At 42.1% G+C, this 72,089-nt stretch overlaps 1 protein-coding gene across 3 annotated transcripts; it reads left to right on the top strand.

The window, feature by feature from the left end:
* Positions 1 to 13,602: 13,602 nt before the first annotated feature.
* Positions 13,603 to 55,078, top strand: GPATCH2L (G-patch domain containing 2 like). Of its 3 annotated transcripts, XM_054970987.1 has the most exons (9): positions 14,728 to 15,391; positions 22,350 to 22,414; positions 25,085 to 25,261; positions 25,663 to 25,742; positions 30,746 to 30,813; positions 31,419 to 31,458; positions 33,707 to 33,792; positions 44,217 to 44,314; positions 47,773 to 55,078. In XM_054970987.1, exons 1-9 carry the CDS (start codon positions 14,733 to 14,735, stop codon positions 47,844 to 47,846), a joined length of 1,347 nt encoding a protein of 448 aa, XP_054826962.1. In that variant the 5' UTR covers positions 14,728 to 14,732; the 3' UTR covers positions 47,847 to 55,078. The 3 variants fall into 3 exon arrangements, with proteins under 3 accessions (XP_054826961.1, XP_054826960.1, XP_054826962.1); XM_054970986.1 differs by lacking the exons at positions 30,746 to 30,813; positions 31,419 to 31,458 and adding an exon at positions 13,603 to 13,667 and having other exon boundaries at positions 14,724 to 15,391; positions 47,776 to 55,078; XM_054970985.1 differs by lacking the exons at positions 30,746 to 30,813; positions 31,419 to 31,458 and adding an exon at positions 13,603 to 13,667 and having other exon boundaries at positions 14,724 to 15,391.
* Positions 55,079 to 72,089: the final 17,011 nt, after the last annotated feature.

The raw sequence follows: 72,089 nt of genomic DNA, 5'->3' as shown, positions 1-72,089 counted from the left end.
ACCCCTGCCCAGTGCAGGATCAGCCTAAAGCATCTCTGTCAAATATTCATCCAGCCTCTTCTTGAAAACTGCCAGTGAGGGGGATGATATTCATATTATTTGTATCTAATGAACTGAGCTTTGACTCATGAAAATTTTGTTAATTGCAACTGAACTCACATTTTGTTCTATTACAGACTAACACAGTTACCCACCTGAAAATTTATATTTACTGTGTTTTCATATTGTACACACAAACACAGAGACATTCGTGATTCTAGTGGGGTGAAAATTTTGTTTCAATAAAAGAAAAAGGAACATATTCTTATAGCAGAGTTATAGCATGTGATTTAATCAATTGAAATAAATGTATTGATTTCAACCAAAATCACTTTTGCATTTTTAAGCAGTTTAATGATCACACTGGAATTCACTGTTCTGTAACTTCTGTATGGGAGAAACAGACCTTTACTTCACTATCCATTGTGGGACAGTATGCTGCTCCATACTGTCCCACAATTAGACTCAGAGGAATCCCATCATCATGGTAAAGTTGATGACAGTCAGTCTGTAACTTCTTTATTATCTGCCCTGTCCACCTTCACTATGACATAGGCTGTTTCTACGTGGGTTATCCGCCGCAAGTTCAATGTTTTTAAGAACTGTTCCCCCCCCTGTTTCTGCACAGCATTATGGTATATTCATACACTTCTAGGGGGTTCCCCCCCACCCCGAACTGTTCTCTAATCTTTTTCAAACCTGCTTTGCTAACAACTTTTAAGAAAAATCACAGTAAAGCCTGGGTGGTTGCTGTGTAGGTAGGAAAATTCACAGTTTCCAGCCCACATAGGGGCCATTTCCCCGACCCCATCGCTGCAGCAGCCATTTCTTCCCCTTGCCATCAGAGGGCTTTTAATTTTTTTTTTAAATCAGCACTAGAATTCATCGATCTCATGCAAGTGGGCTGGCACCAAAACATCCTAATGGGAAGGAAGACAGAAGAAGTGGGCCTGAATTTTGGCAGTACCAAACCTGACCACTGTTCATGTGTCCTCTGCCCTACATTTGTAGATCTCTGGATGCAGACTGGAAGAGAATTGTTTCTCTTCCATATTTCAACCTGCCGAGTTGGGTTAAATGTAGGGCTTGGTCTGTTACAGTGCCATCCTAAGCTTCAATGGACTTGATCTATTCACTGGACTTGGACTGCTTAGGATGGCACTGCTTGGTTCATAAACATATTAACCTGTAGTCCAAGTTCCCCTTAGAGTTTTTAGGTGTAAAAGCAAAGACATACACTACTACTCATTCCTCACGCCCCCCCCCATACATGTTGGCATCTGCATAACTACTATTCTAGTATTCTCTGGAACAGTCAATGTGCAGGCGTCACAATCATTCTTGCAGCCTGCCCTTATTTGATTTCCCAATGGCATCTTCCCACTTCTTCTGTGCTGAAGGTTTGGACAGTGACTCCAGAGGGCTCAGAGGGGTCAGCTGGACTTGAGTAAGAGGGAGATGGTAGCTAAGCTGAAGTTGAATGGCTGATGCTAGGTGTCTGTCCCAAATTCCTTCTCACCACTCTGCTGCTCAGCCTGATAGCTCTTCCAAGTTCTCTAATCACCTTCCTGCTGTAATGAGTCTCTCATCTTGCTGATGGAAATCAGGGTATTTGGTTATGAAAGGGACACTGTTAATAACACGATCTCCCTCCCTCTCCAGCCCCCTCCCAGCCTTCCGCACAATTCTCTCAATTAACGATAGGCAGAAATTAATTTTTCCCCGGGACTGAAACAATTGCCTAGTGGAGGATTGCCAGCTCAGATCCAGATAGGAACCTTTCCCAGCAGGGCCCAGAGAAAAGAGGAGAGACCAAGGCGATAAGTAGGGCCCTATCAGCAACCACAGTACGCCGTAATACAAATGTTATCCTTAGAAATGTATTTAAAGAGGATATGTTTATAATTCGAAAGAGATTGTCAAACTGCTCTCTTCTCCTCCCACGGTAGCTCCATCCTGCCGCTACTCTGTTACTGCCTCCTCTTTGTCACAGAGTTCTCCATTGCTTACACAGGGCTTCACGGTAATAGTGGCCAATGAACCATCAACACAGAGGATAAACATATAGGCACATACTTGAAATTAGCACATATGTCTTCCTGCCTCACTGTTTGCTGAGCATAAAAAAGAGGAGAAAGAGCTAGCAGAACTTTTTCAAGCTTCCAAAAGGGGTTGCAGGATTTTAGTCCAGTGGTACCTTGGAGACCAATAAGATTTTCAGAGTGTAAGCTTTCAAGAGTCAATGCTTCTTTAGAAACGGGTTGGTTCCACATAGATGTACCACATCTGGTTTTGTGTTATCAGGAATGTTGAGTGCCACCTCTGATAAAAGGAGGCAGGGATACAGAGAACAAACACAATCCAAGCCAGAATATAAGAACAATCTAAATTCTACCCAGGTATAGAAACATGATTAAGCTGGACCTAGAATATTTAGAAAGAATACAGTGCACAATACTTCGAGGATGCAAACAGCCAGTATGACCCTGCTTATTGGTTCATCTCTATGTGTTGATTCCTTTACAGAGTCCTGTGAAGAACAGTGACTTACTTATCACAGCTTGTGCTGTCTGTGATTCTCAGTATCTATTTATGCCTATGTATAGATTTATCTATCTATACATTTGCGGGAATCAGATTGAGCTGACAAACCAAAACATTCTTATGAATTTTGCCAAATATAACTTCCTTCAAATAGCCTCTTTCCACTGAGATCCATGTTTGCACCATCCACTTCAGGAGTCTGGCATGGTCCCTCAAATCCAAAACTTTGCTAGGTAGTCTGTCCAGGAGTTTCTGACAGACCACTTGCAATTTGGTATCCAAGGACTTGGAAACTTCTTTCAGGTGGGTGAGGAAGAAACGAGAGGCACAATTGTTGCTTTGTCCAGTGTTCACTCCTTCCGTCTTTCTCCCCCCCTTTCAGCTCTGTCCTTCTCAATACCCAGGAAAGATTAACTCCTCTCCGTGCGCCAGAGAAAGTTATTATCATTAATGAAGAATTAAAAGGGAGCGATTAATAAAAGGGCCTTATCTGGTAACGAGGAGGAGTCTGGACAATGGGAGGAAGATGGAGAAAATGAAAAACAATAAATATGAAGTGTAAAAGGAGGCGAGTGCTGCTCCTGCTCGTTAGATCACAGCTGCATCTCCTGAGGGGGGAAGGCTCCAAATTGCTAATTACTGCCTCTGAAAAGACCTCTCTCTGATATGTTTGCCGCTGAAAGGCTCCCATTAATGAAGCAGCAATGATGCCGTTTCCCTTTGACTTGCCTTCAATTCCCTCTCTGAGCTTCCTCCCAAGCCGGGAACAATAAGGCCCTAGGAGCTGGCGGCTCCCACAGGCCTCGCAGAGACTAGGCCGGGGGCAGCGGAGTGAGGGGAGCTGAGCCGGCTGTGAAATATGGAGGGGGGAGATAAGGCAAAGACAGAGGAAAGAGGCTCAGTCCCAGGAGCCCAGGGAAAATTTGCAGTTATTATGAAGGAGATGAGACAGATTAAAAGCCCTTGTGTTCTGCACTGCCCTTTTATTTAGTGGCTTCATCTCTGAGATGAAAGAAGTTGGAAATGACTTTCTCTGCATTTTTTTGCAAGAAGCTTCATGGCACATTTTTTTGACTTTATTTCTCCCTTTGTCTCTTGTTCCTTCTATCTTTCGTTTTAACCCCTGAAAGGTTTTGCTGAAAAGCATTGGGGGGGTGGGGGGTTGCACAGGACCAACACAACTGTTCTTCCCCACTTGTCCTGCCAATAAAGGTTGGACCTTTCATGTCAAAGCTATTTGAACAGCCAACAAGGACTGTCCCTACATGTTTGTGCAAATAGTCTCCCCTGCTCTATCAGTAAACTCTAGCTCAAGATGCCTTATTGCTAAGAAATTGTTTTCAAACTATCTTTAAAAATCTGTGTATAGAGCACCCAAATTATGGTGCTTATAAACCTAGTTTTTGAACTTTGTAGATTCACATCACTAACATGGATACAGGGTGAGATGTGATTGGTAGACTTGCAAATATCTGGAGGGAAGCATTCCTAGATTTTTAAATAAAGGAAACCAGGGACAAAGTCAAAGAAAGGCACAATTATGACCTTACCTACACAAGCAACTTAAAGATCTTCCTGATTTACTTCACAGAAACTTAAATAACAGAGTTGTGTGGCGTCTTAAAAAATAACACATTTATTATAGTATAGGTTTTTGTGAATCACTACCTACCTTGTCAGATGCATGAAGTAAACCCTGGAACAGTTCTCTGAAGGGGCTAGGTGTATCTCTTACCTACAAATCTCTTACCCCCCCCCCCAACAACTACAGTACATATGGTCTATCAAATGATTCCATGATAACATAAATTTGTTAAATTGGGAATGAAAACGAGTGTGCAGTTATGTGCCATCAAGTCTCTTCTGACTTATGGCAACCCTAAGAATTAACAACCTCCAAAGTATCCTGTCATTGACAGCCTTGCTCAGGTCTTGCAAACTGAAGGTCATGCTTCGTTTATTGAGTCAAATGTAAAAGTAGCTTACTGTAAGCCTTCCACCAAACGAATTATTTCAGATCAATAATGTGTACTACAATTCTATTCCTTTCTCTTATTTCCTCATCTTCCAGTTCCTCCTCTCATAATAACACACTAGGCATTTCTAGCCTATAAACATTACCTAGCCAATTGCCAACATCTTCAGTGGTAATTCAGAAAACTCAGCTTAAAAATAAAATTTAAAGAGGTTGCTGGAACACTGAGATAGGATCACGAAACAGCAGTGGCTGTGCAAGCTCAGATACAACCCACAACATCATCACCACTCTGGGAAAAAATATTATCAGAAAGATTAGGCATGAGCGTATTTATGCAAATGAATGAAAGAGCATGTTTTAGCTTTTTTATTGTTTTTATTGAAAATGAAGGTACATGAGGATGGAACAAAAAAGAGGAGGCAGAACCACACGCCACTTTGAGCTCCTTGGAGGAAGAGCAGGATGAAAATGTGATTTATTTATTTATTTTATTTTATTTTTAACCCACCCTCTCCGCAAGCAGGCTCAGGGTGAGGTACAACATTGATTAAAATACAACTTAAAATCAGTCATAAAAACAGATAAAATACTGTATCCCTTTCGGGGCAACCAGCGTGAGTGGACTCTCCATACCCCTTGTAGAGGGAGACCGGTGAAAGGCTCGGCAATGATGGGCTAAAATTAGCCTCCACCATATGCCTGGCAGAACATCTCTGTCTTACAGGTCCGCCTAAATGATACAAGATCCTGGCGGGCCCGAGTATCGTCAGACAGAGAGTTCCACCAGGTTGGGGCCAGGACCGAAAAGGTCCTGGCCTTGGTAGAGGCCAGCTGAGCCTCCCTAGGGCCAGGGACCACCAGTAGATGTTTTCCGGTTGAACGAAGTGCTCTCTGGGGCACATACAGGGAAAGACGGTCCCTTAGGTATGCTGGTCCCAGTCCATTTAGGGCTTTATAGGTCAAAACCAACACCTTGAACCGGATCTGGAATTCTACTGGGAGCCAGTGAAGCTGATGCAATAGATCAATAGATAGTGCAAAGATGAGATATAGCAGTGGTGATGGAATGTTTAGATTTGCTAGGTGCTGAAGACCATTTTAGGGTAAGAGTTCCAATACTGAAGGGATGGCCTCTGCTTCTGAATGGAACTTGACTACTGGTGTATTGTCGAAGGCTTTCACGGCCGGAGAACGATGGTTGTTGTGGGTTTTCCGGGCTGTATTGCCGTGGTCTTGGCATTGTAGTTCCTGACATTTCGCCAGCAGCTGTGGCTGGCATCGTCAGAGGTGTAGCACCAAAAGACCGAGATCTCTCAGTGTCACAACCTCCTGTGACACTGAGAGATCTCGGTCTTTTGGTGCTACACCTCTGAAGATGCCAGCCACAGCTGCTGGCGAAATGTCAGGAACTACAATGCCAAGACCACGGCAATACAGCCCGGAAAACCCACAACAACCATTGACTACTGGTGTTTAATTTTTTAAATAGAGCCGTCTTTGATCTGGTTTCCAGTGTAAAGCTAACTGTTGCAGAAGTGCGTTTGTGATTTTGAGCAACTCATCTTTTGGGATAAAGTTTTAAATTCTTTGTATCCTCAAGGTGAATAAAGAAAAGACATTGGCAATTTATGAACTAATTAAAAACCAGAAGCATCAAAATGCGGTAAACATATATTTATAAATGAAAACCAGTTAAACATTGTTGTCAATGGGCAGGTCACATTGGAGAAATTATTGCACAGTATATAAAAGAAGTCATAGATTCCAGAAATGTTAGACACCCCCCCCCCAAAAGGAAAAGATACTATGGTAAAAAAACAACATAGCATGATGCCATTATTACATTTATTTTAAAAAACTACAGAGAAGTTAAATGAATTCTTTGCTTCAGTATTCATTTAAAAATATTAGCAGAAAACAAATATCTAAGTCCATTTTTTTGGAAGTGCAACTGAACAACGGTTTCTAAAAGAAAAAAAAAGTTCCAGAATTAAGTGACAAATTAAAAAATAAGAAATCATCTGTTGTTGGCACATTTTTCAGATAGCCCATTCCTGTTCTACAGGGAGGAATGTACAAGTCTATATAATAGGATCTACCTGTCCTAAAGGTCAGTCTTCACCCAGGGAAATTTAACAAATCCATCCCAGTTGATTTATACGGCCAGGTCAATTTACAGCCAGGAAAAAAAAACCTGAATGTTTGCTTTAGTGCTAAATTTAGTCCTGGGTTTGTCATTGTTGGGCCTAGGAACCTGTTCCTGAAGTAAGTGCTTGGGCCTGGAACCTGAGGACATTTTCTTAGGTGATGTTATAAAAGTCTTTTAGCCTTTCTCACAGTATAATCTAGGACTGTGTCATCATCTGAACTAAAGAAGCTGGGAAACATTGCAAAACTGTGTCTGTGATAGATTTTTGCATCGCCTATGAAAACCTTCTGCTGGCTATCATGGAATAAATGTTGTTAAGTCTTTAAGTGCCACTGGGATCCTGTTTTAGATTTCTGCTACAAACTAACAAGACCACTGAACTGTGAAAATTTATGTCACATATGTCTCCCAAATGCAGGAGCTAGATTTCTTTTCCCACACACACAAGTAGGCTGGACAAGAGTGTCTTTGCATGTGTGCAGACTTTCTATCCCTCAACAATGAAGAGCTGCAGTATAAACAGAGTTACACCCTTCTGAATCCTATTGATTTAGAGTTGCACTGTCAATTCCCTTCCTCTTCACGTATTTGTGTTTAGGGAGCAAGGCTTCTAGAACAGAGTACACTGTTTGCAGGCATTTTGCGTTCTGGTACCTCTCTTTATAACTAGAGTTATAGTATGTATAGTATATAACTGAAACCTCATATACTTTACCTCCAATGTATCTTGCTACAATGTAGGGTTGCCAGCTCTGGGCTGAGAAATTTCTGGAGATTTAGGGGTAGAACTTGGAAAGGGGAGGGACCTCATCAAGGTATGATGCCATAGAGTCCACCTTCCAAAGCTGCCATTTTCTCCAGGGGAACTGATTCCTGTAGTCTGGTAATCAGTTGTAATTTTGGGAGATCTCGCTCCTCCTGGAGGTTGGCAACCCAACTGCAGTGCTGGAATCACATCCCTGCATGTTATGGTTTGCAAAGAAACACTGGCTGAATCCACATTACCTCGGTGCATCCCGGTGTTGCACTAAATGTTCGCTAAACACCCGGAAAGATAGCGTCTTTCAAGTGCGATTTCTGGATTGCGCTAGAAAGACGCTATACTTCCGGGTGTTTAGCGAACATTTAGTGCAACACCGGGACGCGCCGAGGTAATGTGGATTCAGCCACTGTTATACTCATCAGTACGTTCCATGTTATGCATTTGTTTGCTGACACAGTGGACATTAGGACTGGGCAGTGAATAACTTCAACGTATCGACTCCTATGCTTGAAGCCACTCATAAATTTCAAAGACCCTTTTTAATGAAGAATATCTGGCAATACCTTTGCCATCTTTATACACAAGTTTCCTAAATGCAAGGAGAAGTAGAACTGATGCTTATTTACATTTGTCCTGAATTCAAATATTTTTATTATTCATTTTGACTTCATGAAGGAGTTTGCTAACATATTCTCTCTCATCATGTCTGAAGCATTTCTGAAATAGAGGGAAGGCTATGAAAGGTAAAACTGTTACGTTCTCCTCTGTATTTCATGTACATCTTTGTGTATTTGCATACATACTTACCTGCACATATACTTGTTGGTATAAAACTACACAAATATGTATTAACATCTGATACCTTTAAGAAATAATTAAATAATAAGATCAGGTATGAGTTTAACAATAAGAGGTTAACAGAAGTATGAGCTATAACCTGCAGCATGGATTTATAAACAACAAATCACCTTAGACCAACTGATTACTTTCTCTAATTGAACCCACAAAATTAGTGGAGGAAGAGAATGCCACATATGTAATATACCTGGAGCCAAGCAAAGCATTTGATACCATGCCTCATAAAACGTTACTTGAAAAAATGAATTGGCTTGTCACTCTCATATGGATTAAAAGCTAACAGAAGGATCATAAACAAAAGAGAATGCAAAACAGTGTTGAATTGTGGGCAATAATGCACAAGTGGGCACAATTATTAGCTTTAATGTCTTTGCTGAAGATCTGGAGGGTACAGATCAAAGAAGTTGACTAATGACACTAGAGAAGAATTGGGAAAGGGAGCTGCAAACATCAGTGAAACAGGGGAAAAACATGAAGGGTTCTTGGCTGGAAATGTGGGTGGGAAATAATAAAGGTAGGCAGTTCATACCAGAGGTGGAAGCAGCGTTTTAGAAAAAAAATATGGCCATGTGGTGAAGAAGTACACTAACAGTACAATCCTAAACAGAGTTACTCCAGTCTAAGCCTATTGCTTTCAATGGGCTTAGACCAGAGTAACTCAGTTTAGGATTTCACTATAAGTATTTTTAGAACAGCTTGACTGAAATGCTCGTAGCACATTCCATCCAAAGTACCATAGCCTTTCCCAAAAATAAGCTCTGGTGTTTGGGTTTCAAGCAGAAGTGCTAATTGTCTGCTACACATCCCAAGATGTCACCAAGAGGCCTCTGTCACACTACAGAAAAAATTATGCATTTTAAAACGTTTTGCATAAAATTAAAGGGCGAATACATGAATGCACAAATGTTCATGTAGTCTTTTAAAAATAAAAAATTGCAGATATCTCCACTTGGGTGGGATGGGGAGGAGACTTATATTGTGTGAGCCAGCATTAATTTCACTGGAATGCTTGCCAGCCATTTTGTTTGCTAAACTGGCCTCACAGTGTGGCTAAAGGGTGCTTTATTTATCTAGAATATTTATAAGCTACTGTCCACAAGGTCACTAACAAACAAGTAAATATATAAAACAATTTCCTTTACCCTTCATAACCTGATCTAAAAACACAGTAGTGTAAAGAAGTGGTCACAAAGAGATGCATAAAGGGATAGTGACTATAGTCTTTACTACTATGTACTGTCTGTTGCTGTAAGTATGATCCTGCTGGATAGTTTCTGTGTCAGGCTTAGAATTGCTTATGCTCTGTTTTAGCATTTTTCAGCTCTGTATTGGATTTCTGCTCATTTCAAATCTTTGCAAACTTGTATTTACATACCATATTACATTGTTTATTGAAATGTCTTTGAAATGGACTGTGCTGACTCACACTGTGTAATCTGCCTTGAGTCTCAGTGAGAAAGGACTATGAATAATGTAAATAAATAAAAAATAAGAACACACAAGAGTGTTAACAAATGTCATTTATAGCTTTCGTTCAGTGTGAAGATATTTCATAAAAGTCTTTAGGTATGCTGAAAAAGGTACCAATCTCATCTCCTGGAAGAAGATCAGCTGCTGTCAAAGAGGCTTACTTTGAAAAATATGATGAGTGGAATGTAGGGTTAAAAAACAAAAGAACAAGTATACAACAAAACCCCAAGATGCACTGCATAAGTAGTAACTACTGAGGTTGCAGTTTCATGATCTGGTAATGATCTGCACAGAAACAAGGAGAGATTCTTATCAATATATCTACCAAGGTGCAAATCTCAAAGAAATCAATAGAAGAATGTCAGAACTTCAGTATGGAGAAATGTTACTTTCATTTGTACAAAGGCTGGAGGTCAGAGACTACTAACTGTTTTTTCATAAATAAGAACTTAGGGCCAGGCTACAAGTGACAAATGACACAGGTTTGACACTTGTCAGCTTCCCTCAAGTTCTGATGGGAAATGTAGGCATCCTAGTCTTGCAGCTTGGCTCTCCGACTGCTGACCGATGGACTTTTCAACTGTCACTTGTCCAACATTCCACCAAGCTGCCTACATCTCCCATCAAAACTTGAGGGAAGCTGACAAGTGTCCAACCTGTGTCATTCATCACTTGTAGCCTGGCTGTTAGTCAACAACCTTTGGTAAGACATTGTATAGACCAGGGAAGGGAACTGAAGGTTAGAGGCAGAGGGTTAGGTTACTTTTCATGATTTTCAGGCTCGAGATGGTTCCAAGAAATCATGCTTGTAAATGAATGCTTCTGTAGATATTCAGATGAAAACCTGTGGCCCAGTCCTGTACTACAGAAGCAGAAGTTTGTGGTGCTGCTGCTATCCTATGCTGACAAACTGGGGCAGAACCAAAGCCATCCCAGGTTTGTAGTTATCTTTGTGGTTCCTGCAGCCCATAAAGTGTGCTGTTTAAGTAGGCTGGAGGGTGCTTGACAATTTATGATGGTGAAAACAGGAGAGGCGGTTACAACTGCACGAAAGCTGCTCCTGGGCCAATGGTGAGGCTGGGTTCTATCCCAGGCAATGGACAAGCACATCTATTTACTTTATTCTTTTAAAGAAGTTATCTTTTTGCCACAGTGTTTGTGTCCTGTCCTGAAAATTCTTGCTCAGGATTGGACTGTTCAAGTATGTAATTTGTTCTGGGGTCATTTCATGAACTATGTCTTCTGGAATATCAGTTACATTCACTCAGTTGTCAGTTAGAAAGTAGCATACATGAGCCACTGATGTGACTTATTTGCACACGTATGGGATCATTCATGAGATTAATCATACATATGGCAACCTAATCTATTCTCCAAGAGTTAAGAAGTTCACTCTCAGCTTCTGATGAAAACCCACAAACAAAAGCTCAGTTTTTGATGGTGTTTTTGGTTGGTTAAGGTGGCGGGGGAATGTGCTGCCAAGTCCAGCTGACTTATGGTGACCCTTCATGGGATTTTCAAGGCAAGAGACTTTCAGAGGTGGTTTGCCATTGCCTGCCTCTATGTTGTGATCCTGGACTTCCTTGGTGGTTTGCCATCCAAGTACTAACCAGAACCTACCCTGCTTAGCTTCCAAAATCTGACTAGCCTGGGCAATTCAGGTCAGGGCACCCAAGTCCTTGGTTAAATACTGACAATAGAATCAGAATAGTATTGATCTTTTTAGTGAACGCCGTCACTAAGGTCAAGCTTGACATGCAGGTTTTTAAAGAGTTGGGTCTGTGTTCCCTGCAGCCACAGAGCAGCTTTGAGAATGGCTGTTTTTACTTCTCCATGTGCACAGACTACTCCAGGAGGAGCAGAAAAAACAGGAGAAATCTCCATCCCGTGCTAATTTGACATGGGGCAACAGTTTGAGGGGCAAGGGGAGAGCCCTCCTCCCCCCACAGAGGCATCCCGAGGCCATTTGGGCTTTTATTTTTTAACAGCCATTCCCCAAAGCTGTTGTGTGGCTGTGCAGAACCAAAGTTGGTTCTGGAGAACCATCTCTTTAAAGACCTGCACATCTAGCTTGACTCTGTTATCCTGTGTTCTGGATTAATTGAAAATATTCTCAGTATTTATTAATCTGTTCTAGATTAATCATCCTAAACTTCAGGTGTTAATTTTACCAGTCCTACAATGTTCTAGGATTGTGTTTGATTTTTATTATATGTAAATTTATCTGTATTTAAGATTTTTGGGGTGAATTGTTGTGAGTTGCATACCTTTGGTGGAGAGATGTGGAATACAATCTTTGAATAAATAGAAAGCAACCAAGTAAAGCATGGAAGAGTGGAAAAGCCTACTTTTTATCTCTCTGAAAATGGCAAGACAGCATGAAATAAAACATGAAGTCCCCTTCCTCTGACAAGTGATAACACAAAACAATTAGGACATCCTAGAGGTGTTTTTTTTTTAAATTAAACTCTTAGTACAGTGCCTTTTTTAAAGAGCTATACTGTTTATTTGTTACGCTACTGAACCAGACCAGAACCAACAGACCCCACAAAGGCAGGCCTCTCAAAAGAGCCTGTAATGGAAGCAATCTATGTAATAAATGTAATAATGGAAAGCTTGGGTCCGATGGCACCTCTGCAGTCCAGTCAAAAGGAACATGTGAATGCCTCTTCTTGAAAGCTAACACTCACTCTCTGTTGTAAATGCTCAAGCAAAAGAAGTCCTCACTTTACGAGAGGCATACGCATGCAAATAAAATGTGCCTTTTGCCCCTTTCAAACCCTCAGTTGCAAGTACACAACTGGATCCTGGTCACCCCTGCTGGGCATCGTAAAGAGACAAGTGACGAGCATGACCGAAAGAAAACGTGTCCACCCTGCGGGACTAACAAAATTTATTCCAGTATGTTTTCATATGACCTTTACAATAGAAGAGGAACAAAGTTTATTCTAGTATAAGTTTTCATGTGACCTTCACAATGGAAGATGAATTGAGTGTGTATTCTTGGACACAGTGGTACAAAATTAAGAGACCACACCAGAGAAAAACAATAAAGCTCTCCCCGCACCCTGGGACATCTTGATCGCAGTGTGGTCTTCCTACTGACTTCACACACCGGTAGCCCCATCCAATGCATGTTTACTCTAAATTAAGTCCCTTGAGAGTTCAATCGGATTTACTCCCAAGTAAAATTAAGCATGCTTCCAGCAGCCCCCTAAGGGTGTAGCTGCTGTACTATAGTAGTTAAGTGGTTGGGCTGCAAACCAGGACTCTCCTGGTTCGAGTCTCACTACAACCATGAACTCTGTAGGTGGCCTTGGGCAAGCCACTCCTCTCAGCCCCAGAGCCCCTCCCAGCTGCATTGTGGGGATAACAATGACTTTGTTTACAGCTCTTAGTGTGGCACTAATCTATCCAAAAGGGCGATATATAAGCACAGTTATTGTTGCTATTATTATTATCTGACAATATTTATCTGCTCCGGAAATCTCGTGGCTCTTCAAGGTGCCAGTGGACCCCAAGGAAGGGCGCCTCTAGGAGGGCCGCAAGCTCGCAAAGAAAAAGCGCGAGATGCTGCCAGGCGGCAAAGCGTGGCCGCCCAAGCGGAGCCCCTCGAAACCTTTCGCGTCTCTTCGGACTCCGCTTGAGCAGGCGCCACGTCCACCACCCCCGGCGGGTCACTCGGTGGACGGGACGGAGCTCAACAGAACGAAAAGAAGCGCCGAGTGGGCGGAGCTGGGCGGGGAGGAAGTGGCCCCCCCTCTCCCTGACAGGACCGGAAATGCCGTTTGGGACCCGAGCGGGAGAGGCCTGGGAGGCTGCGGCCAGGGCGTGAATGAGGCCTCCGAGGCCGCCGCGGAAGACGGGTGAGCCGGCGAATGCCGCCGCCAGCGAGGAAAGGTAGGGCGGCGGGAGGTGGAGGGTCCAGGGGGGCGCTGCCTGCCACGGGGGCTGGACTGCCCGGATCGAGGAGGCCGTCGATAGAACCGGAGGGAGGGCAGGGACGGCTTGGGTGGCCGCCGCGGTTCGGGGAGGCCTCCCGGAGGATCAGGCGGCGAGGCGGGGCAGGGGCCGTGCGGGTGGGAGAAGTAGGACGTTCAGGTGGGGCGCGGTGCCCTGTCAGGGTTGGGCAGAGGAATGCCTGAAAGGAAGGGAAGGTTTCCGGGGCTCTGGGGCACCTTAACGGCCGACTCTAAAGCGTGGCGCCCTTAGGGGGCAATATTGCTCTTACCTGCGAGTAAGCACGTTTGGGGCTTACTACTAAGGAGGCACGCATAAGTTTATGCTGCTCAAGTCCTTTTAAACCCTTCTTCACGGCAGTAACTTGTTGCCGCTTACCCGGCCTCCTCCTTGACGCGTGACTTGTTTTCTGGATCGAGGGTGTTAGTAGAAACGGGTCTAGAGGCCAGACAACTGACACGCACGATTTTGTCTTTTGTCAAGGTTTTCAACTTCTCCTTTCCTCTGAAGAGTTCATGGTTTCTTCCTCCTTTCCTGTCAGCCACACGGTGAAGTACTCAGTGGCTGGTTCCTAGAAACAATAGTTGCATACTAGAGCCAGGGGATTCCCTGAGGAAATCCTGGAGAACTCTTGAAGATTAAGCTGTAATAGTTTTGGTAATGATTTTAGAGCTCTTTGAGTTGACTTTTTGTGCTTCTTGTTCCTTTCTGTTCTTGCCCTGCTAAGAGAGAAAGTGAGTTTAGGAGTGAGTGATGCATTCCCCTCTCTTCGGACATCCCCCCACCCCCCCACTAATTTAGCTGGCAAAGTGAAAGTTTTTGTGCGCCTGTAGATGAGTGGAAAAATGAAAAAGCCACTTTCAGTTGACATTTTGGACAGATTGAAGGTATGTGGTATGTATTTATGATATACTGCGCTGGCATTATGGTAGGTTCTAATTGTTTACATTAACATTTGGCAGACATTGCCCATGGATGAGCTGGTGCATGATTTGGCCTCAGCCCTAGAGCAGACTTCTGAACAGAACAAGCTGGATGAGTTGTGGGAAGAAATGACTCTGAGTCCAAGGCAGCAACGGAGACAGCTTCGTAAGAGACGGGGCCGCAAACGGCGCTCGGACCTTACGCATCAAGCAGAGCATGCTTGCTGCTACAGCGGGGCCTCTGAATCCAGTCTGGATGAAGCTGTGGAGGACTGCCGGGAAGTGCTGACAGCCAACTTTAGTGATTCAGACGACATGGTAGGAATCAAACGTCATCCAGCGCTCAGTGGAACTCTCAGGAGTAAGCAGCACTCATGGCACGAGTCAGATTCGTTTACGGAAAATGCACCTTGCCGACCACTCAGGCGACGTCGAAAAGTTAAGCGTGTGACATCAGAAGTGGCTGCCAGCCTTCAGCAAAAACTTAGAGTGTCAGAATGGAGTTATGAAAAGGGTTGCAGGTTCAAGTCTGCTAAGAAACAGCGCCTTTCTCGGTGGAAGGAGAATGCTCCTTGGACATCTTCCAGTCGTGGACTCTGTGAATCAGCAGAGACCAGGGCTTTCCTCAGCAAGGGGGGAAGGAATGAGAGGATGGAGTGTGAAGCAGATGAACAGAAACAGGGTTCTGATGAAAATATGTCTGAATGGTGAGATACTCAGGCCTTTCCTTACTATAGCTTTGTTGAATCTGGTTTTTTTGTTTTAAATCACTGCTTGCTACTGGAAGATCTGTCCTTTAAGTAGGTCCTTTTTATAGTCTGTTTTTGTTACTAATGTAGCTTGATCATTTGTTTTTAAGACAGTACTCTGTCTATTGTTGGGGAAACAACTGAAAATATATTGTTGGCGCTAGTTTTTACAAGAAACCCATGAACAGATTTGGGTGTTATAGGTGAGACTGATTTCTCTCACTGATTTCTGAAGTTCATTAGAAATGGCAAAGAAACGTGTGATAAATTTTTTAAGTCTCAGTGCAGCATACTGTTCATTGCATTTCTTGTGTGTATGTAAAACATGTAGCTGACATCTGAACAGTATACTGAATATACTGAATCAGATCATTGCTCTCTCAAGTTTGGTCCTATGTTCTGACTAGCAGCAGCTCTTCAGGGTCTCAGGCAGGGGTCTTCTACATCACCTACTTCCTGATCCTTCCAACCAGACATGCTATGGATTGAACCTGGGTCCTTGTGCAATGTGGATTCTCTACTACTGAAAGCCCAGCTACAAACGACGAATTACACAAGGACTGCACGTGAAGGGAATCACAGTGTTAGTTGGGAAGCTGAGTTTTAAAGGAGAGCGGAAGGCTTTGTCAATTTCCCTTCTCTACAGAGGGGGAGATCACTCCTCAGAGGGTTTGTTAATTTCCTCTTTGTCTCCTGAAGGCTCTGTCAGTTTCACCTTCAGTTCTCCAGCTTCCTAGCTAACATTGTGACTCCCTTCACATGCAGTCCTTGTGTCATTCAACATTTGTAGCTTGGCTCTGAGTCACATCTCCCCACACATGGTGTGTGCTTTCCCCCATAGTATTTTTGTAGATATTTGAGAAGCAAGAGAATTGGTAGTGCTGAAAAGAAAAGGACACTGCCAGCAGTATGCTGCTGTTAAGTTGCTGTTAAGTTGATAAATATCAGCCATATTTTGTGGATTATAGGGGTATGCTAATGGTTTCAGAACTGTGATTGTTGCAGTGGTAACAGTGCCACATGATACAGCACATTCCATATGCATTGCACGTAGTTTCCATAGATTACACCTTATAGACACAAATGAGTAGCCGTTTCTTGTAAACAACACTAAATACCTTCTCATAAGAGATAATGGGCTTTTACTCAAAGTAAACCCACAAAGAAGAGTTGTGTGTGGTATAGTTTGGAGAAAAACACAACTATTTGAGGAGCTGTTCTAGAAGATAGTGGTTTTTAAACCTATAAATCACTATATGTCTAAGTACATGGAATGGGGTTTGGGGCATGTGCAAAGTTCAAAGTTTCTGAATACTTCATAAATGTCAATCCATTGTGTGCTTTACCAGTCTGCCTTTCTGCTGCAGTTTTAGCATACAAATTTAGAGTTTCCCCCTTATTCTATACTTCTTTCTCATCTTATTTCCTGTTCAAGAAACTGTTGATAATGGAGGCTTTCCTGGCATTGGGGTCCCAAGTTGCCACTGCCAACATTTGGAGGAAAGGGGCAGTAATGAGCAAGCTCTCTAGTTATATGTTCTTGATCCTTACTTATACTACTTTCTGTGTTGGGCAAAGTACTGAGCTCAGTGAGTAGGTAACTTACAATTTTGCAGTGCATCCTTTGGTGGTGCTGAGAAGAGATTCATGGAGGCCTGGCTTTTTCTTACCCAGGCTTAGCCTAATGTCTCTGAGCATTAATGTCAAAAGACAGTTTCCTTTTTTCACTTGAAGAATAATTTCATTCAACTGGCTTGTGCAATACCAATTTTTGCAAGTGCACAGCACCGCCCCCCCGGCTTGGTTATGTACAATGTAACAATTAAAATCATAAATGTGATTTGTATTAGTGATACTTCTGTTGTCCTTTGACTTGTCAAATGTAAAGAAGGCAAGGGTTAGTTGAGCAATGTTCTATTGTGCAGGAATGCAGTCTTACCATTCACACAGAACATATCAAGTATAATTTAAAAAAATACAAATGCTCTAATTGAACTTCCAGCTCATGGGACAGTATCAAGTTAAAGTGTATTAGTTAAATATTTATATACATGTAAGAGAACTTTAGTTTGAGAAATATTCAGCTACATACTGCCACTGGAAGTAGTAAATACTAGTTTAGTTTTTACTACTTTTCATGTCCTTTTCATGTACAATACTTCCATTTTTAACACGTTTGAGATTATTTACAAAGTTTCACACATCTCCCAACTGTCCTTTTCCAAATCTGAGCTTTGCTGCATCTTGGGGTTTGAAGTTATGTATAAAAAATTATTTCTGGTATTTGTCCATCTCCTATCGAGGTAAAAGTCAAAAGATGATTTCCAACTGGAAGGATTTAAAGAAGAAACTATGCAAACTGAATATAGATGCTTATGCTTCTTCCACTGGCATCTCTTCAGATAGACTAATGGATATGTATTGAGGGTTCTGCTTGTGCTAGATTTTGGAATATCATCTGTGTTACTTAAAAATCTATGCATGTGTCTTCTGATATCTGGGTCAATACCTTTCTTTCATTATTGGGTTAATATATTTCCAGCACTAAATGATAATTTGGCAGCTGTCTTGGTGGCCTTGATTGGCAGAATGATAGAATATAGATACTGCAAATAAATAAATGAAATATCTTTGCAACATAGTTCATTTCCATATAAGTGAACTAATGTAGCTCGCATGTATTGCTACATTTGTTCCATAATATCTGCTCACCTAACCTAACTCTCCTGTAGCTATAAGAAGCATTTATAATGGGATCAAATGTGTATCCCGAGGTGGTGAACAGTCAGAACCACTAAAACAATTTTTAAAGCACACATACACAGTTAAAAGCAAATTATGAAATTGTAAGGATTGTTGGAATGCTTTGAAATTTAATTCTAAAGAAGTTTCTGTCTCTCCTGGGGAGGGGGGGGATTGATGGTTCTATGCTATGTTAAATCTCCTTATGATGCACTGTATGAGGCTGACAAAGGCATTTTGTGGGGGACAGGGAAATGACAATTTTTGGGTCATTTCTTCTGTTCTTAATATAACTAGTGATCATTCATAACGTTCTCTAGATTTCTCTCATAGCCCTTGGTTTCAGCCAAAAGATGCTGAATTTTCAAGGTGATGTGTTTTGTGGCTTCTTGAATACTGAGCAGTCGACCCCCCCCCCACCATGCTATTCCTCTTCGTAGCTCACTTATTCTCCCTTTTGATGAGGAGTGTGTTTGGTGATAGCCTGCAGTGGCCGTCAAGAACCTGGCTGAGCTAATGTATGGGTTGCTTCCCAAGAAAGAGAAAATTCCCCTCTCATAGAAAGCAAGTGACAGAGACAGAGTGTTCAGCTTCCCCCTCCTCCTTCAGCCCAGCCTGACCTTCTGTACCCCCTTTGTGCCTCTTGTTTTCTTATTTTTATAGAAAATCAATATCCTTCCTGACACAAACAATAGCTCAGGAGCAGAACTAAATGGAGGAGAGCTGAGATCTGTCCATCACCTCTCACTTTAACTCTTTCAAACTATTTAATTATAGGCATGTTTTGCTCCAGGTGTTTGCAACAGTGCAATTGCTAAATGAGGGCCATTTTAACCAAAGATTGGGCGATCAATAACACTCTATAGCAGTAGCTTGTCGGATCAATAGCATTCATTATTTGCTGGTTAAGGTAAGTAGCCTCCATTGTAAGTGGAGGTCATTAATCAGTGCTTACTGTACTGAAAGTCCTGTTTAAAGGAGAGTGCTTTCCTGTGTATATGTGCAGTATGTAGAAAAGAGTTCCTTTGCACAAACCTTTAGTCTGGCCCACTGCAATTAGAAGACATGCTGTAGTTTGAGACCTATGAAAAAATCACGGGCTGTCTAATGCTTTGTTCTGCTGCCTGGTCTTGGGGATGTGGAGTAGGCAGTAGTACTGGAGATGAAACTCCTTATAAACTGTAAAAGAAAAGACATGATGGCTGACTTACTGTTGACACTCAGTAGTCAATCCCAGTAAGAAAGTCTTGACTAGCAGATTTCTTCTGTTCATTTGTGTCCAGTATGATTGCCTGACGTGCTCTGCGATGTTGCTTTCTGAGACTGCACAGAAATACACTTTAATAACACACTGTGCTGTTGAACTAGTGTCAAATGTTATGTCTCCATTTCTGTGTGTAATTGTTAGTATTTTCTGAAGGTATTATAAAAGGGAGACTTTAAAAAAATGAGGAACATAGTAGTTCCAAGTTGACATGAAGAAGACTGCAGAGATCGTTTATAATGGAACTTCCAACACCATCTCTAAAAAGACTTCCCAGAGAAAAGTTAATATAGGTTACAGAGATCTCTGTGCTTACTAGAGATTTTCTGTGCTAAAGTGAGATATATTTAGTATTTGCTATTTTGCTATGTTATAGCAGGTGGGCAAAGCCCTGTAGAGCATGAAGGTAATAAGGAGACAGTTCCATGCTCTTGTAAGCAGACTCATACAGGGTTGGAGTCTACTAGCTTTTCCATTGGTACTAGAGGTGGGAGAGGTGATCTTTCCTGATTCCCGTCCTCACTATAGCTCTCTCCCAAGTGGGTTTTGACCATATAGGATTCATGATCCATGACGTAGGAGTGTGTGGGGGGCAGATTGAAAGAGCCTCCTCCTTTTCTTGTGACTGCAGAAAAGCTAATAGGATCAACCCAAGAAGTCAAGTGACTGGTTAAAATGTTGTAGCTCTTTATGGCTTTCAGTCATAAGAGAGCTGGTTTGATTAACAGGCAGCCACCATCCTGTCCAAACCTCAGAATGCCTTAGGAAAGGTAGAGATGGGGATTGGTGAGCATGTGCCGTCAAGAGCATCCCAGCACTCTGCTCTCCCACATGCACTGATGTGGTAAATGTAGCCTCACTCTTCCCTCCTGGACAGGAGAAGAAGTCTAGAGGCATGGTAGAAGACAGCACCATCTGCAAAGCACAGATAATTTTTGTACCATTTTATTGATTAATGGTCCCACATTTAAAGGAATGCGCAGAGTTCCAGTGGTATATTTCCCACCCACCCCCCAGATCGTACCTGAATTCACAGGAAGCTTGTTTTTGGAAACATTGTTATAGCTATATTCTACTTCATAATTTTCTGGTATAATTGTATCTCACCCTTCCTTCAAGTCGTGTAACAGTTTAGCTTCACCATGAACTGTGGAATAAGATATACAGAGAGATTGTAGCGATAGTTTTAAAAATAAGTCCACAAGTTTTTGCTACTTGACTGGCCTCGTACACTTATTTGGTCATTTGTTGGGTTAAAAAAACCCAATTTGCACCATGTTCTGTTGGGCCAGTTGGATATAACCAGGTGAGTGACTAAAAATTATCTGTGAACAAGGTCTTAAGCCTGAGTTTCTCACATTACTTACTGAACCCCTCCTACTTGCTCATGCTGTTTTTAGGGAAAGGATTTTCCTGATTTTTTCATCCTTAATCTGTGTTATACAGTCTCATTATATAAAGGTGATATAAAGAAGATGAGTTAGCTGCTGGAGTTATCAACGGAGTGCTGACTGTTGTTTAATTGGAATATTGAGAATAGGTATGAAGTGTCCAGAGGGCTTAACCCCACATTGGCTTGGAATTTGATGAAATCACTAGGTAGGGCAGTAATTGAAAATTAGTTAGCCGTATGACCATCTTGTCTTACAAACTTTCCCACAGAAAAAAATTAGGCTTACAAATACTTGATTTATCATATTTCAACACTGCAGTTGCCTCTTTTTAAAAGTTAAAATATCTAATACTAAGCTGTGATTAAGGATGCAATTCTAAAAACAGGGCACCTGGACGTAAGCCCCATTTAATAAAATGGGATTTATTTGAGCAGATCTGCTTATGGTTCCTCTCTAAATTACTAAGGTTGACAAATTCCTTTGTTACTGCTACACATTAAATGTGTCTCATGCCATCAGTCATTGCTCTTTGCAAGCACCCAATCAGTTATGCTCATTCCGTTTGTAAACTAACTGTCCACTAACATATTTTCAGTGCTGCTTAGGGAAAATACAATTACATTTCCTAAAATTACTTTTCTTTAATCACATCCTCTATTGGTTCCCTGCTCCATAATTATGCAGTCCTTAGTAACTACAATAATACTTCCATGTTGATACTTGTTATATCTCATGGAACGGGAAAAGGTAACACATTCCTATGAGAATTTGTTCTGGATTTTTTGTATCTTTCTCCCTATATATTTTCTGCCTTAGAATTGATTACATATAAAATTAAAGTTGATTGCAAAAAAATTCTGCACCCATATTTGGAAACCAGTGTGCAGCCAATCTAAAAATATTTATTTGTTTTGGAGTGGATCTTTGGTGATCAAGAGATGTCTGTCTCTTGACAGAATTGCAGTGATCAGCTTGAAGGCCTCTATGTACTTGGCAGTTGCTGGTGTACCTTGTATAATATTTTGCTATAATGTTTTTCTTCTTTAAAAAAAAAAGGACTGATGTCTTGCAGTCATAATATAGATAAGGTAGAAAAGGAAATAAGAGTAGGAAAAGCTATGCAACATTGCCATATGTTAGCAATCTGTTTTTTGTGAGCACTAGTTAAGCCAAATGCAGCGCACTTGCTGATTTAAATTCCCAGTGAAGAATCATCTGCAGACACCCTGGTATCTTCCCCCAAATTTCCTCTTTTATGATCATTATATTTCTTAAATACCTCCCCCCCCCATTTCATTTGTGATCCACACTTCTTCACCGTAGGCCATCTCAGTACTTGTCATTAAAGTGACTGTGAACTTCCCACATCACGATCAGCCAACTTGCAGATTTAAAAATAACAATCTCATTATTGTATGCTCTTTAGAAAACATTTGAGAATTCTCCTTGCAGTGAATGGTTTTAGCAAAACAGATAGCTTATTACAAATGCATATGTGCTTTAATTCTTTTTCCAGTGAAACCAGCAGTGTATGCAGCAGCAGTGACACTGGCCTGTTCACGAATGACGAAGGCCGTCAAGGTAACCATAGACCTGTATTCCAATTCATCCATTAAGTTCTCATTGTAAATTATAAAATGGAGGGCAAAAGCAGGTAAGAGGGAATGACATACAGTATGGTCATTATGGCTGTCAGGTCACCTGATGGGGGTGGAGGACCCCCCACTCCCATCCTCCCCCCCCTCACTTGCCTAGCAGCAGGGGAACAAGCCTCCTAGGAGCGCTCCCAGGCCCTGCGCAACATCACTTCCTGGAAGTGATGTCATAGTGCTGCTCTGGATATGCATGTGAATGAACATGCCAAGAAAGATGAGTGCCAAGACCCTCCTCCCGCTGGGAGGGTAAGGCGTCCTGACAGCCCTAATGGTCACTGGTGTCACTTGGTTACCACTGATTTTTAAAAAATCTTATTATTGAAAAACTGAAATATATAAAGAGAAATTAGTGGGGTTGCTGCAAGTATTGTTTGCTTCCAAAGGATCATGTTTTGTTCTCTTATAGAAAGCCTATTGCAGTACCTTGAGATTAATAAATTTGTATAGATATTTTTTTCTAACAATTTGTACCTGAAGGAAACCGTCTAGACATATGATTTGAAAACCCAGTTCTGCTAATATGATGTGAATTTGCACTAGTTGATTTTCATGGTGAGTTGGATAGAAATAAGCATGTACAAAATGATTTGTTCTAAACTCAGATTTGGCACATTTTTCATTCCATTATTCTCAATTCTGGTGTTATAGGATCATTAGGCAAAGCCAGCAAAAAGAACAGTCTAAAGAAAAAATAATTTGGGTTACCTTCTTGCCATCACGTGGGGAGAAGAGTCTGTATTTTTATCTAAAAATGGAATGAAATGATTAAAGCAGTAGAACATTTTAATGTGTGAAAGCGTAGTGTTAGCTCTCCTGCACTCCATTTTTTTAAAAGATGCTGTTGTTCCCTACTTTACATGTGAATAAGACAACCTGTGAATAACACACATGAATCTTACCATCACATAAATTTTAACTCTAAGACTAATTGTTTAGCTAAAATAAAAATATTAAGTGTATCTAAGATGTCATACAGAGACTTTCAAATGAATTTTGCTGTGTCTTTATTGCAGTGTTTGAGTATAAAATACAATTTACATATTAACTTCCTTAAAAGTTTTCTGATGTTCTTGTCCCCTGTACTGTTGTTTTGTGTAAACATCCTAATTCATGATGTCAGAGAATAGAAAAGAAAAACTGGTGAGCTAGCTGTTAATGAACGTTTAACTGAGAAAATGTCGTATATTAAGAAAATATGTTTTCAGTAAGTAAGAGTAGAGTAAAAGGCCATTATTCAGAGTTAGAATCCTAAAGTTAGAGAAGGGAAGAGACCATGTGAGGTCTACAAGATATTGGATTACATATATTAGTTACTATTTTAGGAAGAAAACATTGGTAACTTCCAGACTTTTGTGTTTATGCGCATGGGTCAGACTCAACTGTTGATTATTTTGTTGTTGCAAAAGATGCTTCCGGATATGCTTCTGTTTGGTGGGTTGTAGCATTTTGTATCTGGAAAAGTCTTCTGCCAGCAAGTGTACCCTTTACTGTTGTGAGTGCTATGTCCCACTTCCCAGTTTTTAAGAGGCTGAGTATAGAGATGGGCATGAACCGGAAAAATGACGTCTCATTGCGGTCTGTGATTCATTGCATTTCACGGACCACGAACTGCCATGAACTTGCCCGGTTTGCAAACCAGCTCATTTGATTCGTATGTATGTCACTTCTGGGGCTGCAAAAGGTCTGCATCCCCCCGTTGCCTAGGTAACAGATTGATTGGCACCAGGCTGTTTGCAGTGATGAACTGAAAAACGAACCAAACTAACTGCTCTAAAAATCATAGCCGCTCATCGCGGTTCATCAGAAATGAGCTCCGACAAACCGCCTGTTTGTAAACCAAATACTGGCCTGGTTTGTGACAAACTTCGGTTTGTATTTCTGTTCATGCCCATCTCTAGCTGTGTATGTTTCTTCTGTAGCACACAAGTACGGGAGTATTTGCACTACTTTTAAAAGAAAAATAAGTGAACTCGGCCGGCACAGATACTCTCTCCTGTGCTGCAGTGGCTGGCTGTTTCCTGAAGATTTTGCTGTTCAGGTTTTTTAATCAATCTGTTGAAGCATATTCACTGTTGCTTAAAAAAATTAAAACAGCCAATAAGTACAGTTATTTACTCTGCATGAAGACTGCTTCCACCTCTGATCCAGTCAGATGAGATCTAGAACAACTGGTGCTCTGGAGACTACCACTAATGAAAAAATTGGCTGGAAAAGCCTTAATGCAATAATTTGTAAGACGTGTTATTTAAGGATAAAGGTTGATTTATCTTTATCATGATTAGAACAAATATTAGCAGAACATTTAATCAGTTTTTGATAATATAGACAGTTGCGTTTAGATAACTTTGCACATGTAAACACAAAGAACGTGGGAAAATTAAAACAATAATGTTCAGCCATGATGTTCTACATCTTCTTTAACCTTTGTAGGCACATGAACAAAGAGGGTGCTTCCACTTTGGATTCTTCTGTTCTTAAAAAGCGAATGTTGGTTATTATGTTTGATATGAGAAATTACATTGACTTTTGCATGTCTAGGAGGAATGGTGGGAAGATATATTAGAATGTTTGATGAACAACTTTGTGCTTCTCTTAGGAGATGATGAGCAGAGTGACTGGTTCTATGAGGGAGAATGCGTCTCAGGGTTTACTGTCCCTAACCTTCTGCCCAAGTGGGGAACTGATCACCGATCTGAAATAGAGCGAATGGATTCCAGCCTTGAAAAAGTTTCAGATCCAACATTCCTTCTGCCTTCTCGGCCTGCCACAAGAGGTGCTCTGCTTATGGGTATTTGAGGGAGTTGTCCATAGAGTTTAAAAATTAAATTTCTTAATAAGTGAAAGTTTTAAAGACCTGTTTAAGTGATTTAGTAACAGTGGGCTTGGAGAGACTTAATTGTACTTAATTGTACTCTCGAAGAAAAAGGCATTTTTGCCATGACAAATATCTTGGAGGCAAATATTAAGTTTCTATAAGTAAGTGAGGATGTTCTTGTCAGAAGAGGGTGCTGTAACCCGTAGTGTTGTCTTGATCTATTCAAGCTGCCAAGATAGCATTGGTAAACCTAGAAGTAGAAATCTAACCTAGATTCTTGTTTCTGTGTTCTACCTTTATGCATATTACAGCCTTTGTTAGCTGTTCTGCCTTCAGTGTTCTGTTCTTTTCCTTTCCAGGGTTTCATGCCCGTTTGAACCGCCTTCCCAGTGTTGCTTCCCGTTGCCTCAGGAAGGGCCGCAGAAGGCTAGTTGGCAAGGTATTGCTTTTCAAAGGATGGCAGTTTGATATTTGGTGTTAAAAGTTCTTTCTCCTGTAGCATACTTTTATCATGTAATACCTCATGTAAAAACTCTTCCACTGTTTGCAAATACTCATGGTTAGTTGATTTTTTTAAAAAAAACATGGGGTTCTGTGGAAGAGTCAATAAGATAATGCTAGAAAAGGAGGCTTGTAGGATATAAAACCAATGGAGAGTTTCCTCATGCAGAAGGGCTTTCACCCCCAAAGCCCCCCAGGACCAGCATTTCTGGGGATTAATTTGTCAGATGAAAGGGGGAAATGAGATCGTCATACTCCACAGACAGCAGTCCTTCTGCGTATAGAAATGCTCCATTGGATCTGCTTATGGGATGGAAGTGGCTGTAGAGAGGCATGAGATCGATTGTGGAGAGGAGAAATTGTGTGCCTCTTGAGAAGATGAAAGCAATGTTATCAGCCAGGGTGGAGAAGAAAATGGCAGTTTTTAAAAATTTATTAAGAGAATCAAGATGCAGCAGTTGTCATGTAACACTTAAATTTGCAGTGAGGAGGTATGACCGCCTTCTACTTCTTTAAGAATTCTGCATCATGAGCATTTCTTGCCATTCTTAGTATTCTATCACAGGGTAAGGCTAAAGTTCTGAAATCTTTGCCTCCTAAATATTAAGCAGGGTTGGGGGATAGGAGCAGCCTCCAAAAGTCACTGTGGCAAGCTGGATTTCTTAATGCTTGCTGACATGGAGGATGGATCCCTTTCCCACTTTCGTAGGTCTGTGTATTTTGGGTTTGTATTTGCTCAGACATCCTCCAGCAAGCTTCAGGTTCTGTGACAAGCCTTCTCAAGGGCAAGGGTAATACATTTTATTTATTGCATTTTTATCCTGCTCTTCCTCTAAAGCGCTCAGGGTTGCTTATATGATGCTCCCTTTATTCAGTTGATCCCCACAACAACGTTGTGAGCTAAGTTAGACTGGATGTCTATCCTCGTTTGTATACGAGAGTGACATTTGTCCTTTTCCCCTGTTCTTTCCATCATTGGCAGATTCTTCATGCCCCCCCTCTCTTGCTTATTGGCTATTGAAATAGAGCTTCAGCTATGTTGAACGTCGGACTTGTAGCAGGGGCTGTCAGGCCACTGGCCCAGGTACCCCTAATAAACCAGAATGAGAAGAATAATATTTACTTGTTTAATTCATCTTTATAACCTTAAAGGGATCTTTGTCATTTGCACTGGAGGTCACTGCTCCCCCCCCCCTTTTTCCTCTAAATTGTAATAATAAATAATGAGTTTCATTCAAAGCTCCCCGCCAGCGAGCTGCTAATTACCCAAAGTACGGCTTGTAATTTACACAGTAATAAACCGTAAATTTAAACATTATGGCACTTTAAGTTAATAATTTCTCTGCTGTAACAAATAGCTATCTTTCACCCCTGCTGGTTCTCTCCTACAAACCATGCATGTGTTGGCGTTCAGGGATCCTGAGCACAAGTTACCTTTAATGATTGCATATTTATAGCATACTGCTCTGTGATGGCGAACAGCTGAATTTGTAGAACCTAATATGTCAGTGTACATAGCAGCACACATGTTCGTATACTGAGCTGAATTTCTAAAAACAGTTCTTTTGTCAAGGAGTATGCAGCCTTCCCCTGTGTTTTAGGGATTTTTACTTCTAAGACTTTACTATTAAGACTTTTTCATCTAAAACTTTTGAGTGAGTGTTGGTTTACAGATATTGCCCAGGAGGGGAGGGTAATGTTTAGAAATGCCTGCACATTTTTTGGAATAAATCGGTTGGAACCCATGATCGGTCAGTGGATGACTCTGATAGTGACAAATTTTTCCTACTCCCCCGCCCCTCAAGAAGTCCTTTCTGAAAACATCCCTGCTATCTCAGGATCTATCGGTTGGAAGGCTGCAGTGGGGAGGAGAAGCCCACTGCATTGCCCTCTTTTTCTTTTCTTTTTTTTCCATCAGAGCTGTTAAACCACATTAGTCTCTGAAACCTTGAGGATAAACACTGGTTTGGGAAAACTTGGGGATGAACTTTCCCAGAAAGGGATGTTGCAGGAAGGAGAATACAAGAAACATTTGTGACCTTTGCATTTGTGGATTGCAGTGTCCAACGTATAATTGTTTAGGGATTAGGTCATAGATGCAGAATCTACTGAGGATGCCTCCGCACTTCTTACCATGATAACCTAAAGCAGGTATATATTTTTTTTACACACAAATAAGGTTATGCTATCCAGCTTTCACATGGTATCCTGTGTGAGGGTAACTGTTGTAATCCTCTACATGTTCAGTGCCAGGTGGTTAAAAGTTTCTAATGAATACAGGCAGAGGCAGGGGGTTACATGTTTAGTGATGCATTTTTTTTGTTTACACAAATGGCACGAACATCCTTTTAACAAATTTTATCTAAGTAGTGTAACATGACAAGTGAAGTGAGATTTCTCTTGGCCTAAGCCAAAGCTTTTGAGTAACCAGAGCGAAACAACAGTGGATGACCTTGCCAAGGACAGTGTGGTACGTGACCTGTTGATTCTCCTGGATCTCTTGGTGGTCTTTGAACTCATCACCCATGGATTCCTTCTGTTTCCACTATCTGAGTTGGAGATTGGAAGCACTGCATTACAGTGGACTGCTCTTGTCTCTCGGGCTGTTACCCAAAGGTGGTGCTTGACCCGGTGGCATTTTTGTTGTGATGTTCCACAGTGCTCCTTCTTGTCCCCCCTCTGCTATTTAATGTATACATGAAGCAACTAGGAGAGAATGTTGGGGGGTTTGCGATAAGTTATCGTCATTATACAGATAATACTTAGCTCTGTATCTGAACTGGGTGAAACAGAAAATGTCCTGGATTGTTATTTGGAGGTGGTAATGGGCTGGGTGAGGACCAATAAATTGAAATTCACTCCAAACAAGGTTGAAGACCTGTTGGTTGATGATAAAACTGGTGTAGGAGTGCAGACACTGTCTGTTTTTGGTGTGGCTGCCTTCCCTCTAAAGAAACAGATTTGCAGTTATGACGTACTCCTTGATCCTGAGTTAGAGATGGAGGTGCATATCTCTTACAAAGATATAGTATATTTGCCCATTACGCCAGTACACCGGCCAAAGCCTTTTCTCAGTCAGGATATCCATGCTCTGACCACATCCAAATTGGAAATCAGCCTATGAGAAGCTGTCCTGGAAAATTTATTTTTTAAATTTATTTTCTCTGGATTTCTATTCCACCCTCCCCACGAAGGTCTCAGGGCAGATGGTTTGGAAACTTCAATTGATACAAATGCTGCAGCCAGATTACTTTTTGGACCTGGCTATAGTGATGGTTAAATGATGCCAATCCTGAAAATATTTCATTGACTTGCTATTTGCTTCCAGTCCCACTTAAAGGTGATAGTCAGTATCCTTAAAGCTTTAAATGGTCTGGGACTAGAATACTTAGATTAGTGCCTTTTTGCATATGTTCCTGCCTGACAGTTAACATCTGCCAGGGATCCTTCTCCATGTACCTTCACCTGCAGAATTAAGGTGGGGGTGACCATAAGGAAGAGAGCCTTCTCTGCGGTGGCACCCTGCTTATCTAACTCTGTTCCAACAGAAGATTGCTGTTTCCTTTTTGAGCAGAACAAGCTTTTCTCACTACAGCTGGATTCCAATAGGCATCCAAAACTGAAGTGCAAAGGTAGCTGCAGGCATGCATTTTTATAGCTCTCTGAGATTTAGGGTAGAATATGACAACCCGTATGACTTACAACCAATCAAAAGCATTTCTATCTGCAACAAATACTGAATTTGTTTTGGAGAAGGAAGGGAAGATGTAGGCTGAATCAGTGATTTCTCATAGGAGTCTGCCTGACAGGAAACACTGAATTACAAGCATAATGATGAAATGGCTAGCTATGGAACCCTTCCCTCTCTTACACATTATAGAGTAATGATTGCCTCCTCTGACTCTTGAACAATGGTAGTTGGGCTCACAAAGTTTGGTTGCATTTGAGTTGAGAGGTATGTCATAACTGATACAGAAAATCAACATTGGTCTATTTTCTCCATGGGTTGTTTGTATGCACATCTACAGGAATAATTACCCAGTTAGGTGCACTTGGAGACATGCTAGATCACTGTTATCCTTTCTTGCACTTAGGGGTTCCGAGCCCAGAATTAAGCAAAAGGAAACCCCTCCTATCTATTGGGTAATACAGTACTTACTCTTTATGTAAGTTAAAACTTGTAAAATTCATGTGAATGCTTGGTATTTTATCTATATAGATTCTTCCAAACTGTGCAGCAAGTGACTCTATCTTGGCTTTGCCCTTTGTGAGCAAACTGGGACCACTGTCTGCAAGCAAGAATTTTCAAATATTTTGGCTCTTCTAAGTAATTGTATGCCATAAAGACAAAAGATATAAAGTTCAGTGTAGTCTGGGGGCATGAGTGTCCATAAAATTATTTCCTTCCTGGGTGTGTGGAAATTAACTTCCTACTAGGCTGCTGGAGCCACAGTTTTGATTAACTGCCCAATGGTTACTCTGAACCATGTGAACATGAATGCCTTATCTTACTAGTATGTTGTTTGGGTCTGTACTTTGCCGGGGGCAGAAAATGCCTGAAGTTCAAAGTGTGTGTTTGTTTAAATTCAGTTCTGACTCAGAGTTGTATAATGTAGGGGTGAGATCATCAATTTTAAGAGCAAAAGGGGTGTGTTGGAGAAGGAGTCAAGCCCTTTCTCACAGAATGCCTTCTTACAGTATTTATTGGAATTTTTCTCCCAGCCAAACTTGATTACAGTATCAGACAATAGTTGGGTGAGAGGGGACTTGAGGGGACTGGCTGTAGAGTTCCCATGTTATAGGGAGATATGTGGGGGTGGGGGGTAATAAAGCCATTGTTCCTTATATTTATAAAGGCAAACCCAGGTTTAAAGAAATGGGTCTGTTCTTATTATGTGTAGTTTCAGTCTTCCTTCCTCCCCCTGTCACTTTGTGTTTCAGGAGACCATCATGAGTGCTATTGGCACTGAGAGGATTAGCCACATCATTGGTGATCCATGCCAAAAAGAGTAAGCATTGGAGTGCTGCAGAGTTCTAGAAGTCTGGAGCTGGGAGGGAGGCTTATAGTCCAGAATGAGACTTACCACTTATTTTATGCTTCTGTTCTGGATTCCTGTTGCATTTCTTGTCCACTTCTACTGGCCTGAAACAAATGGCAACCATAATTTCTGTCCATTAACTGAATCATCTTCTTAATTTTCTTATACATTTACAAAATGTGCAGAGACCTAGAGCAAACCTACAAAAGAAACATCACCACCAGAAGAACTGCTGGCCAGTTGTAATGATGCCACTCACAGCAGTAGCCAGTTTTCTTAGATGTGAATGAGTGTGCCTGAAATTGCCGTTTAATATAATAATAGTGTTTTCCCAGTCAGCCAGCAGTTGACAGTGTGGCTTCCCAGGATTTTGCTCCATTGGGTTGAGTTTTTCATCTACTGGCATCAGGGTTAATTCTGCTTTTCTGACAGCTGTGTTTAGAACACCTGTCCAGCATGGACGCTTATCCTTTCTTCCCCGTGGCTCTGTTTTTCTTTCTTGTGTATCCGTTTCTTCTGATTCTTGGTTTCCTTGTATTTCCTGCTATTTCATATTTTCTGCCATTTCTCTCCAGTTTCTGGTTGCCATCAGTGGGAATGAGGGATCACAACCAGGTAAGCTGGCTCTGCTTTGCTTCTTTATGTTTTCCTTACTCGAAGGAAAAAAATTGCTGCCTTCCAGTTTCTTCTGTGTTACAGCCTGTGTGCATGAAGTTAGGCAGCCCCATTTTATGCTGTGCTGTAACAGACCTTAGGTCACAAGGGCTTCTTGTACACTTCTCCTTTAATTTCATGCTCTCCAGTTGCTTCTTCATCTAAACTTTCTGGTTAATGTATTTGGATAGTTCAATTCAGTTTTATCATTAAATAGTCTCATAGATACACATATAACTTTCCAGAGTTTGTGCCATCTTATATTTTATCATTTTATAGCTATATTGACATGGAATTCAGTTATGCTGGCAGCATCTTAGCCTTGTTTGTGGGTCAGAAAGAAATCTGGTATTTGTGGTATCTTTAGAGGTTGCTTGGCTACTGCTGCTAAGGGAGAGGGCCTCCAAGCATTCCTTGTTGACTTAGACCTCTTACACCAGCATAACCTGTTGCAGTTGCAGTGAGCCAACTCCAGAGCATACAGCATACCGTAGCCATTACCAGTTATTCCTCTATGGATGGAAAAGCAGTGCACTTCTCTTTCATTTGAGTGCAAAAACAATTCTATTCATTCCTGTTCAGTAGTCCTGTCTCTTTTTGGTTAGTGGCACCAGTGTTAAAATCTCAAACCTTGCATAAAACTGGCATTTGCACTACAGTACATTGTGATTAAATTTATGGATGCTGTAATTCTGTTATTCAGTAGTTGTTGGTATTGGTCCTACTTTCTCTGACAGAAAACTCAAACATTGATACTATTTAGACAGTGGACATGAGTGTCTCTTACAGTTGCTTTGATAGAGGGAAAGAAAAAGGACTCTTTTCTGAATAACTCAAAATAATTCTCTATGATCTAGTAATTTTCTACTAATAATTTATGCATAATGTTATGCTTTATAACAAACTAATAGTCCAGCCGAAAATGAATTTCATTACAAGCACTCTTTTAATTCTCCACTCCTGGATCTCTTGTTACTAGCTATTGGCATTATGTTCTAGATTCCATAGTTCTTATAGTGCTGTATTAGAAGAACTTTCCTTGTATTCTTCATAAAGAAAGCATATTACAACCGTTGGTCTATTTTTAAAGGAAATAGTACTGTATGCTTATGTGCTGCTTTGTTACAGTATTCACCACCTTGAATTGCTTATAACCTTATAATCAAAGTTAAGATGAGAGAATATGGGCTGTTACCATAATGACATACAAGGTTAGAATTTGATAGTATTTATGAACATAGTGAATAAATAAAGCATGAAATCATCTTGTTTCTTACTTCATATTGGACCAGGTTTACCCAGTGCTTTTTGGTACCACTTTGATTTAAAAAAACAAACATGACTGGAGATTGAATTGAGCCCAGTATTTAGCAAGGCACATTATGCTGCCACGTATGGGGGATTGTATGAATGCTTCCCCCATTTTAAAATCTCTGCATTTGCACCACTTGCACATAAGGGAAAAGTATTTAAAATCACCCACCTTCCTGGCATGCTAGCTTTGTACCTGCCTGGAGACCTTAACATGGGAAAGCATTCCAACATGTGCCAGTGTGAAGTCTTCGTGAATCATCTGCTCTGCTTGAACATTTGAAAAATTCTTTGGTGTTCCTAAGAACATCAAGTATTCCTTCGTTCCCTATGATGAAAGGGGGAAAATATCTATGTAGCTGTGATGAACTTTTTTATGGACAGGTAGTTCTTTGCCAAGAGTAATAAACGTAGTAGGAGCTGACAGCTGTTTTTTGGGAAATCATTTAATCTGCTGAAGGTTATAATTATGTACATATCTCTTAGAAACTGTCTCTGCATTTATATTTTGCACAAAATCTTCCTCTAAAGCCAAAATGACATTTATATAGGTGATTCTCAAGTCAAGGGTGTTTAGGCAGTCTTCGAAGAAGATCAACTGTGATTGTGATAGGCAGCCCGATACATAACGAGGGCAGGCTCTCCCTTAATCTCTACTGGTATGTTTACTCAAAAAAAAGAAGTGAGATTTTGCCTCCTGACTTAGAATGCATGTACTACTTCTAAGTCTGGTTGGTTACACCCAACATCTTCCCATCAAAGGGGAGAACAGAATGGTCTGTTGTCACGTTTTGTACAAAAGAATGTGAGGAACTGCAGGATGATATCTCAGCCCAACAGTATTCTGATAATGTCCTTTGATAAGCTATTAACCAAACCTGCTCTCTTGCCTTTCCAGTTCAACCCACTATCTCCTTTGTACTCTTTGGATGTTCTTTCTGATGCCTCTCACCGAAGGTGCTCGTCAGCACACTGCACAGCCAGGTAACCGTTGTACTTTGTTGGAATATGATATAATCTGTTCTTTTGAGAATATGTATGATAACAAAAAGCCTGCACAGATATTTAGTGCCGAAAGCTTGTTGGCACTGAACAGATAAACTGTGCTTAATAATTTTAATGTCTCCATGAGAACTGAGATGATATTTGGAAAACAAGGCTTCTCTATAGATCTTAATCAAAAAGAGTCCAGTAGCACCTTTAAGACTAACCAACTTTATTGTAGCATAAGCTTTCGAGAATCACAGTTCTCTTTGTCAGATGCATCTGACGAAGAGAACTGTGATTCCCAAAAGCTTATGCTACAATAAAGTTGGTTAGTCTTAAAGGTGCTACTGGACTCTTTTTGATTTTGCTACTACAGACTTGCTACTACAGACTAACATGGCTAACTCCTCTGCATCTATAGATCTTAGGGGATCATAATGAATTGTCTGCAGTAGAGCCTTTTGGGTACATGTCAGCATATGAGGTGAATGTGGTTTGGACATTGGCTAGGGGTATGTGTGTGTGTGTGTGTGTTTCAGGTAGGTAGCTGTGTTGGTCTGCAGCAGAACAGCTAGGTTTGAGTCCAGTGATACCTTAAAGTCCAACAAAATTTCCAGGGTATAAGCTATTGAGAGTCTTTAGATACAAGTAGGAAAGGCACATTATGCTGTGTGCCTGCTGTGAGTGAATAAGCTTGGCCATACATTTTCATTGTTCTGTTAAGATTATTGGCTAAATACAGAATGAATGAAATGCAGGCTGCTTAGAGGTGCTCAAGTTTCCTCAGCATTATGACTGTGCCCCACTGTTCTCCATGGTCAGAGAAATTGCTGTGAGGGAAAGTGTGTCACGTGTTTCCAAGAATTATTTAAACTTGTGGAATTGGAAGGTATGGGGGATAATTGGTTGGAGGATAGAGATGCACATAGATCCTGGTCTGTGTAGAGTTAAGGCAGGTCTTGATTTCCTTTGGCTCTTGTGGTGACTATCATTTCTCTCTCTACAGTTTTCCAAAGCAGAGTTCACTTAGCACTTTAGTTCCTACCAATGGCTAAAACGACTTCTCCAATACTTACATCTTTCAATAGCTGCCAACATTGTTTGCCATAAAATGCCCCTCCCCTATAACACAAAGTAGGAATTCATAGGAGGGGTCCACAAATTATGGCTGGGCTGAGTAGCCGACTCTTCTGTTAGCCAGCTGTGAAGTCTAGTACCACCACAATATTATCAATAACAATAAGATAACCTAGAATAACCAGGCCTCATACTGTGTTAATAAGAGGAAAACAATTCTTTAACCTTGAATAAACTTCTTGTGTACAGTGCTTGCTGTCCTTGCAAGAACTGCTGCCCCATCTTATCAGCACTGCAGTTCTGCTTTCCAACTTCTGAAAAGTTGTAAATATTTGCAAAGAAGATAGCGCCCCCCCTTCCCGGGTGCTCTGCCTACTCCTCTCATTCCAGGCACAGCTCAAAGTGCTTATCCTTACCTTTAAGGCCCTAAGTGGTTTGATGCCAGAGTACCTGAAGGACCATCTTCTCCTGTACTATCCATCCTGCCAGTTAAGATCTGCCCTGAAAGCCCTACTCTTTATGCCCCTGCCTTCAGAGGTGAGGTGGGTAGCAACTAGAGGTGGCATTTCTGTGGAGCCACCTCATCTTTGGAATGTCCTTCCCTTTGAGGCTTGCCAGGTGTCTACTTTACTTTCTTTTAGGTGCCCGGCTAAAACTAATCTTTTTACCCAGGCTTTTAATTAGGGGTTTTATCTTACCAGCTTTTTAATGGTCTGCTTCTATTTTATAGACAGCTTTCATGCTTTGTATGTTTAATGAGTTGTTTTTAATTGTAAACCACCTTGAGCAGGATTGTGAAGAGGCGGCATAGAAATAAATAAAACCCACTATTGTGATTTTGCTGAGAAATTTTGATATGTGTGGTTCTCTTCCCCCGTATTAAGCCTGCCTCCATTGAGAAAAAGGGATATGTAGTCCAGATGAAACCCGTGTAGTTTTAAGTAAACCTTTCCCCTCTTTCAAGGGTGGGAAGCAGTACAAGAAGGTAAGTTCTATTCCCTGCCTCTCTTGTTTTTTGGCATGGGATGGTGGAGCTTTGGATAGAAAATTGGGAGTTTAGTGATTGCTGAAAGTGGGAACCAGGGCAAGGCGGTGAATTAAGAAATCTGAGGTCTGTGTCTTCATTTAGCCTGCCTTTCCAGTTGTTTGGGAATCTTTTTGTCTCTTTATGTACTTCATTTATAGTCTGCCTTTCGCCTGACACTCAAGGTAAATTACGGACACATTTTTGGCTGCCTAATGTTGTGTTGGAGGACAGTTGGCTTCTGCTTCTGTTCTTGATTTAAGGATGCTGGTAATATGATCCAAGCTATTAACCAGGATAGGACTTGAGGTAGGCTTGTAATTAGCCACTTGCCTGCTTGCTGTCAGTAATTAAATTGTTTCCAGGTGAAAGGGGAGGGAAACTTAAAGCTGGGTCTTTTATTTGGTTCTTTTGTTAGGCCACATATGATTGACAGACATGGGTGGTTGAGTTAGCAACTCCTGTCTGCAAGGCTATCTTGAGACACTAGACAAGATTTTTTTTAGTCTCCAGAGTGTAGCATGTAAATTATGAATGCAGTCTGCTAACAAGCACAGGTTTACTAAGTTCTGCTTCCTCAGAGACATGCTGTTTTGGGGCCCAGCGGTAAAGAAAGAGATCCTTCTGAAAGGGGTACCTTGAACCATACTTGCCCACCTAAGATTTATTGGCATGGACTTTATTTCTATACTGCTCAAACTACAATTTGTATAAGGTCTACCTGCCTTTGGAAAGCCTTCATAAATGTGTTAAGCAATTGGGAAGGCTGTTGTTAGGCAAATTCTGATTTTTTTTTTTACCTATCTGTCATAACCCATGTTTTCTTTGCCTCCCCAGAGGTTTCTGGTGCTGTTCATTTGACAGCATAGTGACTGGCTTGTAAACCCACTGCTTCATTTAAACAGAGCCGCCAGCCAGATTGCTGAGTGCGGAGCCATGGGTGTGCAAGGAGGGCTTTACGGTGTCAAGGAGAAAGCTCTGTGAGGAGTGTTCCTCGGAAGGCACAGTTAAAAGTCTGCATAAATTGTAATATTCCAAGACTTCCTTTCTAGCAATTCTGTCTGTGAAGTGGGGAGACTTCTCTGAAAGTATTAGGCAGCCCTGGGAGTTCCACACCCATCATTAGAAGTGGTGTGTCTGTGTGGGTGGGTGGTTTGGAGACTCTGTTATCATTAGTAGTATAATTTTATTTTGCAAAGTGAGGAGTCTTCTTTTTTTGCTGTCCTCCCTGGGGATGGTTGGTGTATTAATTTGCTGTATTGCCTCCTGGCTGTTCCCAGGCTGTTTTGATTCTTCATCATGGAATTTTAATGGCCTGCTGCCTCTCGGGAGGCATGCAAGGAAGAGCATCTCTGGGATTGCTTCCCTTCTTTTCACATGCCTGTAATTGCTGCTGTTTAAGAACACAAAGCGTTTCATAATCATGCCTTGTCTGTTATGGCTTCTGTTTGACAATGCAACCTTTTTTTTTTAAAAAAAAGGAGTTGCAGCAAACAAGCCAGTACTGAACTCTTCCTCGTATCATTTTTCTCTCTCAGAGGTGGAACTTGCTTTGGGGAGTACTATCCGGTTCCTTTCCACGGTCTGTCTTGTAAACTGGTATTATAAAAAAGTCCAAATTCTGGCTACCTTAGGAGTGCTTGAGATATTCTGTGCTCCTGCTTCTGAGCAATGCTAAATAGTGGCTGTTTGGCCATTTGGGTTGGTATGTTGTTTCTTAGAACAGATCCGAGGGTTGCTGAGGAGAGCTGTCTTTCAGGGTGCTTATCACTGGGTAAGACCATAGTGCCGTTTTGGCGCAGCATGAGATCAATATTCAGGTTATTTCCAGTTGAGCCCAAACTTGTTTTCTGGTCTTACCGTAGGTATGCACCCCGATAGAGAGGCTGTGCTGTACTTGGGAAGCCTTGGGTCTCTTCTGAGAGCAGGTGATGGTGATGTATGTTGCATCTCTTCCTTTAATTTGCTGGATTTCAGCATTTGGCTCCTTTCACTAAAGGCAATATATAAATCATTCAAGAGGAGTGGGTGTCCAGGAGAGCTTCACCAAAGCTAAGTCCATATCATAACAGCCCCAAGATTATAGCTCTGACTGTAGTGTGGTGTGATGTCTGCCAACATAATAGATGCCCATGTTCAACTGCATGTTCTGCGCACAGTGCCGGCTAAGATACTAGGATCTTTTAAAGCCTGATGCCTGGATAAAACAGCCACATTACTGGGCAGGCATTTGTCTGGGATCTGATTATATTTGAGAGAAGATACAACTGGGCAACTAAACACACAGCCCTTTGCATCAGTCTCTGTTGGCAGAGAGTATTTGACCAGCTGCTGGTGCTGCTGCATCATAACTGTTTTCACAGTGGGGTGAAGGGAAGAAAATGAATCACATGGCCAGATGTTGGCAGTAGGTGCTATGTTTGATTCTAGCAGGCTGAATCATAGCTGTCCAGAAAATGAAAGCAGAGAGCCATTGTGAGAGCTGCCTGTGTAGATGCTGCTGGCAGTGGTTCTTGTGTTGTTGACTTTTAAGAAATGTGTCAGTGATTCCAGTACTTTGCATCAGATGAGAGCTTCCTGTCTTTTGGGCTAAGCTCCGGATAGGCCAATCCGGTGGAAGCAGTTCTTTGAATTTACTTGGGCTGTCTGTTGATGTGTTATGTGCTGTCAAGTCACCTCTGACCTATGGTGACCCTATGAATGAAAGACCTCCAAAACGTTCTGTCATTAACAGACTTGCTCTGATTCTGTGAACTGGAGGACGTGGCTTATTTTATTGAATCAAGCCACCTCATTTTAGGTCTTCCTCTTTTCCTACTGCCTTCCACTTTTCCTACTATTATTGACTTTTCCAGAGAATCTTGTCTTCTCCTAATGTGGCCAAAGTATGATAGTCTCAGTTTTGGCATGTTAGCTTCTAGGGAGAATTCAGGCTTGATTTGATCTAGTACCCACTTATTTGTCATTTGGCTTTCCATGGTATCAGCAAAACTCTCCTCCAGCACCAAATGTCAAATGAATCCGTTTTCTTCAAGTCAGCTTTCTTCACTGTTCAACTTTCACACCCAGACATAGTAATGGAATACCATAGTTTGGATTATCTTGATCTTGGTTCCCAGAGAGACATCTTTATCTTTAAGGATCTTCTCTAGCTCCCTCACTGCTGCTCTTCTAAGTCTCAATCTTCTGATTTCTTCATTGCAGTCTCCCTTTTGGTTGATGATGTTTTAGCCAAGAAATAGAAAATCTTGAACAGTTTCAATTTCCGCATTGTCAACTTTAAAATTGTGTAATTCCTCGGTAGTCATTACTCTTGTCTTGATGTTCAGCTGTAATCCTGCTTTGGCGCTTTGACCTTTCATCTTCATCAGTAGTCATTTCAAGTCTTCACTATTTTCTGCCAGTAACGTGGTGTCATCTGCTTATCTCAAATTGTTAATGTTCCTTCCACCATTTTCCTGTTGATACTTAGACCTTTTTAGCCTTTTGTTCCACCATAATGGGTTAATTCTTGCACGCATAAACACTGTGTTCAGTGCAGTGATTGGATGTACACCTTGCAGAGACGTCTACTTGTGATGTGTAGATCAGACTTGTGTGCCCAGCTGGCTTGTGTTGTTTCAAAGGGGAGGAGGATCTCTATTCTCTCTATTAATTTTGACCTTTGAAGCCATCAGAAATACCCTCAAGGCTTAGAAAAAGTATCTTTTATGTGGTCTGTATTTGCAGCTGAGCTGAGTACTGCATAACTAACCTTGATACGAAGTGTGAGTTCTGCTGAATATTCCATTTTACATGAGGGTAACTATATTTTGTTTGGAAAGGAGTAGAACAATAAACACCTGTAGTAACTTCCATACTCTAGTCCACATACTTTTCTTTGGAAACCTTGGAGCAGGTTAAGTTAAAAGCGCTGAACTGTTTCAGTAGAATGTGGGCTTTTGCCGGGGGCTAATACTCAAAAACTTAGAACTCACAATGTAAGCTTTTGCGAGTCAGAGCTCCTACTCTGTTCTACTGCAGAGCAACATGGGCTACCCACCTAATCTACTAAAATGACTTTCTCAACGGAGGCCCTTTTTAGTCTTGAAAGCAAAGCTTCATATGGCTATTACTCTAAAACGAAATATTGCCAGCTTTTTATGAACTCTGTTTAATCAATGTGCTTTTTTCATTGTAATGTCTAGTTCCAGCATATTTTCAGCATAAGCGTTAGGGGAAGTAAGCTTTACAACCAAAGTAATGTTTTTGTAGCCCTAAAAGCTTTGTAAATAGAATAATTTTCTTCTTTCTCTGAACAGGGGGAAAAAATCCTGCTGAACAACTTCTCTTTTAGACCTTTGAGGTTAAGATTCTTAGAATGTGGATGGTCAATACTAAGGCATGGGGGGATGGTTTGACATACCCTCAGAACCTCAGCTCTAGTAGCTGATTTACAGTATGGAAACAGGGCACATGTATTGAGCATGTCCAGTCACCTATGTGCCATCCTTAGTATTCCAGCCAATGATGGGAAAGGGTATTTGTCAGGTCTCTTTCAAACTCTTTTGATGTGAGCAACACCATTGCCTCCAAAGATGTTGCTGGAAGAGACGTATGTACAATCTGTTGGTACTTAGAAAATGATAAAGAGCACCTTGTATTGATTTCTGGGGCATGTAGCTCCAGTATGGAATGACAGCATCTGCCAGGTGAAAAGCAGCATGCTAGCTTTTCTTCAGTAAGATGTGGGGAGGGATGTGAGCCACCCAGAAAAAGGAAAGATCTTGTCACTGTGGCACATGCCACGGTAACATCTAGATTAGATTACTGCAGTGTGCTGTACATGGGGCAGCCTTTGAAAACTGTCCAGAAGCTACAAGTGATACAAAGTGCTGCGGCCAGAGTGACTGGAATGGTTATAGGGATTATGTAATGCCAATCTTGTTCCATTTTCACGGAGTTTGCTTCCAGACTCAGTTCAAGGAGTTGGTATTGGCCTTTAAAGCCCCATGTGGCTTTATCTTAAGGACCACCTTCTCCCATATGAACCTATCAATCCACTCTGGGCATCTTTGGAGGTCCTGCTTCGAGTGCCTCCACCAGCTGAGGCTAGACAGGTGGTAACCTGAGAAAGATCCTTCTTGGTCATGGTGCCAAAATTATGGTACTCCTTTCCTGGAGGGATTTGTCTGTCTGTCTCTATCTGTCCTTGAGTGAGTGAAGACTTTTTTTGTTTCATTTGGCATACTCCCAGTAACTCTTGTTTGCTCTTCTCTCTGGGTTTGGTGTTGTGTGTTTGTGTGTATATGTTTTTGTTGAATTATTTTATATATTTTAAATGCTGTTTTAATGTTCAAATGTTTTCATGTCTTCATATCTGATGACTTAGGGACCCCATTTAGGTGGAAATGTTTCAGCATAAAAATGTTTCAAATATATGGGGGTGGGTAGCTAAGTGCCTTAGCATTCTTACCTCTTTTTATACTCCCTAAGTAGAATTTTGAGACCTGGGTAGCTCTAATGAAAGTTTGGTGGTTACTATTAGTGGAAACTTAATCCTATTTTAAAAACTCAGATCTGTACCTAGCCATTTTGCATGGGGGTGGTGCAGAGTTGTATATAAGGAACTAAACCACATGTTTTTCATGGCAATCTATATAGTTTTATTTGCTGCATTTATTATTGGGATGAGAGTCCGAGGAGCAGCTGGGTAAGCATTGCAGCTAGAGCTTGAAGTTGACACTTTTATCAGCAGCTTAGACAAAGCCAGTGAGAGATCAATAAGCTCCTGATTTATTAACAAGAGGGAAGGTAATCAATAAAGGATAAACTTGAATGAAATGTATGTTATAGAGATTTATGGCCCACTAGGCCTGTATGAGCACATGCTGGTGGGTCTGTCTGGCTAGACACCTGCACAACTAGACATCTTTTAAAATTTCAGTTCATGAAAAAATTCTGACACTTCTGACCCTTAGCACAGGTATAATTTTATATTTTGTCAAGAACTGGTATGGTGATATCACAAGTTAGTTCTCTTGTATCTTGTTGCCATTTGATCAGATGTAAAACAATGTGTGTGTGATGTGCCTTCACATCTCAACCACATTATGGTGACTCTGTGAATTTATGACCTTCAAAATGTCCTGTCATTGACAACCTTGCTCAGGTCTTGCAAACTGAAGGCCGTGGCTTCCTTTATTGAGTCACTCCATGTCATGTTGGGTCCTTCCTCTCTCCCTACTATTTTCAACTTGGCATTATTGTCTTTTCCAGTAAGTCTTGTTTTTTCGTGATGTGACTAAAGCCAAATATTATTGTTTGTTAAATGGGGGAGGTCTTGTGGCAGGAGGCTGCCCCATTTTTTCCAGAAACACATCATTTTTACAATAGATAGAAAAACAGTTATCTGCCATACCAACTCTGATTTCATTGCCTTTGTTTTATGTAGCATTTTAACAATATTGGACTGGGTGGGAGTAGTTCAAGTTTCTTAGTCTTAATGCAGATTATGATGATGGTTACTAAGGCTGCATACACATGGCAACAACTTTCTGTGTTCCTTCCATTGCCACTGTGAATGCAGAAGTACCTGCAGTGGCAACCCTGTCTCCCACAGTAGTTTCCCCCACACTTACCATTCCCTGGTCTCCTGCAGCTCCACCACTGGAGCACTTTTTGTTTTTTAAAAAAGGAATTGACGAATTGACATAGTGCTATAGTTTAAAATTGGTAATTGCCATGTTGTTGTAGCTTAACACTATAGTGATGTTAATTACATTTTTTTAAGCCTGAAAAGAACTCCAGTGGTGCAGGGGAGAAGGGAAGGGTGGAGTGGGGAAAGGAAAATTGCAGTGCTGTGGGTGGGATCTGCAGAAATCCACACCTTCCAATCCATACAGCATGCAAAGGCACTTCCACCGTGACCTTTCCCAACAGATGGTACCAAACCATATTTGGGAAAGGTCACAGCAAAGTGGAGGGGAAAATGGAAAATAGATGATTAGAGGGTAACATCTTTGCTCCAAAATCCCCCATGCCAGTTCAGAAACAAAACCAGAACGTAACAGCAGTAAGAAAGCAGCCTAAGTCATGCACAGAACACAATGGTGATACGGGGAACCTGAGTTAGGAGCCATTTTGTCTACATTATAAGCTTATTATAGGTCTGTATTGTAGAAGGAGTGAGTCAGTGTGGTTTGGCCGTTAAAGTGCTGGGCTAAGATCTGGGAGATGTAGGTTCCAGTCCCCACTCTGCCATGATGGCTTGCTGGGTGTCCCTGGGCCAGCACGCTGTCTCAGCCTAACTTACCTCACAGGTTATTGTGAGGATAAAATAGAAGAGAGAAGAAAGATGTAGGCTGCTTTGGATCCCCATTGGTAAGAAAAGCAGGGCATAAATGAAGCAAATAAATAAAATGATCATTTTGGAATTAGTATAGTACCACCAGAAGTAGTTTGTGCCTAGGTAAGATTTCTCCATGTTAAAAAAAGAGCAGCTGTTCCTGACAAAATTTAGCAAGGGACAAACGTGTGTAAAGTAGGGTAGATTGACTGATCAACAACAACTGTACTATTTTCCAATCCAGATACTTTTTAGAATGTGCACTAATTAGCAATTAAACAACTATAACAATTAAGACATTGTCTTGAAACTAAATGGAGACTTTATGCTATCTAGGAGCATAATCCAAAACCTTTGGTCATGGAGCCACCATGTTTGCTTTACAAAATTTATATCTGCCTAGAGATGAGGGAACCAGTTGTGAAACTAAATTGATTTCTGTTTGACTGTGTCTACGCACTTGCAAGGACGTTTAGCTAGATATTTTAAGACAAGGACACAGTCCAGCCCAGAGTTAAACAAACTGAAATCGATGGACTTTAAACATTCTTAGCTTGATACCAGGTTGTATTTTCTTCTGGTGATGGCACGCAATTTTTTCTAACTGGACGATTTGAGTCCAGTGGCACCTCAGAGACCTACAAGATTTTCAGGGCATAAGCTTCCAAGAATCAAAGCTTCCTTCAGATACTTTTTTCTGACTGTTTCTGTGTTTGTCTGAGTGTTAAAAATGCTTTACAAGCTGTTTCCGGCGCTGACTGTTAATATTCTGTCTTTTTGTTCTCATGTAAGTTGTGTGGGTGACTGCTGTATAATATTTGAATTGCAAAGTGTCGATGCTCTTTTGTGGATTTCTTATTAGAAAAAGTAGAGTGTTAAATGAATATGATAAAAGATCATTAAAGATTGCTTGCTTTCTTTGTACAGGTACCATCAGCATGGTGTTTATTGCCTTAATTTTTTAATCAATAAGGTTTATTTTCTCTTCTTCAGGCAGGCAAATATCCACCTTGGACCTCCGTGCTCAAGGGACATCAAGAGAAAGAGAAAGCCAGTAATGGCAACAGCCTCCGTTTCCAGTCCAGCCTCAGGTGAGGGAGCGGGGATTCAAATCAGAAGGCAATGAGAGGAACTGGAAGAATATTGTGAAACATTTGTCTGAGCTACCACAGAAATCGTCACAGGGAGATTTCACTTGCACTAAGAAACCTGGAAAGGGCTTTCTTGTGTCACACTTGGGGCCAGGTTACATGTTCATACCTACCATATGATCTCCATAGGGACTTGCGGCAGGATGCCAGCTGGAACTAAATTCAGAAGTGACATAGGGACTCGATTCATATTGGGACTATGGCACAGGGGGAGGAAAGACTCCTGCCTTCGCCTTGTGCTGTTATCCTGACTTGAAAATGCCCTGGGGGTTATTTGGCCCGGAGGGTCTGCACATTCACTGTATGTTCAGCCCAAAGTGGGGCAAATAATGCCCCCTGGGCAGTTTAGGGTCAGGAAAACTGCAGGAGAAAAGCAGCTGCACCTTCCCCTCATGTAGCAATTCTGATCCAAATTGAGTTGTTGCAGCAGCAAGCCTGGAAAGGGTTCAGCTGCCCTCATCTGTGCAGCCCTTTTGATCTAGAAATAAAACCCTCCATCCCACCCTTGCCACTTATAAATGTAAATGGTGAATGAGGATGCCCCTGTCTTACCTAGGATGGCTTTCCAAGAGCACATCTTTGGGCACAGGAACCTGCAAGCATCTTATTAGCAGAATTATCTTTCCTGTAATGTAAACCCTCTATCCTGCTCAAGAGCCTGTTTTTCAAGATTTTGAACTTGTTTACTTTTTTAAAATGGAGCAGCAAATGGACTTTCTAGGGAAGCAAATTCCACTCCTGATTTTGTGTTGATGTATGGGACATGCTCATTAGATTCTCCTCCTCTCCCCCATTCTTGCAGTAATTACTAAGTTGGATGTTTCCTCTCTCGGAGTAGCTTGTGGGCCTGTTTTCCTTCACTGTAGATGTAGTCTCACCTGAGGAATTGAATGAAAGAGTGGAGTGAGTCATAATTCAGCCCATACTTGAGATTTGGGAGTCTGTACCCTCAAGCCCATACCCTTTCCAAGCAAGACAGTTCTTTCCAAATGGATCTGTGGCTGAGCCCAACTGCTCTCATCTCACTTGTTGACCAGGTCCTGCTTCAGTGAACTCTTTTTATGCAACCCGAGTGCCCCGCAGAGGTGAAGGACACAGCCTGAGCTGGCTCCATCAGTCAGCAGAACAAATGGGCTTGCTCTGCCTAGCATCGGGCCATCTCGGATTCCACCTCTTTTATAGAGATGAGTGATGAAGAGAGGCTCGTTCCGCTTTGCCGCTGTATTAATACACATCAGGGGCCAGCTCCTGGCACTAAATCACACTCCTGCATACATCTGTTATCAGACTCCTCACCAACGTGATGAACAAGACTGCAGATAGAGGCTTCCTCGTGTCATTCTTTATAGGATTTTCCTAAAAGAATAAATAGCTCAAATCTCTGCCAACACTCTCCCCTGTCATTGTGATGAATTTAGCTTCTTTCTTAAACATGCAGCAACAAATCTTCCTCTGTCATAGACCCCTCCCCCTTCCCACCTACAGAAAGTTTTGTTGAATTTGACTGAATTCAGATGATGATCGGCTACTGAAGATGCAGGCTTGTATTTAGTGGCAGGAAAGGAAGGAACAACCTCGGGGCTCTTTTGTTTGCCCAAGAGCTCCTGTACAAACCATGCCTTCATAATTTGGATTAATTTGGAACTACTACCTGTCCCTGTTTTGTTTTTAAACTTGCATACTCTGTGGGGCAGATTCACACACAGTGTTGGCACTGGAGAGAGTGCAGAGTTACAGTTTGCATGGGAATGATCGTGAGAACTGAAGTCTCTTTGGCTACTTGCCATTGCTTAGCTAGGGTGGCTACATATATGCGGCCCACATTGAGGCATTAGTTTAAAAAAACAGTTCTTCTTTGTGAGGCCATCCACTCAGAGTTCTTGAAGCAGTTGTGTGGCAGTTGTCTTGCCTGTGAACCTAATGGATTAAAATGCCCATCCTTAATCCTGCATGGAAAGGGCGGGGGGGGGGGGGCTTCTCTCTACTTGGTGCTGGGAAGCAGGCAAATATCATAGTTTGGTTCTGGACTGCATAAAGAGTTACCAGCCTAATTCACTGAGAGCCAGTTTCCTGTTTCTATATATTTTGTGATTTCTCTCACCTTTTATGAATATGAGTGGCATTTGGACCCTGTTGGAATGGAGCCAGGCTTTTGTATCTGATGAAGGGAGCTGATCCTCGAAAACTTATATCCTGAAAATCTTGTTGGTCATCAAGGTGCTGCTGGGCTCAATCTTGTTATTGTAATGGAGTTCATATTGGCTCATGGTCTGTGTTTGTAGGGTGGTGGAAGTGGAGAGAACCTTGTCTTACAGCTGGACTCCTAAGCAACATATTCTGGTCCCGCTTTTTTTTTTTGTCTGATTCTTTCAACCACCCTTTCAGTGGGCCAAAGAAAATGTATTGTCTCTTCTTTTCCCATCCCTTTCCTGTGATATAGGTAGGTGCAGAAAATATGTGCCGGGCAAATGGACTGCTCGCAGCTTTTTTCATTCAGTGCGTACGACATTGTTTGTATAAGAGTTCTTCTGTATCCTGCACAAGATAGTCAGTTGCTTAGACGGGATCCTACCTTTCTCCTAAGGTTGCTTCACTTTTTCACAAAGAACAGAAGTGATTTCTTCCTGCTTCCTGCACAAACTGCAGATAGGTTTTGAGATGTGGGTGCTCTACACAGCGCCTTGCTTCCTCTTCCATGCATGCAGCATTCGCTTATTCTATATCTCATCTTTTCTCCAAACTTTATTCTTGTCTGCTTCTCTCCCACTATTTGCTGAAAAAAATACATAATAAAGTGAATCAAATAAACAAATAGATGTCGATTTTGACATCCCTGGTCAGAGAATGTTGGTTATTCTGGCTCAGAAGTTTGATTTTTCATTTAGTGTAGTATAAGTACAGCCTTAGTTACGTTGACACCCAGACAAGGCTTAGGTACTGAGAAGAATCTTTCAAAATCTGGTTTTTCGGGACCTGGAGTCCCTTATATTCGTGCAGTAAGCTGACGCTGTTTCTTTGCATGTGTTTTTCGCTCTGCATCCTGTGGCCTGGATAAAAGGGAAGATGCATTAATGATGTTTGTGAGCGACTGAACTCACCCTTCCTCCCACATTCCCCACCCCCACAACACACACAGGCTAGGAAGCAAGTTATCTATTAGCAGAAGTCAATTTTCAGGATGGCACTTTAAAAATCAAATAAAGGAAGCCCTGCATGATTATTGTTGCTATTCTAGCCTTCTGGAGTACAATAACCCTGAAAGTAAATGAATAGGATAGGCATTAATGGCAGGGGTGGGCTTGGCAAATAAAATCTGGGCATTCAGAATTGTAGTTATGCATTTTTCTTTGATGTTACTGTTAATTATACTTCTGTCTTCTCTCATTGTGATGTTCCAGCAGCTTTATCCATCCACATAGATGCATCAGATCCTGGTCCACCAGTGCCACATTCCCAGAGGCACCAGAACTGACTGGACAGTATTTTCATTGGAGAAAAGTACCATTATTGCCCCAAACAGCTCCTTTAAAATGCCATGGGAGAAAGTTCTTGACTGCTGCTAGATGGAGGCAGCTCTTCCCTTGGAGAACCAGCTGGGTGTTCTGTTTGTTGAACTTAAAAGTATGTCAGTATCTTTATCTGCTTTGATTGGCAGTAGCCGTCTCTTCAGTGTTAGCATGTGATGTGGACCTCTGTCAAAAAGATCTGTCTGCCCCACACAGTGTTTGTAAAAAAGCCTAACTGAAGCTGGGGTTTCCACTTTTTCAGTGTTGCTCCTGTTGCTGTGTAAGTATTTACCATAATGCCTCCTTTAACACTGTGATTATATTCCTAAAAAGCCGTGCGAAGTAATACAGCTCTATAAGAACACTGCTTCTAATGGGGATGTGTTCAGTGTCACCATTTCTTATGTATGAATGACATGATAGGTAACCAGAGGAGGTGGCAGCCACCACCTGACTGCCTCTGCTAAGCTCATGTGCTGGAGCTTCCTCATAAGCTCCTCCAGGTTGCCTTCCACACTGAGGCTTTCTCAGAGGAGAGCTGTATCTGCCTTCTTTGTGAGCCCCACAGCTCCTGCTGAGTCATGGCTCCTCGGTTGTGTACATCTTTTATAGATCTCCAGTATAGTTGCCCTGTCCACAGCACTGCCACATCACTTCCAGCTGGGCCAGTTGTGCTGCAGAGCCACCACTCAACCCTCTCTTCCACATTTTATGTAAAAATTACACCTAGGACAGAGAGTGCTATAATGCCTCGGCTTTATTGAAAATTTTTACTCTACTGCACACTCGTCTCCAAAGCCCAAGATCTGTTTGGCAGCTGCTGGAGGTGTGCACAAAATATTACTGGATATTTCAGATTCCTATATTTGTTGTAAAATTCTTCATCCCTTGGACATTATCGGCTCTAGAAGATCCTGTGTTCTGCAGGAAAGAGTCTAATTTTAGTGCTTTGGGGGAGAGCCCATGGGGAGACAGAGCCCATATCTTTGGCAAGCATAAATGCTGAAAAGAAGCCAGCGGAGATCTCTGGTTAAAATAGAGGTTTGCAGAGGATAAACACTTTACCTGAATTGGGTGACTTTTGCATTTGAAATACTTTCAAAGGTGATGTGTTGGCTCGAATTTTGAGGAAGCGGACTGGCTTTGTCCTCCTCAGGAGTTTCTGTTGGCTTTCTATATGTACAACTCTCCTTCTAGGTTTTTTTCTCCTGTGTCAGTGGGGTATCTGAGTAATGTTTTTAAATTAGGATTCCTTTCCTGTTGGCCTTGCTTCTTGTGTTTCATGATGCACAAGTGAGCAGAACCATAAATGTACAGACTGGGCTGTCATGTGGGCGGGCCTGCACTCTGCAGTATATAACCCTTAAAGCGAATGACAATGAAGTGGGCGACCAATCATGCTCTTCTGTTCTGGAAATTTTTGCAAGACGTTGCCCAGCCATTAATCTGAAGTCCATGTGTTTCAGTTCGAATAGCCTTTTAAATATCTTGTTACAGTTCTAATAGCCTTTTAAATATCTTGTTTCATAAGTGTTTGTACAGGTAGGATCACTTAATCGATCCTCTTCAAACTAAGATATTTCCTACAGTATAATCTCTCTCCTGGGCAGTACTATATGGGGAAGGATATACTATTTTACATTTCTGGTGGTATTGCATTTAGGAAGTGGTGTCTTTCCCCTCCCTCCAACAGCTTTTATTTTCATTGCTACCCATTCTTCAGTACCCATGAGCAGGATTTCAGAATAATTCAAATCAAAATCAAGTTTTAGGTACCTCGACAGTCAGGAACCAAGATTTTTTTTTGTCCTGTTTGCAGTATGTTATCTCTGTATCTTAGCAATGGCAGGGTACTCTTCTTTCTCGAATGACCTGTTTGAACCCTCCTTAGGTTTTATTTTCATAAGATGTGCCTGGTGAATGATAGATAATCAACCATTTTATCTTTGATTAGATCCCATAGGTTTTATGATAGTTGAGGGAAGAAGAACCCTGCTGGATCTGACCAAAGGTCCATCTAGTCCAGCATCCGGGTTGGCCACAGTGGCAGCCTTGTACGTTGATGGTATGAGGCCAGAACAAATGAAACTACAGATCTAAACTGCTGCTTGTATGTATATGGAGCCCAATCATGGGAAACAAATTGGAGCTTCTTAGATGTAGATGAAAGCTTAATATGTTTCATTGTTTTTTTCCTGGTGTTTTGATTTCTTTGTCTGTAACACACACAAATGGACAAGATGATATGGACATAAGAAAATGTATTAACAGTAGAAAATGTTAAAATGGCAATACTGTAAGCCACCATCAATTATATTCATGGATTTTGTCATGTACGGTATACCCATTTTATCAAATAATATAGTACTAACTTATACCTTATTAGTATAGTTACATTAGTGATGCCTTGTGTGTGCCTGAGCCAGTAACACCAGTCTTACATCCTGACACAAATTCTTTCCTAGATAAATACTTTCTGTGCTCTTAACTTTAAAATTTATGTGAAACATACGAAGAGCAGGGCTTTTATTCAGCAGGAACACGGTGGAACACAGTTCCGCCATCTCTTGAAAGTAATCATGTGTTTGGTGGCCCTGCCCCCTGATCCCATTTCCTCCCTGTGTGCAGTCCAAGGCGCCCGGCTCTTTCGCGGCACGCTGAGCCTCAGTGGCGGTGAAACAGGAGCAAGCCCCACCCCCTAGCTTGTCAGGGAGGGGCTGCCTCTACTGCTGCTTCCTCAAGCGCTTTCCCCCGGCTGGAGGCAGAAGGGAGCCTCTCCGCCTGCGAGGGCATGCCTGGTAGCAAAGCAGCATGCGTGGCCAGTCGGCGCAGGAGATTTCCTGTCCCAGGCGCGGAGACCAGGCACTGGCGCTTCCCCTTCCCAGCGCTCCTCCGCTCCAGCCCTGTGCCCAGGCAGTGGGGGGAGGGGCAGAGGGGCGGTCGCCCTGGGCACAAACTTTTTAGGGGGCGCCACGCCAAGGAAAGCTGCTCGTGCCGCCTGTTATGCTGACGGGGAGGCTAGCTCCCTGGGAGCCGAGCTGGCCCTCCTGCAGCGGCTGCTGACTGAGGAATGCACTGAGCTGGCAGGGTGGCGGCGTAGGCAGTGACACCAGAGGGGTGCCAGGTAAGCAGCAGGGAGGTGAGTGGGCCTGAATCATGGGAGCGCTCCCAGGGGGCAGGTGACAGTGGTGGAGGGGTGCCAAGTAAGGGGTGTGGAGGTGAGTGAGCCCGAATTGCAGGAGTGCTCCTGGGGAGTGGCTGCACCCTGCACGATGACATCAGTTCCCAGAAGTGACGTCATTGCACGGTCCCGGGAGCACGTGCGCGCGTGTGGCTCCAGGGGCGCCACCTCCTGCCGAGAGTTGCCCTGCATGCTGGCAACCCACGCTGCACCATTGAGTTCCACCACCTCTTTTCCCAGCAAAAAAGCCCTGACGAAGAGCCTGCTGGATTGGACCAGTGGTCCATCTTGACCAGTATCCTGTCTTTCACAGTGACTAACCAGTTACTCTGGAGGGCCAGAAACAGAGCATAGAGGTGTAGAATCTGAGGCTTTCCCCTGTGTTGCTTCCTGGTGCTGGTATTCAGAAGTTAACTCCCTCTAAATGTGGAGGTTCCTTTTAGTATCCATGGCTAGTAGCCACTGATAGACCTATACTCCATGAATCTGTCTAATCTTTAAAAACTGTCTATGCCTGTGGCCATCCCTGCATCCTCTGGCAGTGAATTCCACGTTTTAATAACTCCTTGTGTAAAGAAGTATTTCTTTTTGTCTGTCCTGAATCTACTTCCCAACAGCTTAATTGGTTGCCCTCAACTTCTAGTATTTTGGAAGAAGGAGAAAAAGTTCTCCCTGTCTACTGTCTCTACCCTGTGCATAACGTTATAAACTTCTATTTTGTCCCTCCTTGTCTCTTTTCTAAACTGAAAAGCCCCAGACTCTTCAGCCTTTCCTCATAGGAAAGGCGCTCCAGCCTCTAATCCTCTTGGTTGCCCTCTTTTGTAGTTTTCCAGCTCTGCAATGTCCATTTAATCCTGTATGAAGATTTATAAAAGAACTTGGAGAGCTACCATCATAATTATGTTTTTTCCAGTTTAGTCACTTTGGTCACAGTCAACCCCCCACTCCTGGATGACAAGAGCAACCTCTTGTGTTGTGTGCACTCAGTACTAAACAGATCTGTGCTGTGTAATAGGTAGTAACTAGTGATCATAAGATCTTGAAAAGTTCATTCTTCTACTTTCTTTACTTCTTGAGTACAGAATCATTTGTAGGCACACAACTTAAAAGGGATGCGCATGAAATACTCCCCATCACTGAAAGTGGTACTGAATTGCAGCTTCACTTGGTTCTTTATTTTGGTGAACTGTTCTCTTAATTTTTCCTCTTGTTTCTCCATATGGTGTCTATAAAATATAAATACTAAACTGAAAACCTTTTCCTAATTGCTTTAAGGAATCAGGGAAAAGGCACAAACATATAACTACAGCTTCTCTTTTAAACTTCACCTTTTTAAAAGATGTATTTATTTGTAGGAATGTAAAATGCTTCAGTTGGTGTGCATAGCCACTACTATGCTTCAGTATGTCCTGTTTTCAAATAAAATGAATAATTGTTTAGCATCTGTATCTTATCAGGATCCTGTGAATTCTGCACACATTCAAATTCAAATTCTGCCACAAAATAATAACCAGAATTTTGTGACTTGAATATATTTTTCAAGTAACACAAATTGTCTAAACTTTTGTTCTGACTCCAATTTTGAAAGCAGATCTTTTTTTAAAAAAAAATTGGTAGTAGCAGGCAGGTGTTCTTGGTCTTGCTTTAAACTTGATGTTGGCTGGCAAGACAAAGAAATTGATCTGCAACTTTGCATTTGTCTAGTGGCTTGCGTAATGTGGGCCTCTTACGTATCCAGTCCCAGTGTGTGCATAATGTTAGTGCACCAGCACTGTGCCCATCTTGGCTAATTATCTCTGGCATGCTAACACTGCACATAGTAGATGTGAGCCCAGCTTAAAGAAATCATTGGGCACGTGCCATGTCATGTGGGTACTACGGCATCCAGAATTATTGTAGTCCTTTTGTGGCAGTTTTGTGATACCTAACCTTGTCCCAGGGCTAGGCTCACATTTTGCTATTGTTACCTCTAATCATCAACTAGAAATAGAAATCTGAGAAAAACATGAAGGCTGCACCAGGCCTCTCTCACAGCATGGTTGTTTCAATCTGTATGAATGTGGTAGCTGCTCTCACTCGCTGGTCAGTTTTGTTTATACTGGTCTGTGGATCTGTCTCCATTGTATGTATTTGTCTGTTGTTGCATACAGTGTTTTCCAATGACATGGACAACCTACATGGTGAGAGCTATCCATGGGATGAAGTGCTACCCCCCAAACCAGTTGGCAGCAGGGAGCACAGCGGCTGTGGATTTTACATATGGGGGACCTGAAGATAAATTACATGTATACACAGAATATCTGTGTCTGACACCCTTCAAGCCTCATGTAGATGATCTTAGTTATGACCATACTCCCTGTTCTTTCCACCCCTCTGCATGTGTAATCCTGCCAAATATTTTATAAACAGTAGCGTGGTGCTGGGGGCAGGGGGAGAGACACCCAGTTAGCGGTGCTTTTCAGAGATCCATTGATGTTTATACTTTCAAGCAGAACAATCAAGAAAATGCTACATGCTCTTCATTAGTCCTTTTTAAACAATAGCCTTTTACGGCAGAAATCAAGCATTTTCACATAGATAAAAGTCATGGTGCCAAATTGTCTTTGTTCTGTAAACTCATAGGAACTTGGTTTTGTAGATACAATGGTGGGGCTTTGTGTTTGCAATTCCCCCCCTGCTATGTTTACTTTAATCTGTATGTAATATTACTGCATTCATATCATGATCATGATTACAAATATCTAGGCTAAACTTAGATTCAGGTAGCAGTCTGTGTCTAGCTCTCATTCTGGAGCTACAGTTAATGTGTAGTTCTATGCTTATTTTTCAGATATTTTTAACAATGTAGTTGCAGTGGTTTCTGTTTAATAAGAGAGACTGGTACATTCTCCTTGCAGGGGGATTCAAGTACCTGAATATTTTCCAGCAGGAATAAAATCAGCATTCAAGAGGGTGGGGTTTGAAAGAAAAATAGCGCAGGGATGAAATTAAATAGCCCCTCTCCCTGTGCCGGCCTTTTAAATCAAAGTCACTGCTGCATTCTGCTAAAAATAAATTAGGGGAAATAAGCACAGAACTTCATAGGGCATGTAGTTCGGCCTTCACTTAGGTGGCAACTCCGAGACTAGACTAAACTGCTTCAAAATGGAGGGGTTGGCCCTTTTCTATACAAAAAGCTCTTTTACATAAACTAGCATGTCAGGAAGAAAGATACTAAGCTGATGTTCTTGAACAAGAAACAAAATCCAGGTGTTACCTTTTATTAGGGCCAAGCAAAATGACACAAAGCATTGTGCAAGCTTTTGAGCTCATCAGAACTCTTCATCAGGCTAAATTGTGATAAAAAATTAAAAATGAAGGGGGATGGGTTCCAGGTAAAGATGGTAAGGATCTGGTCAGCCTTTTTTTTAATAGATGCTGACAGGCTCACAGACGCTTGTTTAATTATTGTAGGTGTTCGATTACAGTGCTTGCATTCTGGGTAGAAGCAGCACAGGTGTTCTTCCTGAGATGCTAATATTATGTGACATGAGAGCTTGTTGTATGAAAGGACCTTTCATTATATGAGCTGCTGTTTACAGTCTTGAAGTAGTATGATACAAGTTTGCCACTTCAGTGAGAGAAGCCTGTACGTGAACTTTTTCTAAGTGCATCTTCTCGGAAATCCATGAAGCTGCTCATATCTGTAAATGTTGTGGAGGTTTACTAAAAGTGGCAGCTATTCTGAGCCTGGGCACCTCTGATGTTTGAGGAACCCTGTGCCACATCAGTAGTCATAACAAACACTTCCCTTCCACAGGAGTTTTACCCATTATAATCTCTGCAAGGCTTTTCCTGTCTTCACATGCAAACCTCTTGCAGGTCAATCATGTATTGACCTTGAACGCTTGAGAGTTTTGCAGGCTCCTTTTGAGGCAAGTGTTTATATGCTGTGTTGTGACTCTGGAATTTATTTTTAAAACATTGTTTAGAAAGCAGCATGCTTAATATGTTAAATAAAAGTTTTCTGCAAACTGATATGGATTTGTTTTATTTATTTCTTTGACTGTATGCCATCTTCTCTTAAAGCAGGGCTCCCCAATCTTTTTGAGCCCTTGGGAACCTTTGGAATTCTATGGTGGAAGCAACTGCAGAGTGGCTGACACAGGAGATGGAACCCTCCACTAAATGGCTGCCACAGGAGGCACAGCCACACACACACACACACACACACATACACACACACACACAGAGGAAGTCAAGTGCAGGGGAGAAGAGGAGTAACTTTAAATATAGAATGGGAAAAAGGAGTGAGGGGAGAGAATAAAATGAATGCTTTGGTGGCAGCTGTTCCCCAAACAGTATTTTTATCCGCACAGCTAATCAGATCTCTGGTGGTCAATCAGAAGCTGTGTTAGGCAGTAGCCCCACCTGGCCCCACCCACTTTCTGAAAACACTTGATGGATGCCAGAAAAGGTGCCAGGACACCATGTTGGGAAGTTCTGTCCCTAGAGGGTGTGTAGTGTGACATTAACATAAAGGAAAGTATACCTTTGGGGCTTAAGGCATGTGGGTTTGGCAGTCACTACTGTACTAGATTGGGACTAACAGAGATCAGAACTTAGATTGGTACAGCCTCTATTGATGGGTGAATTGGACATTCTAGTTTGGTGGAGTGGTTAAGAGCAGCAGGACTCTAATCTGGAGAACCTGATTTGATTCCTCACTCCTCCACTTGAAACCAGCTGACTTTGGGTCAGTCACAGCTTCTTGGAGCTCTCTCAGCCTCACCCACTTCACAGGGTGATTGTTGAAAGGATAATAATAACACACTTTGTAAACTGCTCTGAGTGGGCATTGAATTGTTCTGAAGGGCAGTATATAAATCGAATGGTATTACTATTGTTATTATGTCTCCTAAGGGTTATGGACCTTGAGGCAGGGTCTGACATTGTGCCAGAATTACAACTGATCTTAAAGCTACAAAAATCAGTTCCACTGGAGGAGGCAGCAGTATGACAGTATGAGCTCCCTCTCCAAATTCTGCCATCACCAGGCACTGCCCATGGATCTACTGGGATTTCCCAAGCCACAGTTAGCAAGCCTACTTCACACCATCTATAAAGTAGTAATCCATATACTGGCTTTAAATTAAGATGCCTTATCCACTCAAGAATAGCATAACATTTGTGTATATGTTTCAACCTCCAAGCATGTATTCACAGTCATTTGCAAAACAGCCAGTTATCAGCATATTTTAGATGTTGCGGTGGAGGCTAAGTGAATACTGATTGACCTAAATCTTACCGTCCAGCTCATGGAATTGAAAACGGAGCTTCATAGTAATGTGAAGGCTCAGAAAAAGACTGGATTTTTTTAGGGAAGGGGGCATCCTTTTCTGGGGATTTTGTTTTTCAACTTTTCTAATAGAAAAATTGGAAATTTTCAGGAATACTGAAAAAACCCTTGTTAAATATTTTGTATTTAGAATTAATGATGGGGCATAACTTATTCAAATGTATAATAAGATTTGTATGCAAGAAAATCTACTGAATTAGATCATTCTTATTTATACTGAGAAATATCCAATATATTTCCAAGGATATGTGACAAATTCTGTCCATAATTAATACACTATAATGTTTATTATAATACACTATCAAAGAGTAGTTTAACCTGATATATAGATGAGTTGGTCGTTTGTGACTGATGGAGGTTCCCCCCCCCGCCCCCAATTAATACACTTCTTTACTACAAAACTTGTTTCTCTCTTAAACTTTCCTACCTCTCAGATGGCAAAAACCACGTGTGAAGGTGGCACATAGAGAAACGGTTTGCAGCACTCTGTTAAGAACTGGGTATATTTGCAGTGTTATTTGTAGAAAATGAAAGCATTTTACTCATAAATTCCCTAAATATGCCAAGTAGTACAGATTTATATGCTAAGGTATGCATTCTATGTTGAAGTGGCGGAGTAAGTTTAGAATTAATAAGAAAGCAAGTCCCTAGCTCCACCTCGCTTTCTCATCTCTTCATACAGGTACTGCATGCTAGGAGGAGGGCTATTTCACTGGGGCACTGGGCAGAGAGGTTTGCTTGCTTATGAGGAGACGTTGCTGAAGGGACAGAGAGATGCTTTGCTCACAAGGAGACCTTCTGAGGGCTGGATGGATGCCTGTAGGACATTTCTTTGATCTGCAGTTGTAAGCCATTTCACTACAGGCCCTAGCTCTACCCTGCTTTCTCATCTCTTCACACAGCTACTGCATGCTTGGAGGAGGGCCATTTCACTGAGGCACTGGGCAGAGAGGCACCAGCTGAAAGGCTCTTGGCCCGTGGCTCTTAGCCTGGGGTGCTCAGCCCGGGAGCAGTCACCAGCTAAACGAGTTGAAGGACAAGAGAGAATAGGAAGAAACTGCTTCTGAGATGATTGCAATAACTGATCAACACTGCTTGTGTAAATATATGAAGATTGCAGCCCTAGATTGTTGTCTGAGTTGAGACCATCAGTATGTTTGATATTCTAATATGTGGTTGTAGGGTGCAATCCTGAGCTGCTTACTTACTACTTACTTGCTTGGTAGAAATGTCAGGCAAATTTACTATTCAAGTGCAGTTGGGAGCTGGTAGATATGGGAGCATGGCTTATGAAAGGTGCCCAGCATTGAGCAGTAATGCTCACTGCTTATCCAGTCTCTCTAGGATTCCACCCACCCCTGCTACACTAATCTTATGCAAAACAACATCTGTTAGGAACAAGGTTGCATGCATTGCTGGGATATTGCAGGAAGAGAAAATCATAACATTCATGGCTGCAGGAAAATGACAAGGTGTGTCTGTCCCAACTAACTCCCCTGGCTACGTTGTCCTACACCAACCTCGCTATAGTAGCCGAGGAGGAGGGGTTGCTATTATTCTCTGTGAGTCCTTCAACTTCTGTAGATCTCCAGGACAAGCTATAGCTGGTATTGACTGCTTGTACCTGTCTGGAAATTAAAGATAGATTGGGTATCCTTGTGTACAGACCTCCTAGCTCCCCCATAAGCACCCTTTCTGAGTTGGTGGAGTTGCTAGCAGACATGGTGTTGGAGACACCTAGACTTATTGTTCTGGATGACTTCAATATCCATGCTGAGTGTTCAAAGTCAGGCCCAGCTCAGGAATTTATAGCTTCCCTGGCAACCCTGGGCCTCTCACAAATTGTGACAGGCCCTACACATGAAAGAGGCCACACCTTAGACTTAATATTTTGCACTGTGCCTTTAAGAGGAAACCTTGTTTCAACATTGAAACCTTAAGAGGAAACCTTGTTTCAACATCGAGGGTTCGGCCTGAACCATAATCAGACATCATCTGCTGAAGGCAAAAGTTAATATAGCCCCAACTCCCCGCAAAATTGGGGGTCCAGTTAAAATGATTCACCCACAAAGGCTCATGGATCCATCTAGATTCCAAAATGCCTTGGGGGATTTTAGAATCCCAGACACATGCCCCATGGTAGCTGCTGTAGGAGTGTGAAATGCAAAGCTCTTTGAAGCTATTGACACCATTGCTCCTTATCAACCAGCCCGTGGGACGGATGCCGGCCCCATGGTTTATCATGGAGCTGTCTGACTTAAAGAGACTTGGAAGACGTCTAGAAAGGCGCTGGTGAAAAACTCGCACAGAAGCAGATAGAACATGCCACAGAACCCACTGGAGAACCTATGAAGCGGCAAAGAAACGTTATTTTTCAGCAACTATTGTGTTGGCTAGTTCACGACCATCCCAATTGTTTAAGATATCCAGACGCCTCCTAACCCCTAAATCTGAATGTTTACAGTTCCAAGAACAGACAAGGCAGAATAGGGAGGGCGGAATAGAAATTTGAAATAAATAAATAAATAAATAAGCTGCAAGGCCTTTGCTAAATTTTTCGCTGATAAAATAGCATGAATACTCTAATCTAGATGCTAGCTGCAATGCAAGTGAGATAGAAGAAATGATAAATGCACCATCCAGCTTACATTTGGATTGCTTTGAACCAATCACGATGACAGATCTTAACAGGATCTTGATGTCTATGAAAACCACTATTTGTGCGCTCGATCCTTGCCCATCCTGGCTGTTGACATCAAGTAAGGACCACATAAATGAACCACTGAGGTCTATTGTAAATCAATCACTTACTCAGGGCAACTTTCCCTGGCAGCTCAAACAGGCGGTTATCCGTCCGCTACTTAAAAAACCATCCCTAGACAAAAATGATGTGGCCAATTATCACCTAGTCTCTAATCTGCCCTTTCTGGGCAAAGTGATTGAGAGAGCAGTAGCTGACCAACTCCAGACCTTCTTGGATAACACTAGTGCTCTGGACCTTTTCCAGTCAGGTTTCAGACCAGGGCATGGGACAGAGACAGCACTAGTAGCATTAGTGGATGGTCTCCGTCTGAATATAGACAAAGGCCACACCTCCTTATTGCTTCTATTGGATCTATCTGCAGCCTTTGACACAGTAGACCATGCCATCCTGTTGAGGCATTTGGAAACAGAAGTGGGCATCAAAGGATGTGCCCTGGACTGATTTAAATAGTTTCTCTTGGAGCGGACTCAAAGGGTGGCCATCGGAGATCAGCTATCTCCAGAATAGGAACTGTCTTGCAGGGTTCCGCAGGGTGCAATCTTATCTCCCATGTTATTCAACCTCTACGTAAAACCTTTAGGAGAACTCATTCACTGTTGTGGAGTTGGATGTCATCAATATGCAGATGATCAGGGTTTTTTTTCTGGGAAAAGAGATGGCGGAACTCTCAAGAGGGAAATGAGGAAGAAACACACGGATTTATTTGAAATAGTAATTCTTTGAAGTAACTCTTCCATCGCCATCTGAGGAGAAGTTTATATTGTATGTAGTGTTTTAAATTTTATTGTAATGTTTTATCTGCTTTTATGTGTTTTTATGTAAATTAAAATGTTGTGCTCTGCCCTGAGCGTGCTCGGCGGGGAGTGTGTACTAAAAATCTAATCTAATAAATAATAAATAAATATTATTTTCAAGCACTATTGTTGAGTGTTTTCAAGAGGTGCCAGAACTCCGTTCCACCATGTTCCCCCTGAAAAAAAGCCCCGCAGATGACACCCAACTCTATATCTCACTATCCAGGTCCCCACAGGATGCAGTGGAAATCTTGGATCGCTGCCTGACAGCAACAAATTGAAATTGAACCCAGACAAGATGGAAGTGATGCTTGTTGGGAAGGGAGAAGACATTGTACTCCCCACTTTCGATGGAGTTTGTCTGACCCTTGCAGACTCGGTTAAGAGCCTAGGAGTTATACTGGATCCAGTGCTACTACCAGAAAAACAAGTTAAGGCAGCCACAAAAAATGCTTTCTACAATCTCACTCTAGCATGGAAGATGGCTTCTTACCTTGACACGGCCGAGTTGGCCACCTGGATCCATGCTATGGTAACATCAAACTTGACTATTGTAATACACTATACATTGGTCTCCCATCTAAGTTAACTAGGAGACTCCAATTAGTGCAAAATGCTACAGCTCGACTGTTATCAGGAGTGAGCAGGAGCATGACCATCACTCCCGTCCTACAGTCGCTCTATTGGCTACCTGTCAGTTACTGTGCTCAGTTCAAGGTATTAGTTATTACATACAAAGTTCTTCATGGCTTTGGTCCGGCATACCTACGGGACCACCTCCCTATGTTCCTCCACAGCAGCTTTGCTCATCTGAACAGGATCTTCTGCAGGTGCCAGGCTGCACACAGGTGAAGTCAGCAGCAGCCCGTACACGGGCTTTCTCTGTGGTGGCCCCTATCCTGTGGAATGACCTGCCTGAGGAAGTCAGAAGACCCCTCACTCTCCTGTCTTTTTGTAAACAATGCAAAACCAAACTATTCAAAAAGGCTTTTTACTCAAATGGGAAGGCTGTATTGTAGGGATGGGGTCTCAGATGCTTCGCTAATGAGTTAGAGACCATAGACTTCATCACTATATTGCCTTACATATTATCTGCTGCTTTAAATATGTACTCCTATGTACCACCAGTGCTCCACGTTGTCTAATGTTAGTCCTAGAACTGATTATGTTCTGCTTCAGTATTTTTTCTACTCTGTGTTGGATTCTTGCTAATATTATGTCTTTTAAACTTGTATCTATTTACCCTAGATACATAAATGACATAAATAAAATAAATAAAATAAATTTCAATGTCCCCCCTCCCCAATTGGTGAAGGTAGTGGGGTTATGGCTTCAAAATTTCCGTAAATTCCTGGTTCACAAATGTTTATACATTCCATATTTATATACAAATATGTATTTCTCAGAAACCCTCTGGTTGGTTTATTCCTCCTTTCCAACTGTAGAACTGAAATTGATACTGTGGAAAGATGGCTGTGCAGTATAGGCACATATTTCAAAAGAGTCTGTTCTTACCCTGCAGCAAATCAGGATACTATACATAATGATATTAACAGTGTGAATCTACCATTCACAGTTCTAGTTTGGAATTCTAATTTCCAAGGAAAGGAGCAAACAAATCTGTGGTTTGGATGCAATGACTAGCAATGTTTTCCTGTTAACTGGGAAGTCTTTCATTAATGATCTGTGTTTCAGGGTAGGGTGGGGGATGGAGCAAATGAACCAGAAGATCCCCTAAGCACATTCGTGTATTGGCAGATTATGCCTATATGAGTGTATTTTGCCTCATTTTTCACTCCAAAATTCAGAACACTAGTATTTCTCAGCATAGGTTAGTTTAAGCAGCAAAAGACGTGTTATCTGGCTCATGCTAGACAAATTGTGTAAGTTCCTTCTCTTGGTAGTGATCTTTTGCATGAAATTGAAGTTTGGATCAAGGTGTAGAGAATTTAAGAGGTTACTATCTAGTTTATATGGTGATACTCAGGGCTCATTTTGAGGGGGAACGCGCAGGAACGCAGTTCTGGTAGTTCTCCAAAGAGATCACGTCAGGTGGCCCTGCCCACCTGATTTTTGGCCATTTGGGGCCCGTTTTGTCCTGGATTGGTTCCAAAATAGCCAGGATTGGGCCTCTTAAGGGTGGTGGATCACTCTCCCACTCAGTAGCGGCCCAATTCTGACCATTTGGGGCCACTTTTCAGACATTTTCAGCCCCTTTTTGCTATTTTGGGCCCAATTTCGGCCCTGAATGGCCACGATTGGGTCCAAAACAGCCAGGATAGGTGAGGTAAGGGGGTGTGGCATATGCAAATCAGTTATGCCAATGACACAATTCTGGTGATGGCAAGGGGAGTGGCATATGCTAATGAGTTATGCTAATGAGTTCCTCCAGCTCTTTTTCTACGAAATGACCCTTGGTGATACTGATATGCAACTGGTAGTACTCCTAATCAGTGATGAGTAAACTTACAATTTTTCTTGGTGAGCATTTGGGAAAACTGTCTCTGGCTTATGTTTGTATGGGTCTGCTGGATAGGACTATGTATGTATGCTTATCTTACTGGCCTTTGGCTATTGTAATTGTTGGCAGTAGCAGAAAGCAAATTCAAGCCCTAGCTCCTCAAAGTATATACTTGAGATAGAAAGCAAGAATGCAAGATGCAGATGAAGTGCTTTGGACCATTGCCACCGCTGCTACTACAGGCCAGCAGGTAAGATATGGGCTGGGGGGAACACACTTCTGATCCAGGCAGTCCATCACCTTGGTGGAATGGCAAGAGGTTTGGAAACCAGGGATTGGGGAGAGAGGTTTCTTCCTCCTCAATCCTCCCACCCCCTTTGCCTTGCTTCCACAATGTGTCTGCCTTTCAATTCCTCCTCACCCTGCCTCCTTTCCAGTTGCTGCATACTGCGACATGGTTTACAAGGCTTGGTAGTCAACCCCAATAATGGCAGCAGAGGCAACATTATACGGCAAGATCTTCCCCCCTCCCTTTAACTTTCTTGTCCCCTCACTTTTTTTTAGGTGTTTCCTTGGGTTTGCTACAAAAATCCCCCTTCTCTGTACATGGGCCCATTATGTGGATGTTTTGATCTGCATTCTGGAGTGATGTTCAGAAATAGATACATTGATTAACTGATGTTTCTTGCTACATCACAGTGCAAAGCCCCTTCCAGTCAAAAAATGAGATGGATCAAGACCTGGAGCGATGACACTATAGAATCAGCTACTATCTGGGACCTGATCTGTACAGATAACCCCCCCCCCCACACACACACACACATTTCTTAAATATTTTTAAAGCTGATAGGGGTCTCACTGCATTATTTTAAGGACAAAAGCATCCATGGGGCACATGCAGCTTGCTGTAAGCTCTTTAAAAAGTGGCTGTCCAGGATGTGGCATGCAATACTGATTGTCCTGTTGCCTTAAACCATTTCTATCTAAGACAGGCTTGACAACTTGTCCCTTACTTATTGACCCATGACCTTATGACAGTGATCCAGGCAACAGTCACCTCCAGATTAGACTACTGTAACTCGCTCTACGCAGGGCTTCCCTTGGGCTTGATCTGGAAACTGCAGCTGGTTCAGAATGCAGCTGCATGAGTGGTTGCCAGAGCTCCAATCATGGCACATATAACACCTATCTTCCGTCAGCTGCACTGGTTACCAGTTGAGTACCGGGTCCGGTTCAAGGTTCTGGTGTTGACCTATTAAGCCCTATGCGTACTGGGCCCAGCATACCTTCGGGACCGCCTCTCCCCATATGTTCCCTGGAGGTCGCTTCGATCAGCTAATAAGCAGTTGCTGTTGGTCCCTGGCCCCAGGGAGGTCCGTCTGGCCTCTACCAGAGCCAGGGCCTTTTCGGTCCTGGCTCCAACCTGGTGGAACTCTCTGTCTGAGGAAACTAGGGCCCGGCGGGATTTGTTATCTTTCTGCTGGGCCTGCAAGATGTAGATGTTCCTCCAGGCATTTGGTGGAGGCTAGGCTGTCCTCTCGCTGGCCATACCATTGAAGACTGTCCACCACCCATGCAGGAGCTCATAAGTGTGGCACAGGGCTTGATGTAAGAGCCAAGCCCTGCGCCTAAAATGCTGTATTTTTAATATTTATATCCGCCAATTGAGAAATGTTTATTGTATATGGAATAGTGTTTTAATGTTTATTTATGTTTTTATTGTTTTTAAACTGTATGTTATTAATTGTATGTTGTCACACCGCCCTGAGCCCGTCTGACGGGGAGGGTGGTCTAGAAATGCAATAAATAAAATAAATAAGTTTGCATATGGTGTTGGGTTTTCTTCCCAACTGAACTGAATTTTTTTTTCTGACCAGGTATGGTTACTGTTAGGTTCATATGTTATCATATCGTGTAATCTGTTTACTGATTGGCTGGATGATATTTTTAGCATTGTAACCCACCTTGGGTCCCAGTGAGAAAGGTGGACTGTAAATCAAAATGATAATAATACTGAGGAAGCCTTGTGGATCTATAAAAACCGTTTTTCTAAATGGGGGGGGGTGGTCCTTAGGTTGCTAAAGTTTGAGAGTGACTGGTGTAAATGTTTAGGAACTAATTAGGTTGCTTACAGAATCTGGGCTCATGTTTATAGGTGGTTGCTGCCTGCTAAGTCAGACCTGAGGCTGAAAGCTGACACAAGTTATCTGAAGACTGTCTTGCTCGCAGCTCTGGGAAGGGCTTACTGTGAGTGAAGATATACAAATTAAGCAAATGGATTTCCCCCCCTTGGCACCGGATACCACCTCTTGCCATTCCCTTTCCCCATTTCCCTGTGATAGAGGGTAGAAGCATTAACTCGGAATAATCAATGCAACTTCCTGGAGAGCCTGCTGAGTAAAAGGCTTGTCATGTTTCTTCATTTGGTGGAACAGATGGGGGCTTGCTGTCAGGAGGCCTGGGCTATTCCTCCTGCAGATAGATGCTCCAACTTACAAAATGTGTTCCACAAGTTAATTGGTCACAAACTATTTGCAAGCAAATTTTCCATTTTGTGGAAAGTTCTGGGGCTCGGGGATCAAGTTTCTGAGAGCAGTTAGTGCTGCCAAGAACGCAGGCTGCTAAGACAGAGTTTGTTCTAATGTACATTCCCCAGTTAAGAGTTTTCTCTGATACCAAGGGCCTGTTAGTATGTAACTTTACAAAGTTAAAATGACTTTCTAAAAAGAGCAGTAGAACAGCATTTGCCGAGGTTGCTGTGTATCTTGGAATCCCCTTGTGTGTGGTGTCCATCTACACAGCACAGCTCACGGAATCAAAATTGATAAATAGTGATATACTTCCATTAAGACTTGTATGTGCACACACAGCAAAACACAATGCAGTATAAATAGAGTTATGAGAATCCACATTGCTAAGAGAAATAGTCATGGAAGAACTGTCTACAATAGCTGTACCTAATTTTTGAAAATGCATGATCCTAAAGAGGAACACCAGGTGAGACAAGTATGAAGCCATCATAACATTTTTAAAATTTCAAAAAAAACCCCCAAACCCTCAAGTGTGCGTGGAATCCTGGTTCAAACAAAGCCAGGACAGAATCAGTTCTGCTTGGAAGAAATTAGTAGCTACAGAGTAGGTCAATTTGAACCTAGTCATTAGCTACCTTAGAATAAAGCAGTGGCTCAAAGACTATTGCAGCCTTAAGCACCCTCTTCCTGGGCTGTCCAAGCTGGCTTGGATGGAAGCCTCAGCAGTAGTGCCTTTGCAGCCTGGCTTGGCCATCACTAACCGTAGCCAGTTTGGTGCCCCAAGTAGCTGATTAGGTGATGACCTGGCCCTGCTTTTTTCTCCCCCAGCATGATGTGCTTCTGTACTACTGGGCTTGTCAATGTTCTAAATCAGGGCTTTCCAGCCTGTGAGTCGGGATCCAAAAGTGGGTCACAAAGCCTCTGAAAGTGGGTTGCAAGCCAGCCATCCTTAATGGAAACTCCAGCCCTTTGCAACCTTCTTTTAGTCCTCTTCTTCCTTTCCAGCTTCTCACATTCTTGCTCATCCTCACCTTTTGCAACAATAATTGGAGGGGGGGGGAGCTGTCTAACACCTAGTAACGTTACAATAGTAGGTGGAAGAAGGGGGAGGGGTAAGGCTGGAGCTGTGCAGTGCATGGAAAAGCAAGAGGAAGAGAGAACGAGGTATGTGTAAGCATAGGATCTCTCTTGCAACTCTTCCTCCAGCAGCCCAACCTTGTCCACCCCCCTGCTGTGCCTTCCTGCCCTCTGCCTATTGTGAGAGATGTACTGCATTGAGCCACTTACCACCCACATCTCCCCACATCTCCCCAACCCTGCCCCCCCAACACCTCAATCTCTTGGGCTAGCCCTGGGTGGGTCACCATATTAAAAAGGTTGGGAACCACTGTTCTAGACTAGCGGTTCTCACCCTTTCATATATTACATCTCACCAATCACACTATTTAAAAACCTGCTCCCTACCACAGTAGAAACAAAAAGTTCCAAAAAAGTCATAAATGGGTAATCCATTGCAGATAGAATTAGCAGGATATTTGGGGATGGAGGGAGAGCAAATTTGTTGTAATAGTTATCAAAAACTTATGTCCCAGTGGTGGTATACATACCACGAATGAGATCCACTGTCCTAGATTACCCTTCTCATTCTGTGTCAACAAATTTGCTGCAAGAAATCAAGAAGGAAATATACAAGTGTAATTAAATATACGAAGCTGTATTATACTGAATTGTACTATTGGTCCATCTAAATCACCATTGTCTAGAATAGCTTCACCTCTCCAGGATGTTAGACAGAGAAAAGCCATAACCGCCCCCGAATCCTTGCCTCTGGTGACAGTATAAGTATGTTTTACATCTGTGCCCTTTCTCCTTTGTGAGGTGTGATGCTTATCACAGATATTTGGGTCAATTCAATAGGGAGATCTCACTATTTTTGCCTTGGTGTTAAGGCTGCCATCATGGAAAGGGCCATGCCAATTCCCCCCACTGCTCAGTATAGATCTTGTGCTACATGGGGCATCTCTCAGGATTAGGGAAATGGTGCCCCTTCTTCTGTGAATCACTGTATGGAGCAGGAAAACTACAGTAGTTAAAGTGCATCCGATACTGAAAGGAAATCACCACTGATTAGTAGGTTATGTCCTAATCATGATAATGCCCTGTTTCTGTTCTGATGCCTCTAGCTTAGGGAAAGAATTAGTGGTTGATTTTTACTAGTTTGGCTTTTCTTTTTCTTCTGGGCTGTGTTTCTAGCCCCTTCCATAATCTCTCTTCTTCCTACCTTTCTGGCTGGGCTGTTTAAAAGGCAATCATTGTCAGCATTTGTCATTAAGATTTTTTTCATTTTTATTTATATAAAAATGAGAGAATGGCAGAGAAAGCAGGAAGCAATGGTAACAGCAGGGCAATTGCAGATGAATAATGAAAGGATTCATCACAGCTATACCAGGATATATATATTTTTTGCAGCCAAGCGAGACGGATTCCCATCACAGCTCGGGGACTCGTTCCATGCAGCCACTCATCTTTCATGCTGAAGGGGAAGGGAAAGGTGGAGACAGTATCATTATGGATATAACTGGGCGCCGAAGTGACTGGTCAAGGTTGCTGCCTCACTCACAACAAAGGTGCTTATGGGAGCAGAATTCTATATGCACGCCTTGCTGTTGTTTGGCAAAGTAGCTGTTCTCTGCATGAAAATGTTTTGGCTTATTTGTGAAGTGCAGTTGTTGGCAGTGTAAACCTCTTCTTGGAAATTTTGGTAGAGGAGTAAGATTGTACATGACCAAAGGAGGCGGGGGGGGGGGAGCCATAATATTTTATTTACAAAATTTATATCCTGCCTTTCTGGCCTCATCAGGGCCACCGAGGCAGTAATCTACAGTATGCTGCCAAAATTGGTTTTGCCTATGTGCTGTCTTAATTTGAGCCCCACAAATTCAGTTTTCCAATAATCCCATCCCTTAATTATAAAAAGCAACAGGTAAGGCAAATATCAGGTTTTTTCCTCAGGCAGAAATTCTTATAAAAGCATAAGGCAGACATGGGCACCATGGTTTTTCTTACAGCTATGAGATTTCCCATCACTGCTCCGTCTTAATGACATGCCCTTCAATTCACAAAACATGTATTTGACTTCAAGTGTGTGGAGCCCAGCTTGCTTAGAATGTAGGTATTTAGTGGGTTCTGCAAAAGTTTGTTTGCTCCAATTGTATTGCTATTGCTTCTGAACCTAGGCATGCTTTGACCCACCCGCTGCCCCTTGGAATACTAAAGGATAAAAACAAGCAATGAGAAATGCCTGAGATTTTTTGCCCTCTCTCCGCCAGGGTAGATTGTTTTGAATTAAACTAACTGCTTAATATCTGAACACTTTGTCACTTGGCCTGTATTTGCTTATTGAAAGCGGTAGAGGATCTGTATTGAATGCTAGAAGGTCCCAAATCGAATCCCCAGGATCTCCTGCTAAGATCCATATGTCTTCCAGCCAGAGACTGTAGTGTTGGAAAGTGCCCTCCAGTCAGAGTTGATTTATGGCGACCCCTGGTGGGGTTTTCATGGCAACAGACTAACAGAGGTGGTTTGCCATTGCCTGTCTCTGCAACCCTGGTTTTTGTTGGAGGTCTCCCATCTAATTACTAACCAAGACTGACTCTGCTTAGCTTCTGAAATCTGACGAGATCAGGTTCACCTGAGCAATCCAGGTCAGGGCTCCAGAGATTGTGCTGGTGTGCAAATGCTTAAATATTTATTTCCCACTTTTCTCCTAGAAAGGATCCCAAATTACATAACACAATAAAAATGCAATTTTTAATAAAACAAACCAAGAAAAAAAGCTATACCTTAGGCTGATTCCAGGGTTCCAAACCTCCAAGTGGTACCCGGAGACCTCCCAGAATTACAGCTAATCTCCAGGTGTCAGATATAAGTTCTCCTGAAGAAATTTGGAGGGTGGACTCTATTGCATTATACTCTGCTGAGATTGTCCCCCTCCCCAGGCTCCACTACCAAATCTCCAGGAAATGTCTAACTCATAGTTGGCAACCCTACCTCCTCCTGGGTCAACTTCTCAAGGCCATAAGGTATGAGCCATAGACCAAAAGCCCCTTAGCTTGCACCTCTGGCTACGCTATAATCTAAAGGGTGGGGGTGGGGACAAGGACGTGGGAGTGTTGTCAGGCAAAAAACATAGTTTCCAGCAATTCCTAGAGCACAGTGATGTCAAGTAGGGATCCCATTCTCATGATGGGGGCGGGGGATGACATCATTCCTGGCATGATGCAGAAGTGATGGATTGCATGCACGACTGATTTGATAAAAATTGGCTCCAATCTAGTATTTGGGGCTGATTTTTTATCAAATCAGCCCCATGTATGACCCATTACTTCTGCATTGCAAACAATGTCATTCCCAGCACAATGAGGAAGTGCTCTGGAGTGTGTGCAAAGTACATTCTTCTGCCTGGCCCCCGCAAACTCTCTGTACCCCAGTTTCAAGTCCAGGGGATTTGGCAACCCTACTTGGAAATGATATAATACTGATGAGTTGATGGCAATCTTCTCCGCTGGCTTCCAGAATACCAGCAAGCAACAGGAGCTGGAGGCAAATATCATGCCTCCAGCAGATACTAGAGTTGCCAACCTCTAGGTGGGCCCTGGAGATCTCTGGGAATCACTGTCACTAGATTACAGAGATCAGTTCACCTGGAGAAAACAGCTGCTTTGCAGAGTGAACTCTATGACATTATACCTTGCTGGCGTCCCTCTGCTCCCCAAACCCTGCCTTTCCCAGGCTTCAGCCCCAAATTTCCAGGAATTTCCCAGCCTGTAGCAATACTATGTAAGCCTATGCCACAACCAAACTATATTTGTGGGAACAGGAACAGAAAACAAGAGCTCCAATCAGATGTTACAGTGGGAAGCAACATTCCTCCCAGTCTGCCTGCCCTGAAAATGAAGCACCTGTAGCAGCATAATTTAAATAAATCCCTAAGCCAATTAAAAGTTGCACAAAGAAGTTCTTTGCCTCACCAGCATCATGTTTAAATTGGACCTCTACAAAGCAGAATATGGTGGTAGTTAATGTCTGAGGCAATAGGCTGGGTTGTACCACTTCACTCTGCAGGTAGAGATGTCACAGTAATGTTTCCTCATGTCAAAACTCCCTGCAAAGAATGAATGAATGAACAAGCCCATAAGGGAGAAATGTTCTAGTTTAGGAATCATGTCTGCTATGCTAATTTTCTGCTTACAGAGAACTATGAATGGAGGGAAAATTCTGAAACATGATTTATCCATTCTACCACCTCATTTTCAGGTTTTCACCTCACAGTAGTGCATGTGTAGGCCTGGCTTCTGTGCGGATAGTTAAGCAACATAACTATCTGATAGTTATGATGCTTAACTATCAGCACTTCTGATCGTTAAGCATCATAAGAATGCTTAACTATCAGAACAAGACGGTACCTGGAACTAACAGGAAATAGACAACCTTTCTATGTTTTTGACACAGGTAATAGTCTCATCTCACCATTTTCTCCACCAGAATATTCTCTCTTAGTGTCGTATCAAGTACAAATAAGACTTACAGTTACACGCAGAACTGTTCTTGAATGAGGCCTGGTCTATATGTGAAACCAAATGTAAAATCCTAGCTTTTATTTGGGGGGAGCTTTTTAAAATAGGTAGGTAGGTTAGGGTTGCCAGCTCCAAGGTGGGAAATTCCTGGAGATCTGGGGGGGGGGGGGTGAAACCTGGAGAAACCTGGAGAAAGTGGGGTTTGGGGAGGGAAAGGACCTTGGCATGGAATAATTCCATAGTGTCCACCCCCCATAGTAGCCATTTTCTCCAGGTGAACTGATCTCTGTGGCCTGGAGACCAGTTGTAATTCCGGGAGATCTCCAGCCACTACCTGGAGGCTGGCAACTGTAAGGTAGGTATATGCTGTCAAGTTTGAACCAACTCATGGTGACCCCAGCAAGGGGTTTTCAGGGCAAGTGAGAAGCAGAGGTGCTTTGCCAGGGCCTTTCTCTGAAGAATCTTCTTTGAGCATTGTCCATCCAAGTACTTAGCTTAGCTTCTGGGATCTGATGACACCGGGCTATAGTATGCCCCCTTACCTCCCTTTTTTAAACTAAGGGGGCTGTTACTATGGTATCACCCATCTGCAGTTGAAATGGTACAATCCATCCTCAGGATTCTACCTACTCATGTTGCCTGAGTTAGAACAGAACACAGAAGCCCAATTATTGTCAGGAACTAGGTGAAACATGCATATTACTCACATGCTGCAATTCAAGGTTTTGGCTATCACATACAAAGCACTTCATGGCCTTGGTCCTTCATATTTGCAGGACAGCCTCTCCCCCTGTGTTCACTGAGCAGGGCCTTTGCAGGTGCCAACTTGCAAATGGGCAAAATCAACAGCTGCCCTTAAATGTGCTTTCTCTGTGGTGGGCCCCCAATTTATGGAACGGCCTGCCTGAAGAGACCAGGAAAGCTCCCACTCTCCTGGCTTTCAGCAAACTATGCAAAAATAGAAGGGCTTTTAAACATAGGTAATAGGACTGCACTGGAAAGAATGGTTCAGAGTGATGCATTAGTAGGAGGACAGGGACTGTAGAATATACTACAGTGTACTGTCTATTGCTGTAAGTATACTTCTGTTGGATAGTTCTCTGTTTGTTTAGTGTGTGTCAATAGCATGTGTTCATTTAACGTGTTAATTTGCTTATGTTTTGTCTCAGCATTGTTTTCAGCTCTGTATCAGATTTATGCTTGTTTTCAAAATTCTGCAGTCCTTATCCTATTGTATTGTTTATTGAATGTTAATGAATGTCCCAATCTGAGTCTCAGTGAGAAAGGCAGACTATAAATAGCATAAAAATAAATAAATAAACAAATTAACAACAGAGGATAATCTGGGTGACTCTTCTTTATTTTGCTTCTATGCTCATGTCTCGGGTCTTGTTCTCTAGTCATATATTTAAGCAAGCTTCTTACAAGGATGGATGTTAGAGAAGGCAAGTTTTCTACAGTGTTAATCCTGAAAATATTTCAGATTCAAAAAATAAAGCTAAAGTTTGATTCCCAGCCACCCTGCTCTACATTCAGCTTTGCTAAAAATATTGCAGATCTGGAA

Source organism: Eublepharis macularius, chromosome 2 (genome assembly GCF_028583425.1).
Source record: "Eublepharis macularius isolate TG4126 chromosome 2, MPM_Emac_v1.0, whole genome shotgun sequence".
NCBI classification, from domain to species: Eukaryota; Metazoa; Chordata; class Lepidosauria; order Squamata; family Eublepharidae; genus Eublepharis; species Eublepharis macularius.
Note: the sequence above shows the minus strand (reverse complement) of the source record. Positions and strands in the feature narration are given on the sequence as shown.

Coding starts and splice junctions, on each gene's coding strand:
- GPATCH2L (XM_054970987.1), top strand. CDS start 14,733: ATGGATGAGCTGGTGCATGATTTGGCCTCAGCCCTAGAGCAGACTTCT. Junction 25,743..30,745: donor GCAGAAGGCTAGTTGGCAAG/GTATTGCTTTTC, acceptor TTTGTGTTTCAG/GAGACCATCATGAGTGCTAT. Junction 44,315..47,772: donor CGTTTCCAGTCCAGCCTCAG/GTGAGGGAGCGG, acceptor GTGATGTTCCAG/CAGCTTTATCCATCCACATA.